This window comes from Microchirus variegatus (assembly GCF_963457635.1).
Source record: "Microchirus variegatus genome assembly, chromosome: 4".
NCBI classification, from domain to species: Eukaryota; Metazoa; Chordata; class Actinopteri; order Pleuronectiformes; family Soleidae; genus Microchirus; species Microchirus variegatus.
In genome coordinates, this window is record NC_139805.1 from 7,149,044 (window position 1) to 7,221,132 (window position 72,089).

At 39.6% G+C, this 72,089-nt stretch overlaps 3 protein-coding genes across 4 annotated transcripts; 2 read left to right on the forward strand and 1 right to left on the reverse strand.

Moving 5' to 3' along the window:
- Positions 1 to 4,432: 4,432 nt before the first annotated feature.
- Positions 4,433 to 45,926, reverse strand: dock7 (dedicator of cytokinesis 7). Of its 2 annotated transcripts, XM_083887612.1 has the most exons (50): positions 45,823 to 45,926; positions 42,078 to 42,177; positions 41,074 to 41,249; positions 40,671 to 40,739; positions 40,432 to 40,561; positions 40,064 to 40,276; positions 39,767 to 39,852; positions 39,604 to 39,670; positions 38,846 to 38,995; positions 38,389 to 38,469; positions 37,994 to 38,156; positions 37,030 to 37,172; positions 36,807 to 36,900; positions 35,719 to 35,881; positions 26,792 to 26,909; positions 26,560 to 26,630; positions 25,167 to 25,305; positions 24,832 to 24,933; positions 24,395 to 24,481; positions 23,391 to 23,622; positions 22,749 to 22,913; positions 21,817 to 21,986; positions 18,459 to 18,548; positions 17,332 to 17,427; positions 17,085 to 17,225; positions 16,771 to 16,884; positions 16,229 to 16,396; positions 15,960 to 16,099; positions 15,418 to 15,587; positions 15,121 to 15,302; positions 14,830 to 15,012; positions 14,319 to 14,454; positions 13,941 to 14,037; positions 13,557 to 13,574; positions 12,618 to 12,714; positions 12,396 to 12,530; positions 12,149 to 12,301; positions 11,430 to 11,588; positions 11,044 to 11,144; positions 10,757 to 10,949; positions 10,480 to 10,623; positions 10,103 to 10,234; positions 9,547 to 9,561; positions 7,381 to 7,506; positions 6,724 to 6,813; positions 6,375 to 6,611; positions 6,149 to 6,292; positions 5,907 to 6,013; positions 5,366 to 5,533; positions 4,433 to 5,035 (listed from the first exon to the last, which is right to left on the reverse strand). In XM_083887612.1, the coding sequence occupies exons 1-50, from the start codon at positions 45,858 to 45,860 to the stop codon at positions 4,993 to 4,995; spliced, it is 6,336 nt and encodes a 2,111-aa protein (XP_083743738.1). In that variant the 5' UTR covers positions 45,861 to 45,926; the 3' UTR covers positions 4,433 to 4,992. The 2 variants fall into 2 exon arrangements, with proteins under 2 accessions (XP_083743738.1, XP_083743737.1); XM_083887611.1 differs by lacking the exon at positions 13,557 to 13,574.
- On the forward strand, positions 30,679 to 33,449 carry angptl3 (angiopoietin-like 3; the record flags this gene model as incomplete). Its single annotated transcript, XM_083887717.1, has 7 exons — positions 30,679 to 31,209; positions 31,422 to 31,532; positions 31,689 to 31,800; positions 31,897 to 32,010; positions 32,278 to 32,373; positions 32,852 to 33,124; positions 33,265 to 33,449. 7 exons carry the CDS (start codon positions 30,679 to 30,681, stop codon positions 33,447 to 33,449), a joined length of 1,422 nt encoding a protein of 473 aa, XP_083743843.1.
- Positions 45,927 to 47,187: 1,261 nt separating the features above from the next.
- Positions 47,188 to 57,136, forward strand: atg4c (autophagy related 4C, cysteine peptidase). The gene is made up of 11 exons (XM_083888733.1): positions 47,188 to 47,319; positions 47,468 to 47,589; positions 48,427 to 48,510; positions 49,241 to 49,471; positions 50,654 to 50,993; positions 51,328 to 51,398; positions 52,771 to 52,994; positions 53,188 to 53,266; positions 54,047 to 54,123; positions 54,629 to 54,748; positions 55,383 to 57,136. The coding sequence occupies exons 2-11, from the start codon at positions 47,514 to 47,516 to the stop codon at positions 55,548 to 55,550; spliced, it is 1,470 nt and encodes a 489-aa protein (XP_083744859.1). The 5' UTR covers positions 47,188 to 47,319; positions 47,468 to 47,513; the 3' UTR covers positions 55,551 to 57,136.
- The last annotated feature ends 14,953 nt before the right edge of the window (positions 57,137 to 72,089 follow it).

A 72,089-nucleotide genomic window follows, 5' to 3' on the forward strand; every position in this document is an offset into this window, starting at 1 on the left:
TTTTTGTCATATTTTGGAAGACATACTATACTATGACTTTTTTGTCATATTTTGAACGACATACTATACTATGACTTTTTTGTCAAATTTTGGACGACATACTAATGTATGACATTTTTGTCAAATTTTGGACGACATACTAATGTATGACATTTTTGTCAAATTTTGGACGACATACTATACTATGACTTTTTTTGTCATATTTTGAACGACATACTATACTATGACTTTTTTGTCACATTTTGGACGACATACTATACTATGACTTTTTTGTCATATTTTGAACGACATACTATACTATGACTTTTTTGTCACATTTTGGACGACATACTAATGTATGACTTTTTTGTCAAATTTTGGACGACATACTATACTATGACTTTTTTGTCACATTTTGGACGACATACTATACTATGACATTTTTGTCACATTTTGGACGACATAATATACTATGACTTTTTTGTCACATTTTGGACGACTGACTATACTATGACATTTTTGTAAAATTTTGGACAACATACTATACTATGACTTTTTTGTCACATTTTGGACGACATACTATACTATGACATTTTTGTCACATTTTGGACGACATACTATACTATCTTTTTTGTCAAATTTTGGACGACATACTAATGTATGACACTTTTGTCAAATTTTGGACGACATACTATACTATGACTTTTTGTCACATTTTGGACGACATACTATACTATGACTTTTTTGTCACATTTTGGACGACATACTATACTATGACATTTTTGTCACATTTTGGACGACATACTATACTATGACTTTTTTGTCACATTTTGGACGACATGCTATACTATGACTTTTTGGCCAAATTTTGGACGACATACTATACTATGACATTTTTGTCACATTTTGGACGACATACTATAGTATGACTTTTTTGTCACATTTTGGACTACATACTAAAGTATGACATTTTTGTCAAATTTTGGACGACATACTATACTATGACATTTTTGTCACATTTTGAACGACATACTATACTATGACTTTTTTTGTCATATTTTGAACGACATACTATACTATGACTTTTTTGTCACATTTTGGACGACATACTATACTATGACTTTTTTGTCATATTTTGAACGACATACTATACTATGACTTTTTTGTCACATTTTGGACGACATACTAATGTATGACTTTTTTGTCAAATTTTGGACGACATACTATACTATGACATTTTTGTCACATTTTGGACGACATACTATAGTATGACTTTTTTGTCACATTTTGGACTACATACTAAAGTATGACATTTTTGTCAAATTTTGGACGACATACTATACTATGACATTTTTGTCACATTTTGAACGACATACTATACTATGACATTTTTATCACATTTTGGACGACATACTATACTATGACTTTTTTGTCAAATTTTGGACGACATACTATAGTATGACATTTTTGTCACATTTTGGACGACATACTATACTATGACATTTTTGTCATATTTTGAACGACATACTATACTATGACATTTTTGTCATATTTTGGAAGACATACTATACTATGACTTTTTTGTCATATTTTGAACGACATACTATACTATGACTTTTTTGTCAAATTTTGGACGACATACTAATGTATGACATTTTTGTCAAATTTTCGACGACATACTATACTATGACTTTTTTGTCACATTTTGGACGACATACTAATATATGACATTTTTGTCAAATTTTGGACGACATACTATACTATGACTTTTTTGTCATATTTTGGACGACATACTATACTATGACTTTTTTGTCACATTTTGGACGACATACTATACTATGACTTTTTTGTCACATTTTGGACGACATACTATACTATGACATTTTTGTCACATTTTGGACGACATACTATACTATGATTTTTTTGTCACATTTTGGACGACATACTAATATATGACATTTTTGTCAAATTTTGGACGACATACTATACTATGACTTTTTTGTCACATTTTGGACGACATACTATACTATGACATTTTTGTCACATTTTGGACGACATACTATACTATGACTTTTTTGTCACATTTTGGACGACATACTAATATATGACATTTTTGTCAAATTTTGGACGACATACTATACTATGACTTTTTTGTCATATTTTGAACGACATATATGGCGTCATTATAGTGCCATATTCCGCGAGCATAAAAACATAATCAGCGAGCAGAAAGACCACTCTCCGCGCGCTCGCGAACACTCTCCGCGCGCTCGCGAACTCTCTCCGCGCGCTCGCGATCTCTCTCCGCGCGCTCGCGATCTCTCTCCGCACGCTCGCGGTCACTCTCTACGCTCTCGCTGTTTCTCTCTGTAACTTCTGCTCGCTCGACTTTGCTGACTTTTGGCACTGGGGGGCGGGTATTGAATAGACGCCCCGTAACACCCCCCCTTTCTGATTGGTCACTTAAACGCCTGGGTCAGAGCCAATCCGAGGCAGAGTAGGGCGGGTCATCATTGCAGTTGGTGGCAGAAGAATGTGATTTAGAACGGAGAAAAAATAAGTAAGTAGAGGAACAGACAGATATTTAAATTAAGAACTTGCTTCAAGGGAGGATGGAGGCTCCTTGAAATCAAAGCACATGGGTTATCAAAACAGACTAGACTTTCATAGTTCCCATAGTTTCTGTAGTGGCCGTTTGTCAAACAAATAATGATTTCAAATCAAACTTCAAATTATGTGAATCAAAAGGCCACTGTTGCACAGAATAACCAAAACTAACTACTCACTAAACAAAAATACTAAACTAAACAGCACTAAATAATAACAATAAATAAATAGCTCCAACAGTTTCTATGGAAGCAAAACGTGTCTAACATTTAAACTGAAATGCATTTGCATTTCATGTTAAGAATAATAAATCAATCAATCAACCTATTTTATTAAAATCTCCTTGTCTTTTTCATTTTTATTAAAATGTCCTTTTCTTTTTCATTTTAATTAAGTGAAAGAATGAGTAGTTTTGAAAAAGTCAATTTTATTTATACTACTCATTCTTTCACTTTTTTCTCTGACATCTCCGTCCGCCGTTCTAAATCACATTCTTCTGCCACCAACTGCAATGATGACCCGCCCTACTCTGCCTCGGATTGGCTCTGACCCAGGCGTTTAAGTGACCAATCAGAAAGGAGGGGTGTTACGGGGCGTCTATTCAATACCCGCCCCCCAGTGCCAAAAGTCAGCAAAGTCGAGCGAGCAGAAGTTATAGAGAGAAACAGCGAGAGCGTAGAGAGTGACCGCGAGCGTGCGGAGAGAGATCGCGAGCGCGCGGAGAGAGTTCGCGAGCGCGCGGAGAGTGTTCGCGAGCGCGCGGAGAGTGGTCTTTCTGCTCGCTGATTATGTTTTTATGCTCGCGGAATATGGCACTATAATGACGCCATAGACATACTATACTATGACTTTTTTGTCACATTTTGGACGACATACTATACTATGACATTTTTGTCACATTTTGAACGACATACTATACTATGACTTTTTTGTCAAATTTTGGACGACATACTAATGTATGACATTTTTGTCAAATTTTGGACGACATACTAATGTATGACATTTTTGTCAAATTTTGGACGACATACTATACTATGACTTTTTTGTCACATTTTGGACGACATACTATACTATGACATTTTTGTCACATTTTGGACGACATGCTATACTATGACTTTTTTGTCAAATTTTGGACGACATACTATACTATGACATTTTTGTCACATTTTGGACGACATGCTATACTATGACTTTTTGGCCAAATTTTGGACGACATACTATACTATGACTTTTTTGTCAAATTTTGGACGACATACTATACTATGACATTTTTGTCACATTTTGGATGACATAATATTTTAATCCATTAAAATAAAACTGTCTAATCAACAAGATTCAAGGACAACAACACATCTGTCAGCCATGCAAATATTTCACAATAAAAGCCTAGTTAAAAAAAAAATAATATATATATATATATACTTGTCCAGGGAATTGAAATGGAGTGCTTTTACCTCGAAACAAGAGCAGTATATGTTGTGTTTGTGGCACAGATTGCAACATTGGGATGTGTGACTGGTGGAAGATAATTTTCTGTTTTTGTCACTGTGGTTTGTTGCCAAAAATAGAACAAGAGCTTTAATACCAACAAAACCAGTGTGGCTGCTGTAAACATGTGATTTAAACAGACAAGAGAATTACCAGCATACACAAACTGAACATTAAAATATTTATTTAGTAAAATATTTAAAATAAACAAAACAAAATAAAATTATACAAGCATGTTTAAAGTACGCTTCAACTAAAAGTGATAAAGCATCGAGATAAATAATAGTAGAAGTTTTTTTTGCACGTTTTCTCCCCCCTCCCCTCTCGCCCCTGTTTTGTTTTCCATAAACTTTCAAGTTGTAAAATGCGTTTGCTACACCGTAATAAAAAAGTGCACACGATATTGAATACAGATTTTTTTTTGACACATTGTACATTATCAAAAGACACCTTGACTTTTAAAATTGTACCTTTTTACAGTCACTTGTCAACATTTGGCGTGAATAAAACTTTTGGCACGTTATCGTTCTAGGAATCTGGAGATTCTCTATATTCTGTAGTTTGATGGCTTTCAGCTAGAGAAGAGTGAAGGCTCACATTATGGTTTTTTCTTAAGGTAGCACAGGGACAAATACTCGAAAAACATTTGTTCCCCGCTCTAACAAATGGCCAGCAAATAAAAAAATCTAAAAGCCAAGGTGTCCCATTAATCTTGAACTTGTTCGTCCCTCTTTGACTGTGAAACAGTTTGTCTGTAAACAAATTAAGACACTGGAATGACGTACCAATACTATTAGCCTTTTTTAAGCTCGTTCTCACAAACACTATCCAACTTTAGAGACAAACTCCTATTTACACTTGAGAATAAATTAATATTGCAATTTTTCGGTTGAGCGTGTGTCCGTGTTCTCTTCGTCTTCAAAGGTCAAACTTGCGAAGGCTCATCCTGCTGAAGGAATCCCTGGAGACAGAAAAACAAAACAGATTTGATTTGCACAGGTTGGTTTGTTTATATACAGGTTGCCAAGTTAGGATCTATATCTGACAAAACCTGCGAGACTAATAAACAACTATCTTTTGTGGTGAAAAGTGGAAAAACTTGACAAATGACAAAAACGAAACATTTGCAACTGAAAAACACAAAATGCCTGAAGAAATCCAAACTACCTTGTCAAGCTGTCCGTTTGCTGCATGAGTTTACGAAAGCAAAATAAAAAAAGGAAAGAACTCTTTGTTTAATTTACCATCCAAAAACATTTCCTGGACATCCACACTTGCTCCTCTACATTACCTGTGTGAGTTGACCTGCAGAACAGGCTTATAAAGCTGAGGGATCTTTCTGTTGATGAGGGGCTGCAGCGCCTCCTTCAGTCGGTGGTAATTCCTCTCCAGCTCCCTCTGGTACTCTTTCTGGTCCGGACCGATCAGACTCTTGTTTTTACGCAGAGCATCTTCACACCTGCAACAGAGAAATCCATCAAACGCTGCCATGTACATTCTGTGCTTCACTGACAGGGACAGATAGATGTTTGCTTGAATGCTTTAGCCATTCTTTTGTTGTATATCTTAAACGTAGCATGAAGGTGAAACTCAAAGCACTATATGGCAGGTTTTGAAATGAACAGTGATCAAAGTAGCATTACATTCAAGGTCTCATCTTCTGAGACACTGATCACATCACTGTGACATTATTTTCTCATTTAGTGCATTCAGGCATGTAGACATAGTCAAGACAACCGACGAGAATTGAAACTGAGCATCAGAAAGGTGTTATAAGTGAGTCTGAACGTGTCAGCGTAGTGTACAGATACAATAATCATTAGAGTCCGTACCTCTTAGTGAAGTCTTTGAAGCAGAGCCGTAGCTTATTGTGGTGTCTGTACAGTTTTGGGTCACTGGGGATTTCTGACAGGAACACCTGAGCCACCTCTAAAGGACCCTGAGAACATCCACACAACAACATTGATTATCCATCTGCAGGTCAACTTCACTTGGGCCTTTGTAATACTTTACTTTTGTGGAACTCTGTACTGTTTTATCAGAGTCAGATACACCTAGCATCATGAAACTTCACCTGGTTAACAGTTGTACCAACTGATCCCTGTAGGACCATCTGCAGCATCTTGGCGTCAGCAGGGTCCTGGTGGGTGGCAAAGGCCAGCTCCTGAGTCTTCTTTTGCATGTCTTCGATTGCCACCTCGATGGGTGTGGAAATAACCTGGAACATTACAGTGGTTTTTTAGTGATCAGCGCCGATTTTTGATATCATTTCATGAACGAGTTGAAGACGATTCACCGACCTCCTCTTTGTGGATGATATTGATCCGTGTCTTGATGTAAGGGAAGGCATGGGAGGTGGTGAGGATGGTCTTTCGTTTGAACTGTTCGTGCAGATCCCCATGTGCCCGGCCATCCAGGGTGAAAGGGGTACAATATACGAAGCGACGCAAATTGTAATTCTTGTCAAAGTAAGTGATGCGGTCCTTCATCTCGTACGTGTCAAAATATGGCTCCACGTACGTGATCTGAATAAATGCCTGCAGGAAGAAACTTTTTTTTAGTTTTATCGATAATTAGACACAGTGTGAATAAAATCTGTCAAAAATCATGCATTTATCCAACAACATGGACACACTGCCTGACACTGACCTTATTCGGATCCAGCTTGCATTTGTCCACTGGGTTAGAGTCCTTTATAACTTCTACCTGCTCCTCTCCAAATCGCTCCCCATAGAAACCCTGAGAGGAAACACAACCGAGGGTCTCATAAAATGCTGGTTAAGGCTCATAATACATAATAAATCTAAGAGAGTAAGCTGATTTAAAATCATGATAGTATGGTAGTAAAGACTAAAAACATTTATTTGATTCTTGGGAAATAATTAAATTATGACAGCCGTGAGCAGCCATGGTCACTACTATATATTTTCATTCTGTTATCTTGAGATCACAGATCACAGGATCATGGCCTATTACCTCACGGTAACGTGATAACTTGATGCATTATCCCAAGATAACGAGGCAAGTTTTCTTGCGATAACAAGAAATCGATGCGTTATGTTAGGATAATGAAATTTACAAAATGTTTCTGGTTATCTCGCAATCACCTCTGTCTGTGTTAGAAGTACAGCAAATATATTAGCTAAAAGGGAGCAACCCTTATTATCCACTATATAAGAAAACAAGCCTTCTTATCCCGTGATAATGAAATGATTATGCTGTGATCTCGAGACAAAAGAATGAAAAAATAAAGTAGTGGCCATGACCGTTTTTGCTGCTTCTGTATAACATTTTTTTTCATTTTACCTCCAGCCTGTGAGAGATCTCTGCCAGCTTCGTGATCGCAGGCTCTTTGTACACAAACTCCTGCTCATCCAAGTCGCCAAATTTCGAACCGTAAAATCCAACTCTGAAGTACGTACCAAACATCCTCTTCCCAGCCTGCAAGCAAAAGAAATGCAATATTAGCACTTAAGGAGGGGCTGCAGTTGTGTAACAACAGCAAGATTTCTACACTGCCAACGTAACTACTGTAGTTATGTGACGATAAGTGCTGTATATGGCAGTCGGTATCAGACAGATGCAGCCAAAAGGAGCTCGACAACCAAACCGGGAATAACAAAGTGTGCTTAACCTAACGGACGCCCAACAATATCATCAAAGAAAAACAAAGGTCAACAACGAACAGCCTTTTTGACCTGAGAGCAGAATATCTGATTGTCACAAGTAGCAGAAACAAATGATGAACATGGGCACAGCATTCAATCAACTGACACCAACATGACATTCAAAGATGGGGAAACCCACCAATAAAATACAACATCTGTAGGGTAGCTTGAGCGACATATTTAGCGTCTTGCCAAGAATAATGATGACAAAGAAGTTCAGCCATAGTAGCTTTTAGACATTGGAAATACGTATTCTGGGCACGGCTATGTCCTCATCATGTTGGAATGGAGGCGAACTAAATACTACACTGACTCATAACTGCAAAGCAGGATTATGAGACAGGATAGACTAGACCAGAGCTTGTATCATAGCATAGATTGATAAGATTGGAGAAAAAGCAGAAGCAAAGATTGACACTGGTGTAGCTTCCTAACGCTAAAGAAAATATGTGTTTGGGGGAAGCTCAGGTGACAACAGTGGCCTCTAGATTGTAATTAAATATTTAGGTAAATGCTCTTGCTAAGAGCTTAAGGATTAAGGCAAATCTAAAAAGGAAAAAAAAAAGAAATTACATAAACTGCTGACTCCAAAAAGAAACTTAAGCAGAAATTTAAGAAGCTCCGAAAACTAAAGAACTTACCACAAGACACAATTAAGTAAAGTGGGAAGGGTCGGCAACCAGGGAAATCAAAAAGGAGAAAACAGAACACATTTTAATCAGGATTGGTTTCTTTCAGAGAATTAAAAAAAACAAAACATACCAGCACACAACAGCAGAATTATCTACCGATTTAAGAAAAAAACAAACTCATTGAGCAGGATCTGGACCATGCAGAGGCAGATGGTTACGAAGAAAACAGAAAGACAAAATGGGAAAATAAAGATCCACAACCTTCAGAAACACACCATGCACATCACAGTGCATTTCCATACAAACAAAAAGTGTTGAGTCCAATTCATGCAAAAAAATGACACAAAACTCGGGTGTTACTTTTAACAAAAGAACAGAATGGATGAAAAATATATCAGGGGTCGATTAAGTTTCAGCTAGTGAAAGACGGGGCAAGTAATTGAAGTAATCAAAAATCAAAAGGCATAAATCAAGTAATCCTGAGATTACTGTGAGATGAACCCTCTTTGGGAAAAACATGACTGCCTCAGAAATGTCTTTGTCGCTTTTTCAACCCAATGCAGCTTTACAACAACATTTTGTGTTTGAGAGGACTCATTTAAATACGTATGTAAGAGAGTGACCCATTACAAGAGCAGCGAGGCTAACAGATATCCTTCAAGTAGAAACAGTGCACTGAAATCGAGCCCTGTGTTTGAGGATGAGATGAAACTGAGTGTGACAGCAGACAAGTGCCAGTCAATGAGCGTGTTCTGACCGACACACTAGCAGACAGACAGAAGGTGAGGATGAGGGAAAACAGTGCGGATTGTGCGAGTGATGCATTCACGGAGACGTTTGGCATTAGTGTGACACACACTGTGGCTCCCATGCACAGCCTGCCAACACCGTCACGGAAAAACAAAACAAAAAAAAAAGAAAAACAAAACAAGCTCCTCTTGCTAAGTAGGAGGAGGGAGGAGAGAGGAAGACGGGTGTTGCTGCTCAGAGAGCAAATGTCCCCTGGTGGGGGCAGACAGATGACTTTGTCTGCAGGTGTTAATGAATTTGATGTGTGTAACAAAGCGGAGACGGTAACAGAATGCCCACGGCTGGCAAATAAAAAAATGAGAATAAATGAAAAAAAAAAAGAAATGTGAGCAGGGCCAAGCAGGAACTGTTGAGTCACCTACCTCCCAGCCAGTGCTCTGTGTGACAAAGAGAATACAAGACATGTAAACAAAAACACACCAACACACATCCACACACGCTCCACGCTTTCTTCTCTGTTTTTGGTGTATTTCTGTGGCAGTGTTACAGCGCCACCTACAGGCCTGGCACATATACTACAGCGTTGAGAGTGATTTTGAGGCGTTACGTGTGCATGAAGACATTTATTGAAATAATGCAGTGATTACGGATCAAATAGGGAAAGTTCAGATGCAGTGTGGATACGGCTTTATTCTACTCCATGGAAGGAATTGAACTTCTCTCCACTGCCTCATTCAGGTAACAGAAGATATGTGTCTAAAAGAAAGTGTAACTTCAAATGTATGTGAATGTGCTGGTGAAGCTTTTCATATTGTACCCAAATGTGAGACTGACAGAGTAAATATAAAACATCAAATCTGAGTCTCTTTCTCGCTCTCAAACACACACGCACACAAATTACTTTTCTCATTTGACTTGTTCTGCACCTCAAGCTAAGGGGGAAAGAAACATCTACACAACACATGTGAGTGTGTTTACCTGGTGAACTATTTTCCCAAAGGCTTCCTGTAGTTTACCATGAATGGTGGCCAGCTTTTTTGCATCCCTGTTGGCTTCGTGGATAGGGATCAGTACCTTGTACACTTCGTTTACTGCCTCGTACATGCCAGCCTGGAATAAATATCAAAGCAAATGTTGCAGTTCATCACCTAAAATACTGAAAAACACCACAGCGAAAAAGTATTTGGACAAGCTAATCAACTACAGCCAAAATCTGACTTTAGTTTTTCATTTTTATTAAAATGAATTGAGAGAAGATCTAAAATTAATCAATAGAGTCATGTGCGTAATGTTCTAAAACCATTTGAAAGCTTACTCTTTTCCATCCATCTAAAGAACCATCCACTACTTCTTACCATAGAGAAAGAGGCAGCAGCTTGCTCCAGGAGTCCCACCAGACCAATCTCAGTGAAGTATTTGCCCGAGCAAATGCCCTCTTCATCTGGAGACACCACATCATCGGAGACTGCTGATTCCTCCAGTACATTCGAGGAGATGTTCTGAAAAACACACACAGAAAACAAGGCAAGCATATTTAAGCAGACGTTACTTGGCCCAAGAACGTATGTAGATTTCTTCAGAGGACAGACACATGTACACACGTTACTAATATACAGTAGGAGCTGTCCTTACCTGGAAGGTGACGCAGCCAACAGGTAGATACTTGCGGTCCTCCAGCATGCTCAAGTATTCAGCAACCAGAGCAGCGCTGTGCACAAGACACTGAGCAGCCTCCGCGTGGTTATTCCTCTCAGTGTGTTTTCCAGACATGTTCTGGAGCCATGTCAGTCGCAGGTCTGGAGAGGTCTGGTAACCCTTTGCAATCCTGGACGCAAAGACAGAGATAACAAAATGATTTTGCTCACAGAGAAGAAGCATGACAGAAACATGTTTCGTTAGAATGCAAATGTATTCTGTACCTGTACATGAGATCTATCAGCATCTCAGGATCTTCCTGGTGCTCCTTCATTTTCACTGTGTCAGAGAGGATCATGTGCAGGTTAAACACAAGGTCCTGGACCTAAAGGGAGGCAAATAAAAAAAATGGAGCTCATAAATAAAAACCACTAACTTCAATAAATAAAATCAACTACGTTGTAAGGATGTGAGTTTATCTACAGTCTTCTCACCGTACCACCAACGTACATAGACGAACAACCATTCACTCCCAATTAACTAAATCCCCAATTTGCATGTTTTTGGACAGTGGGAGGAAACCCATCGAGAACCCATACACACAAGTAGAACATGTAAACTGAGATCACAAAAACTAATTCACAAAATAACTCATTGATAAAAAGTGCACCTGGTCTGGGAACGTGGTCTCCCTCAGCTCCAGGTCCTCCTCTGCGTACGTAAGAATGGTCTTTAGAGAACGTCGCAGGAACTCCTCATTGAAATTCTGAGAGGTTCCCACCAGCGAGGAAAGAGACATGGTCACCTGCATCTTCACTCTGGCAAAGTTCTGTAAAAGCGACCACACAGCGACATGAGGATTGAACAAATGATGCTCTGTTAAGAGAACTGGACCATTACACTGTGCAGAGCTCATCTCCTCTCTTCTAAACTATTTGACCTATTGAGAAGGTCTGGCTGCACTAGAACAAAACAAATGAAGCATACATGAATTACATACAGTAATTGGGCCTAATTTGGATGCCTGACAGCAGCATTTGGATTTGCACTTAATATGGAGATGTTAAGTGAAAGAAAACTAGTAACAAACCAATAAAAGATGATTGCTCTAAACTGGCCAAACACCATCTCCTTATTAACTGCCTTTACTTAAATAGCAGCATTTTTAAGTAATCAAATAAATTTGAGTAATTTGTTTCTGAAATATGTGCTTGCAAAGCATCAGGGTTCACAAGGCCTTTCTTGTAATTGGAAGACTTAATTTGAGGTATTTCCTTGAAGCTTGTAAAGTAGAGATGTGGTGCTTTTAACTTTCACAACTGATGAAGCTTAGAGCACTACAAAAATGACTCAGCATTATTTGTGAATGGTAAGTGTTGGTGTACTCACGTTGCCAATCTCAAAGTTTTGCCTCATGAGGAGGTAGAGGGAAGCACTAGCATGGGCCCTGATGGTACTTATGCTGCTGCTGCAACTCCTCAGTAGTCGCAAACACAGGTCAGCGCACTGCTCGGTCTCCTCCTCAAACAGCAGTTCAGGAAACTACACAGGCACAGAGAATGATATGCAAGCTCAAAATCCAGTAAAAACTGTAATGATGAAAGGAAATGATGAGCTAACAGCCCAGTACTCAAACCTTTGACACCAGTGCTCTCTGCGTGGCAAAACAGTGCTGCAGGTAGAGGGCGCTCTGGTTGCAGGCCATGCTGTGGAGCAACACCTTTAGTACTCCACCCAGGATACTCTCTTTGGACTCAGTTAGAGATACAGTCTGAAGGAAGAGGGACACACACAACATCAACATTTGTGCTTCCCTCAAGCATGTAAAGTAAATATAGTTAAGTCTTCTCTTGCATACCTGCACAATGATCTCCAAGGTGTCAAGAATAATTATGTTGGCCTCTGTTGCGAGGTTACCATCAATAAGTGCTTCGTGTTCCAACTCTGCTCTGGTCCTGTAATAAATGCAGCAGAGGATCATGTCACAAAATGATAATGACTCCGAAATTGCTAAAATATCAAGAGCTTCCAGTGACCAAACTCAAAACTATAGCGCATAATCACGAATGATGACTCCATAGCATAAACGTCAAATTTTTCTGATGTACCATAGCAAAAACTTGTGTCATACACAGTTGCCCAAATCCTTTGAGTTATGGTCAGTACCTGGAACTCTGGGGTTAAATGTTGTACACTTGCATGTTGTTAAATACCTATACTATGCATATAAAACTATGTGGTTATTAGGGGACACTTATGTTATTCAATAAATACATAAATAAATAATCCCTGACAAACAATAGCTATGACTAGAACTGCCTTGTTTTTTTGCTCAGTAGCAATGAGGGAGACACACGAGCCAGGATCCCAAAAACAAGAAGCGCACTGGTTAAAAAGCAAAAACAGACCCACTGCAACCACTACCAACCCTGAGACAGACATTGTTACCAAGGGAGACAAAATGATGGGATGGAATGGGGAGGGTTGATCAAAGGAAAAGAACCACGATCAGGGAAGATTCTGTCAGTATATTCAATTGCATGTGTGAATTCAGAGAGTCAAAATGGAGAAGCAATTCATTTTCAATAGGGATGGAATAGTTTTGTACTTTTTTTTTTTTTTAACTGCAAATTCATGATAATCAAGAGGAAATAGTTACACAAAACAAATCAAAAAAATCTTATTTTTGTCAATTTCAACTGTCTTTCCACATGCATGTGAATACATCATAAATGAGGAACTTGATTGGTATAGGGTTTCAAAAAAAAGCACACAGCAAATGTGGACCATACAATACCTGACTGATCTGTGACTCCTACATAAACACACAGCAACATAAAAGAACAAAGGGAAATTAACAAAAAACAAAGTCTAGAGCTGAATTTACAAAAGAAAGGATTTCTGTCATCATTTGACAAAAATCTGTGAAAAAGGTTTGGAAAAACAGGGTTATGGGTTAAATTTGGTAAGCCCGTAAATCCAGCTAACTATATAGAAAACAATGATTTGGGTTTGTGATGGCATGATATGAGATACATAAAAAATATTTAAGGATGTTATTTCACATTTGAACACAGAATAGTGACTTTCTTTGTAGATGACTGATTGAATTTTCAGTGGGAAATTGTCATTGTCTTTTTGCTGGTAACCTAATTGTATTTAAAAGCTGAAAAGAGCGTACTTGTCCAACTTTTCACTGTTTTGTCTCCAGTGGGTCATGTCCTTCCTCCATCGCAGGTTCTCCTGACTGCCAAACGCACTGCCAGATGGACTCCGTTCTAAATAAGAAGAAACAATAATGCACTTTCAACTGTGTGGAAAAGCTATACTGTATATTTACGTACAAGAGAAGTGAAAAACTACAGCTGAAAAATGTCTGGCTGTCTACATGGATGGCAATAACTTCATTAATGATAGTGAAAGTGAACATGAAACAAACAGCACTTCAAATAGCACTGCCTGCACAAATGCAAGGAATGTCTGTATATCTGTTAACTACATAACTGTCCATGGCTTCAATGCATGTCAATCCAAAGCATATCTGAGTGTGTGCTCTCACCGAGCTGTCCACGGCTGCGTCGCACCATCTCCTGTCGGGCCCCGATGCTGCCCAGTATGGCTTCCTCCAGCTTGGCTTTCATGTCTTTCGACTTCTTAAAGGTCAGGCTGTTCATTCGTTCAAATGCTTTCTTCCCCTGCATGGTGAACACAACATGGGCCTTGTATCCATGAGGCAGAGGGGGTGAGTGGACAGACAAGAGAATGCACAGCAGGAAAGTTACTTGCAGCACAGCACCACAGCACCTCACATGCAAAAGCAGGTTAGAAAAATAAAAGCAAAAATGTGTAAGCATTAAAAGGCAAATAGCAGAACAGGAAGAGGTAGATATACAAATAAAGTAACATTGATAATGAAAAAGAAAGCAGTGTGTACTATTTAATGCCCACATTTAGTAGCAAAGGGACAACAGTATCAGTACACGTCGGATCATCCACAGGTGACTCACAAAATGTTAATCAGCTCAGGGCATTACCTTTCTGTTAGTTCAAAAATAATGTGTTGTTATTACCTTGTATTCGAAGCAGGAGACACAGAGGTAGAGAAGATCCAGCAGGCGGTTGAGCTGCGACACAGACAGGTCTGTAAACCATTTCTGTAACACCAGCTCATCAGCGTTCTTCAGCACCCACAGCAGACAGATGAGAAGACTACGACTGGATTCAGCCGAAAAGCTTCCGTGCTGACGACTCGCCTAGAGATATGGACAAGGATGTGTCAAGAGGGCAATACTGGATTTTTAAAAATCATAAATATTTATATAGTATAGCACTCACTGTAGATGTCATAAACAATAACTTACCTGCGAGTTGAGCAAGAAGCTGCTTGGTCGGGACATTGGAGAGGAAGTAGATGTGCCTGCTATCGCCATGGCGACTGTCTGACTTATCATGCTGTTACCATCTCCTTCCATTTCTTCTCCACTGTTGCCCACTGCTGCTCCCTGGGGACAACCTGGCCGACCCCACTGGTTATGGGACTCTACTGAAGAGGAGTGAATAGAAAATTAAATCAATTAAAATCAGGATCTTGCTCCAAATGAATATGACATACATTACTTTTGTACAGAATATGATCTGATGTCCATATGTTCATTTACCAGTAAAGTCATGGAGCTGAGGCAGCGTCTCCATGATTATGCCAATAAGAGGCAGGTAAAGCATGGCAACACGGGCCTTGACCTCAGGATCTGCATAGCGTGGGTCAGAGTCATGGCTGGACAGGAGGTTATGAACAACATTCACCACTTTCTTATGTAGACCAAACATTCTGCAATAAAAAAACACAAAAGAAACATGAAAAAAGGGGAGATCACATATATGATCACATACTTCATGTCAAATATGAAAAGGAAATGGAACAAAAACCTATTCACATTAAGCTACTACAGCATGACCATAATTTACTGCCATGCTTGTTCAACATGCGTTTATTTACAAGTCACTATGCATACAGGCTTATCTCTCACCAACAGATATGGGGGCTATAAACTGAAGAATCTTTCACTACAACACTTGGTAGATTACTAGGTAAACATACAGACGCAATAAAACCCATTCATTATGGTGGAATGTTTTTAGTGAATTCCTTTATCACTAACATTCAGTAAATCTACAATTTCCAAATCTAAAACATACGAACCCCTCATTGTCTGGGTCCAGTATTACAGACAGTTCAGAGAGAACCAGTCCAGCCAGAAAGTGTTGCTCTCTGAAAGGGACGGACAGTTCAAACATGTTGGCTATCTTTTGGTCCTGGACATGTGTGGAGAACCCAGAACTCTGAAGCAAAGAAGAGAGTGAGTTACTGAAAGTGAAAACATTAACATTTTAACAGCGAGGGACTACTGATCTCTGACTGACTCACAAAACACTGTACAACAACCCTTCATTTCTGAGTCCAAGTCTGACCTGTGAAGTTGCTGAGGATACAGAGGGGGAAGGAGAGGCAGGAGGTGTGAGGAGGCTGCAGGGCAGATTGAGGGTGACGTAGTGTTCATGGCTGCAAACAATTCTCAAGAAATCCAGCCTTAAAGACTCCAGGGTTGGGTTCTGCAGAGCATAAAGCTTTGTGGACACCTGGAGAGAGGGAAACAATGCGACATACATCCTTATAATAATACCAAATAATTACAATCATCAAATATCACAATTGCATTCAAATGAATAATTTTTTCTCTCTAAATATTCAAAAGAACACCATAAGATTATCTAAAAGGACAATACCTAGTCATTCCTTTCAAGAAAAAAAAGCACCTTGTGTTTTTTTCAGGGGAGTCGCACATTTTATTTTACACACATCTTTCTGCTATCTGTTGCTGGAAGTTAATCAGATACCTAAATATACCTCATCTGCTTTCTCTTTCTTTCTACTGATACAGCTAGAACTGCATTGCCATTAATCATTACCAGCTGTAAAAGATAAATATATGGCACAAAAATAAATAATTTACCTGTTTCCAGTATGCCCTGATTAGGGTAAAGACAAAGCCTCGGTCCATCACTGACAGTAAGTCGTTGAGAAAGAAGGCCAGACTTGTGTTGAGTCTCTCCACAAGCTCCAGGTCCTAATTGCATAAGAAACACATATTAAAAAGAATATAGAATTGGTGGTTTGAACATAAATTATACAGTCTGTTAAACGGACCCTATAATGGCATCTCTTCTAACCTTAATTATTGGGTTATGCTGATTTTTGATATTCCACAAATAGTATGAGAACCCTTTTGCAGACAAAAAATACAAACTTGATTTGGTCAATAATTACCTTCTGGAAACGGGAAACAATGTCCCCAGCAATTGTGCTAACCAGAGCTGTAATATCATCCATGAAACGTTCCGGGAAACGATTCTTCCTGGGTGACTCCAGGCGTTCAGTGAAGTAAAGGTGGTGGATAATGCTCTTCACCTGTGGCCAAGGTGTTCAACACAAGATATAGTATTGTTTGGACTGTACAGTAAATGACTGATGAGATCTAAGGTTAATTTGTGCCTGTGTCGAGATTGTTTCCTACCATGAGTTCAAAGAAAAACCAGGCCTGCTGTAGAGCTCCCTCTCTGACGCTCCCACTGCTCACCACCCACTGGAGGGCCAACTCCTCATGGAAGAGCTGAGTGGGACAGGACAAGACATAGAGACAAAGCGGTTGAGAGAAAAAGAGCGATGGGGGGGGGGTGTGAAAGCAATAGAGGCAAAAAATAATTGTGAAGCAGCAGAAAAAGAAACCTTTATCTTTGCTTAAAATATATCTGGATCAACATGTTGTATATAATTTAAGAAATCAAATTGATTTAAAACTCCTAACTATAAAAATAACAAGCGGTTAACAATCTTTATCCAGTCTGGTCCAGAAAAGCTCCTGCAACCCCAACACTGATCATTTCTATGAAGACAAAGTGAGGTTAAGTGAAAAAAAATAAGCATTTTAACACAAATTTTATCAAAGAATATAGTTTTCAACTGTGTGCTTCACTTTTCACTTTTAAGAAATGAAGAAACAATAACACTAACCATGCAAATGGCACAGTTGTGTTGTTTAAATGCGTACTCTTGAGATAGAGAATCAATTCCTTTCTTTTTGCATGGAGAAAGTCTTCTTCATTTCTTCAAAGTGTTGAAATGCATGTATTTATTTATTTGTTTCTTTCCTTTTTTTAAATGCAGAACCAGCATCAAACACAGTCCGGCTAACACACCGACTTTAGTCCAGTCTGGAAAGTATTTCTTAATTAATAAATATGGGACGGAGACGAGACCTGACTGAGATCTGTGTGAATTGTGGGGACATGAGGTTAAAAGGTGGATAATGCTGGTATCCTTTCATGAAAAATAAAACTCACTGATTCAGCAAATGAACCACAATGTACGAAGACTTCCCAGACAATGTGTGCACAACACTCTGTAACACACAGTCAGTGTTAGCCAGACTATAGCCAACATCGAGGTCACGTCAAAAACTCCTCCACACATTCAGAACAAGGAGGCTGATCATTGACATTCAGCATTCAACAAGACTCCACAACCACCAAATACGACATCAACCAGTCCAGAGGCACACATCCACAGACAAGACGGGTGACGAGGCAAAAAGAGAGAAGAGGTGGGCAGGGTTGGATCCTCTCCCAGCGCCAGTGGCTCTACCTTTTTTGTGGGTAACCGTCCAGTTAAAGTTTGCAAGAAACTGGCGCTCTCAGTGTGCGAAGACATGCGATTGCCACAGCGCTCCATGGCCTATGGGTGGGATGAATGGAAGGGTGACAACAAGGTTAGTGGAGGAACAACAAGGTGGGGTTGCCCCTTTTTCCCCCTCAGCACACACAGAGAGAAATGTGTCTGCTGGGTCACACTCGCACAGAGTTGTCACACATGAAGCACAAAACAGTAAGACGCAGGACAGAACACAACACTTAAGTGTTGTACCCATAATCTACAACAGTCAGATACATATGTAGTTGAACAGATGAAGGTGAACAAATTACTCCAGATATATAAATTTGCAAAAGGAAAATATCCTACAGAATCAAATGTTTATTAGTAGTAGGAAAATGATAATTAAGTTCCATTACAGGTCAAATTCAAATAATGTTACACACATTATTCATCTTTGACAATGTAATCACATTTAATGTGGTAAGCTGTGATTTGTATGATTACAATATGCAAAATGAATTTTCTCTTGGTTCTTTACATTTGTAATAGTGTACGTGTAAATTAGTAAACAGTAAAAGGCTTATGTCACGACAACTTAAAAGTGACAAGGAAATATAACATCATGACGATGGACAATGACCTCACATTTCGACACACATTCATCCCGTGCACCAGTGGTAAAGTGAGTGCTATGTAGGGTTAGTAAGTCATGCAGGGCCACTAGGTGAGAGTGAAGGACCATGGGACAAAAGTAGTGAGTGAATAAATTAAAAAGGCAATGACAGATGAAAGAAAATGAAAGAAAAAAAGTATTCTCTGGTGATGAAGGTAATTTCTAACACTGCCCTTTTTCTCCACCGTTCCTACGCTCTCAGTGAAATACTCACAGAAAGACTATGTCTTATTTTTAAGTTTTAAATGAAATGAAATGACCAGTATAAACCCAGTGTTTGATATTAAAGCAAAGGGAAGCCAACAATAACTCTGGAACCAATTCAACTTTGGCATCACCTGGATTTACTATATCCATTTTTTGCTGTAAGTAATGAGAAAAAGGGAGGTGTTGTTAGGTGTGATTATGGAATTGGGATGACACGTACGACTCCAGCATGAAAGATACAGGATCATGGAGGTGACTGTGACTCCCATGGGAGAGCTATCATTGTACCAGAATACTGCAATATTATGAAGTTTTGGCATCTTTTGTGTTTTGTCAATGCTGCTGTACTCTGCACAGCAAAGATAATTACACACAATTAAACGTCATGTAACCACTAAAATGACCAAACAATGTGTTTAAGGGGCTAAATGTAAGCTCCTAAAAGAATTATCTATGGCAACGCCTGTAGCCACAACTGAACTACAGCCGGGAGTGAACATCCTGGACTCCAACAGGAGTCTACAGTATTTTACCCACAAACAAGATGCACACTGATCAGACGACAAAAGCAACACGTGTTTCTGTGGAGTATGTGTTGGAGTCTGTGTGGTGCTGGGAAGCGCTTGTTTGTTTATGTTAGCAGACTCCATTCCTATGCAAACTTCAACAACTATATTTAATTCACTGCTTTGTGAGCAGAAGTCAGCGCAAGTAAAAGAAAAACCGGACCATCTACTGGCCAATTGTTTGTAGAACATTTGTATTGCGTTTGTATTTTTCGCTGTCCATTTATTGGAATTAGAAAAATTATTGAAGAATGAATAAGCTTACAAACAGCCCCTTTAAGTAACAACATAAAAACAATAATTTCATCGAAAAATAAAATGAATTCCCTCCAGGCCCCAACAATTACTTAACTCATAATAAACCAAAACTCCAAATATCCCAGTATCCCTTGAAGGTGAATAGAGTGATTTTTTTTTCATAGTGAAGCAAGGTGGAGGACAGGGCATTCAAAAACCACCTGCATGGTTTCTGGTGCGGACCCGGGGCTGGATCCCCAGGCAGAATTCTTACACCCCATGGTGTTCACCCACGAGTTGGAGCGGTCTAAGCCCTAGGTGCCAAGGTCAAAAGACACAAGGCAGGCAGGAGTCGAGGGGATAAGTGAGCAGCACGGGGAAAAGGAGGAGGGAAGGAATAATGACACGTTACAGAGGTTCAGAGGTCAGGACTGCTGGAAGATGCCAAGGGCCAAACGAGGTTAGATGTCAGTAAACTAAAAGCCGAAATCATCACCACAGAGGATCAAAGCACAAATAGGTTCTCTCTCTCTTTCCCTTTCTCTCTGTGTCAGAAATAATTTAATCTTCTTCAGAGACAAGAGAAGAAAGGTTTAATTAAGTATTAGCAGCAAAGGGAACATTCATTAAACAACAGGGCTGCATCCATCACATCACCGTTAAAGGTAGAGCAAGATCATCAGAAAGGCAGACTGCACCATTCACTCACATGTTGGGTTACAGTCAAGCAAATTACAAATAAACCAGACAAAATGAACAACATCACATCAATCAAAGCAAATAAAGAAGAAAATACAGCAGGCTGAACCTGAAAAGACTACACTATTATCAGTGTCCTATTGAAACAATGTGCAGTTATATCTTCTTTCAGCATCTGATGTACTGACTGCATGTCATGTATGCATTTCACAACCTGCATAGACTGAGCATTGTGTGTGTGACAGGTTGCTGTTACAGCGGTTAGAGAGATAAGATGTCCAAGCTTGTGTTTACGCATTGGCTATACAGTTTACTAAAAAAGATAAAATATGCCCCATGGTCACTATGCACACAGAAGGCCGCTACTGTGATGCGAGTTAAGAACTATAGTGTAAGCAGCATCTAAAAAGCATCACAAATCAATAAAGCTGCCAGAACATCTCCATGTCACAGTATTTCACACTGCATCCACGTCCAGGGTGAAAAAGGCAAAAAGTGCAATGGGGACTAGTGTCTAAAAGACATAAACGTCAGTGCTTGTTCTGTCCACATTAAGAGGAACAAAAGTAAAATGTTGAATTTTGAGATACTCTGATCCTTTAACAGGAACCTTTGTTGAACGTTTTACTTTTTATTCTTTATCATTGTGTATTGTATGTATTGGGTAACATCTACTGCATGTCTGTCCGTCCAGGGAGTGGATCCCTCACCTGTGGTTCTCCCTAAGGTTTCTACCTTTTTTCCCTGTTGTAAGGGTTTTGTCCCTGGTAGTTTTTCCTTACCCTGGTCGAAGGTCTAAGGACAGAGGATGTTACCAACCCTGTGAAGTCCCTTGAGACAAACTGTGTTTTGTAAACTGTGGGCTATACAAATTAACATTGATTGATTGATTGATTGATTGATTGGTTGAACTGAGATAAAAATAAAATAAAATGGCAGGCTCAAGCACAATTACTGATGACCTTACCTTGCTTCCAATGATAGAACGGACCTCATCGTCAGGCGAGGTGGGCGTACCAGAAATGTCAGGGTTACTGTTGCTGAGGCTACGAGAGCGGTTGAGGTTGAGGCTGGCTGGTCGAACAGCTGAGCGAGCCATGGTGGCATAATGTACCGAACCTCCTAAGCCCCCCGGGCCTGGTACAACACACAGGATGAGATGGAAATTATGGCAACCGAGCTATTACGGGACATAGACTGCAGTCTTCGGAATGCAAAATCGACTCTATGACAGCAACACTTTGTCTGTTTTTGAAACTGGAAGTTAAAATTCTCAATCACACTGGAGTCCACTTGTATTTGCCGTACTTTCATTTCTATTTTCCTCTCAATGGGACATTTTTTAACATAAATTGAGTGCAAAAAATAAGATCATTTTCTCAAAGACTTCCATTCAAATGGAGTTCATTTCACAACCAGCAGAGTCGCCCCCTAGTGGCTAGCTGCTTCTTCAGTCCAACTTCTTGGGCTTCACTTTTCCAACATCAAGACTACATCCATTCATGTCCACCATAGCAGACCTCTGTGGACTTAAATCATAAATTATGTTGGCTTTGTGGAGCAACCAATATGTCTTGGCAGTGGGTGCATTATGAGCCAATATGGGGTCTGGGGGAAATTGTCTAGTCTACTACACATAAAAACATAATTTTTAAAAAGGAAAAACAACTTAAAAATGCACAGCAGTGCATATCTACCTGTTGAGGATGAGTTGGGGTCTGAGTTAGGCAGAGGACAAAACAGATATGGATAAAATAAAGATACAAAAAAAAGAGAAGTTATGGTGGGTAGGTTTGATCACAGACACCCAGTGACGAAGAGATGGAGGTTGCATTAATGTAGTAGAAAAAAAGATAAAGAACGTGGAAGAATGTGAGTAGGTAAACTGTGATGAAATACCTGGCGATGGTGAGTTGGGGTCATTGCTGGGCAAGCGGAAAACATAGTGGATATAAGAGGACAGCAGGCTGTTACGGCCATGCATGTCTTGGCTGGTGTCCAGGTACTTGTGAAGCCGGTTCACTATGGATGCCATGACCTCGAATGATGCCTGGCCCAGATTCACTAAACAAACAAACGTGTAGGCATACAGACAGGTGCAAATTGACATACATGTCCATATCTACATGTACATAAACACAAAAAAAAATCTAGGAAATATACAGATTAGTTATTTCTTAGCATACATATTTATAGCCTTTCTTCATATCAATATAAATAGTGCTATTGTAAATATGATTCAGGAGTAAAGTAAAACAATCAATACACGCTAGAACAATGGACTTTGCACTGCAGGAGGCGCTTACCTTATGCCCATGTTTGTCTGATCCTCAGTCTTGTATATTAAACTTTACTCAATATAATATTAGCTTTAATTAAAAAAAAAAAAAAAAAGATCAGATGTACTTTGTGCGACAGTTATCAACAAAATTATATCAAAAGTACGCTGCCGTACCAGACTGCACTGCAAACGGGATAAAATAATGTTATTTGCTTAACATCACCCCTAAGCAAAGGGAGCTTTGTGATGATTTAACTTACCTATCTGTCCAGCAATTACCGGCGGCCGCACCACAAGCAACACCAACTTGTCAAGTAGGAGGTGAAGGAATCGGACCACTGGTTCCAGCTGGGAAGAGTTGAGTGCCGCGATGCTGGTCTTAAGCTCTGCCTCCAGGTTGTTCTCCATGATGCGCATGTCTCCTATCCTGACTGGGAACATGTGCTCATCCAGGGCATGGACCAAGGCAAAGAATTTATCCAAGTACTGATCCTAAAGTGGGAGAGAGTGAGGCATTTGGTGAAAAGGAGAGTAGCAAAACAAACAGGGTATAGAAAGAGATGGAAAGTAACAGACCAGTAAAGAACCCAAAACCAGAAGTTACATCTACACCAGTGCAGGTGATGCAGACCTGCTAAGGCTTGGTCAGGGGTGCCACTTACCTTAGTTAATGTACAATCAAAATAATGTTGGAGATATAATTTGAATATAAGCTATGACCTAATTGGTCTATAACTCTGTATTCTGCAAAATGAACATTACGAGGAAGGAACACAGTACACAGTACACAGTACACAGTACACAGTACACAGTACACAGTAACACAGTAAGTCTAATCTTCACCAAAGCAGTGATTTATGAACACATTAGTTACAGTTAGGCTCCTGGGAACCATAGTCAAGCACCCCACACCACAGCTGACACAGAGATGCAGTAGATCTCAATAACAAACTGTGAAAGCCATCAACAAATAAACTGGTGTTAGAAAGGGATTCCTGTTTACATGTAGAAATATTACATGTTGTTTCACTTTAGTCTAGATGTAATTAAATATGATTATGTTTGTGTAATGAAAATCATTATTTGGTAACAATAAACATGCTCTTGTTTGTTCCTATAAAGAATGTTAGGTACATTTAAGTTTCCACGAAGCTCAAATATTATAGATGTTATAAGACAGATGGAGTGGGCAAATGAGAAGTGACAATAATGAATCCAAATAAATCATCAAAAACATTATTGGTGATTAAAAGAACACTGTTACCTGTGTGTGGATGGCAGAAACAGCCACCACTTCCACATTAAATACTCCTCGATGGTTGTCCACCCACTTCATCCCTGGGAGAGGAACCTGAGGAACAGTCCTGATTGTTTAAATCTGTGATGCACAGACAAAACTAACATTTTTCAGAATGTGAGACTGAGACTTGCCACTGCATTGTTGGATATATAATATTCTGGCTGCCCAAGCCTTAACATCTCACTCAAAATGAAATTAATGAGTACTGATGATGTTTTACCTTTAGAAAAGGAGCTTATACTCTATCCTATTACACTCCTATGTTTAAACACTTATCTTGAGACATTTGTAGCACACCAGTTCCTAACCATAAATAGGAAATAACTAATACAAATAAGTAATACATATATTGTAACTTTCTCTTGATATTTATGTACAAGAAAATGTGGTTGAGGTCTTACATCTGGTGAGAGAACAGAGTAGGATTGTGGAGGCTTTTCCAGAGACACAGGAAGACAGAAGTGTCCTGTCCGGAGACGCCCATTCTGTAACATGGGGATCCACTGAAGACACGGGAAGTTTAAGACCCAGAGGACAAAAAGCACAATGTTACAAAAGACTTTGAAGATAATACAATTACTAAATTCATCATGGTGTTCTTGAAGTTTCAGATGCACAATACATGTTAATCATCAGGATTGTGTGTACTTTAACTACTGCATCTATGCACATTTAAATTAGCAGCCCTTGTTAGCTCTACTGTAACTGTACCAGTGACTACAGTACAGTTACGTACAGTGTATCCCACAGGCGTCTCCAGAGGTGTATTCTGCTTCTGCTGGCAGCTGACGTGGTAAAAGGTGAAGAGAATGTGATGGTGGTCTGACAGGGATGCAGGCAACTTCATCTTGACCTCATCATGAAAGTCAGGTGATCTGAACACAGCATTTAGAAAGAAAATATAAAGATCCTGATACAACAAACAACTTTTCATTCAACAAAGTGCTTAGGAAAGACAATCACCATGAGTGATTGTCTTTGCATGAGGAAACTGCAAGTTAATGCCCAGAAAAAAACAACAACAGCTACAGCCAGCCCACCAACAAAACCACGAGCCTGAGGAAGAAAGGGTCAGAGAACAATCCTCAACTCACACTGGGAACTTTTTTTTTTAAATCACATAGCATAAAAAGAAAAACCTCAAAAAGAAATAACAGGAAAAGAAGAAGCGTTCCAGGTTTACAGAAGAATTCTTTAAGAATGACTAGATTAATTGGATTAGAAATCCACGACAAAATCAATCACCAACTACTTTGATAATCAATAAATCTGTTTCAAATAAAATCAAGATTGATTGATAGTGAAAATATTCATTTGCGACAGCCCTACAAATCTTGTAAAGGAGAGCAGTGTCATTCATTTTTTTTCTCATTTGTCTTTAAGGGACTGACAAAAGAAATATTGTGCCATTTCTGAGCGAAATGTGGACTATAATTGACCATTAACTATAAGTACCTATACAGGCTGGGTATGAGGGTCTCAGGTCTGATTGTCCTACTCACAGTGGTACATTATTCACAGGTTGATTAATTTTGGCCTTGAATGTTTGACCCCTGGGTGACAAATGACAAACCACTGGGTGTCGTAAAAAACACCTAATAGTGGTGATAAAATATTAGAGACCCCTCAACTCTTATGTACAGATGGAGGAAACTCGCGCCAAGGACACCACATGACAATATCCAGAAGGTTGACTCAACTCTTTCTTTAATGAATGCCATCAAAGGCAGGGTAGTGAAGGTGTAAGAGTAGATGTCACGATAAAAGTTGAATTAGAAGGTGAAACATGTGTGAGTGTAATTACCAATCATCCATAACAGGCTAGACATTTCAGACTTTCAGAATCTACGGTTAACATATCACTGCCAAGGGATGCCATTAAATAAATCATACTGCAATAAAATGCATAATGATAGACATTAAAAGAGTAACACGAATAAACATGTTTTTTTTTTTTAAATACAGAGCTTTTTGGGATCTTAAGTTAAATGTAATTACTTAGCAGTCACAGAAACTTTCTATTGACTAGTTTCATGAATGTTTTAGGTGATGTTTGATGAATGGTATTCACATGGCAGAGACTATTAAACCCAAATTGAGCAAAATATGACAAAAGACAAGTGACTTGCCTGTTATGATACACAACAGCAGTGTAGGCCTCTTTAGCAAAATCTGCACAGCTAGACTTCCCAAATATCACCTGAGGGACCATAAACACAATATTAACATTACATAGCATTTGAATGTATCTGTTTCAATTAATAAATTAATCAGTTGCTACATTCAGCGGAGTCAAGGCACTTGATAATATTGAAGAAACCAAGAAAGAAGTAGTGGTTATGTCAAATGATCACAGCATACCGGCATTGCATTGTTTGGATCCTCTCCGTTCATAAATTGCACTTTCACTGTGATGTTTCGGGCAGAACCTTGGCGGTTGGCGAAGTTAAGACTCTGTGGGTTCACATACAGCAGATTCCTGAAAAACACACATAAATGTAGAGAGACAACAAGCCACATCAATGATGAAGTCCAATGAGAGCAAGCATAAATACAAGAAGGCAATAATCTTTTTTTTTTTTTTTTTTTTAAATCGTGCTCTAATGACAAAATCAAACACATTTAAAAATGTTTGCCCTGGTTTGCTTGCATAGTTACCTCAGATGCACGAACTGATAAATTTAAGGGGAAAAGCCATAGTGTATAAACCACACTCTGATTGGTGAATACAGGAGGCTTGGCCTGTCTATCAGTAACCATGGAGGGTACAGCCTAAAAATCCTGAATCAGCTTTCAGAGTAGGGAGGTGGAGAGTGAAATGAATATGTGCCATTTGCCTAAAAATCTGATAATGAGAGGGGTTTTAAGGAAATTGTAACCACAACAAAGTGACAGTGTAATGTCAACAACATAAAGGGAAAACATATGAATTACAGGACAATTATAGGATAAACTTCTCCAAAACTTTAGAGAACAAACTATAAAAAAAATCCCATAAATTACACCAGTAAACACTCCTCTTGTATGAATTGTATTGCAGGCATCAGCTGTTTGTACGGCACAACTTGAGTTTGTGTATTGTCCAGTTACTGCCAGCAGATGTGTTATAAAAATCCTCCGTCTCATCCTTCCCATCAACACTACACTACAGAGAAGATGGAGGACGACTTGAAATAGGAAGTGTAAAGTAACATGGGATCAGCTGACAAACCACAATGACGTAGTAGAGTCAGTGGGGGGCGGCCCCCCAGAGACAACAGCTGGGACCACAACTGACAGTGAAGCGTGGGAATCGTCTGATGATGAGATTTTGCTTCCATGTAACTTGTCCTAACAATTTTAATGGCCGCTTCAAAGTAATTGTTGCGCTTGATCTTATAATAGACCCAAAGATGGCTTTGCTGTGGCAAAGTGGTACAGTGTGTATCTCCTTCTAACCAGATTAAACTTAACTTAACAGATCTTGCAACTGTAAGACAGCAGATACACACTATTTCCATTTGACAAAAGAGAAAAAGGAGACCTGGTGACAAAGTTATTCACTGGTCAGGAGCATGGAGAAGAGGAGTGGTAGATAAAGAGCAAGTCTATTTCCTGTTTCCTCCTGTAAGTCTGTTTCCGCATAAAATCACTTCTTATTTAAATTAGAATACACAACTCTGAAGTTAATAAACAAACATAGACGTGGACACCCGAATAGTAACTGATGGGTGGGGTTGTTTAGCAAATTTGTTTGCAGTTCGTTAAAAACTGCTAATGTGAACTTGGAGACAAACATGCCAGCTGTGCAGAGAAAGGCCCCAAAAGTGTCAGGTCAGGTTCAAACACTTAACACATTATCACTGTTAAACCTCAGTGCTAACCACTGGGCTGGAATAAAGGACACTGAAAATCATTACTGGCTTTATGCTGATAAAGCATTACTGGTTCATTCATTTAGTCTATGGCCATTTTTTTCATTTCGAAAGGGTTTTTTCTTTCTGCTCGATTCGTATGAAAAACGTAGTGGTCTTTCATTTATGAGGTAATCCATCCGTATAACTGCAAATCACTAGAAAGAGCTCATTAAGATGACCATGGTATTTAGGTGCACTGCTCGAGGTAATGGGTCAAATACACAGGAATCTTCTGCTATTTATCATAATGTAAATTTAATGATGTAACATTATTTTTGTTTTGCTATGCACGGCGACTGTTCAGCTCATTTTCAATGGAGACATTCCTATGTGAATAAAAACTAATTCAAAACAAATGGAGTGACTCCGTATGAAAGCAATTACCTTTACCACATCAAAGAACACGACACATTTTAGTTCCAATTGGAGGTCGGAAATCGTGAAGGAAGTACTGCCAAAAGGATAAATATTTATATCCTATTAAATACTACAGCAAGTCATTTCAGCGATTACTTTCTCCCCCTCTTCTGAGCACATTTTACCAACACTGCAAGTTTGCTTGAAGCAACTTACTTCCCCACTCTGCTGAGGAGGTAATATATAACGTAGAATTTCCATAAAAAATAGTTTATTTTTTACGACAAGACAGGAATGATCATTTAAAATCTGCAAGCTAATCACTAAGCATTTCATTAGGAAAACACTTTCTCATTCATGCAAACATTCAATCAGCCAATCATTGAGGCACTGGCAGCAGTGAAAAGCATGAACCCATGCAGACATTGGTCTGGAATTTTAGTTATTGGTCAAATCAAGCATTAGAATGAGGGAAATTGCAACTGGTTCCAGCATGCATGTATGACTATGTCTGAAACTGCTGATGTCCTTGTATTTTCATGCACAACTGTCACAAAATATATAAATACATTTTGAAAGTAGTGGAAGCAGAGAGAAAAAAGTATCGCGATTGAATCAACAGCATAACTGACTGATTCACAACCACTGTTAAATTTTGATGGCAAATCAAAAAATGTCATCACATAATGTGACATTTTGGTTTTGCCACACTATGCCGTGCCCCTTCTCATTATCACCCAAAGAAAAAAAAAGAAAAAGTTCAGTATACAACATTCACCAGGTGCGTCACTCCCTTCTCTACTTTGGATCACCAGCATTAGCTTGGCTGTATGACATGTATGGACAAATTAAACCAGGTTAAGCTCCAACACTGAGCTGACCAACAAACCCATATGTCAGTCCAAGTCTAATAGAACCCTTTTTGGATTTGGTAGAGCAGGAGATTATCCCACACAAATGCACAGTTGACAAATCTGCAAGAATTTTGTGATTAAATGTTTCAGCGTAGACAGAAAATGTTGTTTCTGACGTCATGACACAAAGGATTGAGGCTGTTTTGAGACACAAGTTTAATTGCATCTGTACATTTATGTACAGCTTCTGGAGATGCCATGGCCTGGATCCCTGAGAACTATCACAGATGCAGCTCTCCCAAATCTGAGTTTGGTGTTTCTCCAAGTAAAGAGCTCATCAAATGTACAGAATATTCCTCATATTATGTTGGGGGCAACTAGTTATTATTTATGTGTAACAAAACATAAAAAAAAGTTATGATAAACCTCAGCAATAAAACCAAGATGATAAGTAAACATCCACCCTCCACCCTGACATCATTCATGCTAAGGAGCTTAACCCCAACACCAATGCCAGTAACACACACTTCCCCACGCTAAGAGAGAAGGGGTGAGAAGAAAAAAAAACCGCTTGGTGCTAGGCTGATTCAGCAGCATATTAAATCAAACCTAAGGGCATTAATTACATGCAGCCTTATCAATCAGAGCAAAGTGTGCAAGGTTATAAGGTTTGAAATTGATCAGGCTGACAATCCATCAAAAACCTGTGATGGCCATTGTTGGCATTTTGCTGATCAGCTAAAGCGCTGCACCACGGGTAGAAAACAGTGTAGGGTGGGGCATGATATGGAAAGGGGATTGGGATTAAATGGACAGTAGAGGAGGCGGGGGTAAATGTAATTTGCTCACTGCTGTGATTTGTTTGTTCAGGGAAGGGAGGGCTCAAAGGGGGATTTGGGAGGAGGTGGGGTAAACAGCTAAAAAGTAGTAGGGGTTAATGATCAGCAAATCTCCCCTCCTCTGCTGAGGGGGCAGTATATATATAACACAGAGCAGCCTGCTGCTCTCACATCATTTTAACAGCAGCGAGGCTTATGATGCGAGAACAGAGTTTTGTGCACAGCACAGAGTAGAGGAACGTGTGCAACAGTGTTTACGACGGTCATAGCTATTCTACAACCAAGAATCTTACGGCAAATTTATGATGAAGCTGTTTTGTCTCGTGCTGCTACTTGCTAGTTTCACTGCTGCTGTCCATGTGGAAACTTCAAGTAAAGAAAGGCAGCCCACTCTGCCCACACAGGTCTTTACCATGGAACCAAGTCCTACTGAGACAAAGTCACGCTTTGCCATGCTGGATGATGTTCGACTACTTGCAAACGGCCTCCTTCAACTTGGCCAGAGTTTACGGGAGTTTGTGCACAAGACCAAGGCCCAAATCAACGATATCTTGCAGAAGCTTAACATCTTTGACCGCTCTTTTTACCAGCTTTCAGTCGTCACATCAGAGATCAAGGAGGAAGAGGAGGAGCTGAAGAAAACCACTAATTTCTTGAAGGCCAACAATGAGGAGATCAAGAACTTGTCGCTGGAAATCAACACTAAGATCAACGGCATCATGCAGGAGCGCACAGAGCTGCAGAGCAAGGTGGGGAGCCTCGAGGAGAGGCTGAAGGGACTGTCGCAGAGCCTTGTCCCTGCTGAACAACTCAGTGAAATCACAACACTCAAGGTAAGAACCTTGCGGATGCTTATGCAATTCATCTGACTATGTTATTAAAACTTTCAGTCACTTGCATCAATGGATCATATGGATATGCACATCAAAAGACGTGAAATAAATCAATTATTTTTAAAACATTTTTAAGAATTCAACATTCAACCTATAGCTGTAAAATGTAGAAATACAATGGATAACCAATTTTTCCATTATTGCATATTCAGCAAGTGATTGAAGCACAAGAGAAAACAATCAACAATCTACTGAAAGCAGTGCAAGAGCAGCACGATCAACTCGACCACCAGAAAAACAAGATCAAAAACCTGGAGGAAAAGGTAGACAACCATTCATCATGATTTCACCATATTTTGACTTTCAGAGTCAAACAACTGCCATCTGTGAGAGGGAAATTCTACTTTACTAATAAGTTTTTTCTTTAAAAAACAAAACATAATTTAACTAACAGCAGATTAACTTGAATTTTCTTGCAGCTAAGTGATGACATTTTTCAAGATACAGTTGACAAGCCAATGGATTCAGACCCTGCAGTTCCTGATATGTTTGAATATCTGACAGAAAATGCAACTGGCCTGGATACAAGAGGTACAAATTATCAGTTGTTAAAAATATGTATTAATATGTAATGTCCTATGGTGAAATTTAAAAACTTTGTTTGGTTTATGTTGGTTATGTGTGCAGACCTCCCCATGGACTGCAGTGAGCTGTTTCACAAAGGAGAGACAAAGAGTGGAATTCATGTGATCAAGCCAAACAGATCAGAGCCATTCAGCGTTTACTGTGAAATGGATTCAGGTGGGTGAGACCACAAGAAAAAGTTCCCAATGAAAGCATCAAACATGTTTTGTCGTTCAAATGCATTCATAAGAAGGAACACGGGTATGTTCATACATTTAGGGGCAAGGAACAAACAGAGAAGGTTATCAAACTAGTCAGCCACAGGAACAGGTTATCATGAAGGCCAGACTGAAGGGTAGATAAACAACATTATCCATGATAGGAAAGCTCCCTGATCCTTGGGTAAACATGTGTGTGACTTGAAATACATTTCTCTTTCACCAGATGGAGGTTCAACCGTCATCCAGCAGAGGATCGATGGTTCAGTGGATTTTGACCAGACATGGGTGAAATATGAGAATGGTTTTGGAGATCTGGAAAGTGAGTACTTTTTACACTTTGGTTGTGACACACATACTTTTGCGCAAGAAAATAAAGAAAATAAAACAATTAAAAATATTATTACAAAATAGTGAGTTTTTGGTTCAAGTCTTTCCCAAAAAGCCTCATAGAAAATAGAATAGTGTTGCATGTTAACTCTGACTAGATAAAATGATAACTTGTCATGTCATGTCGAATTCAGACAGCTCAGATGAAAATAGGTGCAGTCGTGCTGCGTTCCAAAGAAATACCACCTGCAGCAATGAACATTGGATCACTCTTTTACAACTACATGACTTAAAATTATAACTTGCAGCTTACCGCTCCCTGCTACCTCAGGCCAAGGAAGACTAATACATGTATATGTATTAGTAAAGGTGACTAAAAGCCTATGGGAGATTTATTTGAAATTGATAAATGTTTAAGATAACAGCCTTATTGCCTTCTAAGAAGTCTGTTTTACTGTATGTTCACACAGAGGACTTCTGGCTGGGCTTAAAGAAGATCCACAGTCTTGCAGAGCAGGGAGCTTACATCCTACGAGTTGATATGGAGGACTGGAAGGAGGATAAGCACTGGGCCGAGTACCGTTTCTCGTTGGAAGGTCCCTCCAAGGACTACGCTCTTCAAGTCAGCAACTTCTCTGGTGACCAAGCTGATGCCATGGCCAACATAACGGGCATTAGATTCTCCACCAAAGACAGAATGAATGATAAAAACCGAAATCCCAACTGCAATCGTAGTTACACAGGTAAAGAGTTATATACTAACTTGCATATACAAGAGCAGTTATATGTATGAAAGTTTAATTGGCTCAAATAACGGCTTGTTTGGTGAAAAGACAGATAAATTATGTTTTAAATTACGCCTCTTTTTCTGACCCTTTGGCAGGTGGTTGGTGGTTCAATGGCTGCGGCGAGAATAATCTTAATGGACGATATTTGTGGCTAAGGACAAAAGGTCGCTCTTCAAGGAGAAGGGGCATTCACTGGAAGCCTAGCACAGGATCTTCATACTCCCTAAAGATGACCAAGATCAGCCTACGACCAGTCCTCTCTCCTAAAATCCTCAACTGAATACACAACTTGCATCCTCTTTCACAAAACTACATGCAACTTTAACAAACAGTAATAATATCTAGTGTTCCACCAACACGTTTAACAGAGGCATAATGTGAAATAAATCAGACATCATAGATATCTATAGCAAACAATGTTTAAATGTATGTCCAAAACTGACATGATCCCTGACTGCAGATAACTGCAGCAAAAATGCCACAAGTCAGACGTGCTGAACAGCCGCAATGATGCAACTCATGCTACATGGGTCATTAACCTACTGAGTCTGATCCAGCTAGGACAATAGAACTGTCATTATGCAACATCTGCAATCACTTGCAAAATTGACATATTGATCCATAATCAGCAACTCGATTCAGAGCTGGTTGCAAAAAATGTTGTGCAGTTGGAGTGAAATCTCCCAATGCAGCACAAGTTACAGTTTAGTTCTAAAACTGATGTCAATGATTTGTCTTTTTTTAAGTTATACACATTTGACTATTTGGTGATGTTTAAAATGCATTTTAAATAGAACTCTATGATGTGAAACTGGCTTGCATGTTTCCAAATGCATGTAAAGGACATACTGTCAAGGCAGGTCATACTGTATATGTCAATGCTGGTGAATGAGAGCTTTGCTTCACCAAATACAGAAACGGCTATGCAAAGGTTTGGCAGTGCACTGGTAAGCTTTTCCCTTTGTTTTCTTCTAGTTTTTTTTTACTCTGTTAAGTATTTAAACCATGTTCATGCTATTATATGATTAATGCTGGTATTTTTACAATCATCATTCCCATGTATTTCTTATGTTATTGAGTCATATTGACTCTTATCCATTAGTTTAACTGTAATGTAAATGTACCTCATAAACATTCCTCACTGTCAAGTTGCTATGTGCTCTTAAAGATCATATTTATGTTGACGCAATTAAACACAACGTGACCAAAATGATGTCTAAAATGTCCTTATTAATAAACAATATAACAATATGTCCATATTATTACAACTGACAGATAAATCAGGGTATAGATGGAACAGGGTTAGCTAGTTGCAGTATTTAAATTCAATGAGCTCATTGTCTTTTCAAATGAAAGGCATCAGATTGAGGGTGTTTGAAGAATTAATCTCACTGAATGGAGAAAGAAAAGTTTAAGTTTTAAGGAAAACTTTTAAATAGATCATATTAAATGATAAGACCTTATATCTGGTGGTAAAAACATTTGTCAAAAATTACTTTTTAGGATTTTAAATGAAAAAAATGTAACAACACAATTTAATTTAACACAGTACCTATCACTCTCTGTAGAAGACCAGTTGGATCTGATATTAGTTAATCTGCAATAGGACGAGGACGACACCTGTTATCTACAGACAAACAAATCCCACTACTGCAAAACCATGTCAGCAGCCACGTCTGGAAATGAAAGCAAGTGACCTTGACAAAAATAGCTCTCGGTCAGATCGAACATTTGTGCAGCGTGCTGACAGACATGAAAGTGTCAATGTGCAGACCTTGAGCTGAGGTGCACTGATGTTGACAAGTTAAACATTTTGATTTCAGGATTACCAGTGCATGTTTGCATCCTGCTTAAAATGCGTGTGACATATTGGCCTCTGTTCACATTAAAGAAGTATAGGTGAACTGTCTCAGAGCCAAACAAAATCTACTCATGGCAAAATCCAGCTGTAGCTAATGCAAAGCGTGATAACTATTGAAATTTGGCAAGTTTGCATGCAAGCCTATGAAGAAGGGCTGCGATGATGTGCTTTTTTCAGAATTCTAATTGGGTACCATTTGTGTTGAGATTCTGATCTACTGAGATTCTACAAGTATTGAGAATGCGAAAATTCAAATAAAACTGAAAAATGTCTTCTGAAAACCCTGGATTGAAATGACACCGATGGACAGAATGTCCAATAGTTTTTAGCTTAAGTGGCAACCGTTACTTTGAGCTGTTTCTGTTCATCAAGCTAGTAACCCTCCTTATGAAGCTGCACCAGAGTGAACGTCAACATAAAAGCTGTGTTGAAATACATTTTAGAGTTGCATTAACATTCTTCTTTGGTGCCCCACAGCAGCCAGCACCCATAATAGTGTATTACTGCATCTCTTATCCTAATCTCCTACCTTTGGCTGGTATTGATGTTTTTCAACATTAACATTAAACACAGCTTAAGCATTTGCAATCTACTATATGGACTTTGGAGTAAACACTTAACAAAATGAAATGATCTCTAGACTAAACTGACTAACCTAAAAGTTCAGAGACAAATTCTTTTTGTGTACCTGTATGTGGTGTTTGGCACATAGACGTCCCTTGCAGGAAACTCCAGGATCTCCCTGGTGGGGCGTACTCTGCTGTCGGGGTAAGGTTTCACCTGCTGGAGGTCAGGGGTCAAGCAATAGTGGGGGTTCTCTGGAGCTGGAGAAATATCCAACTTCAACTGGGCTGTGGTGATAATTACAGAAGACAAATGGGAGTAAGTGAAAGAAAGAAAAGAGTGATGAAAATTACATTGTAAAAATAAATATAAATTGAGCACAGATATAATCATAGCACATACTTTATTTAAACAATAGTGCACTATCAGATCAAATAAAACAGCAAACATGAAACCACACAAATGAAAAATAAATAAAGTTTAGTACTATCCAATAAAAATAAACACAATTTTAACTCACAGAAACTACAACTACAAATACACCATGCTGCGTCTAATGAAAGAGACGGTGATGATGATGTAAATGAGAGGCTTGCTCTGGGTGGCGCTGTAGAGCGAGTGTCTGTCCAATATCCAACTTCAAACCAACTTCAATGCACTAAATAACAGATGCTTGCACACCGTGATTTGTTTGTTGACATTCATTTTCTCATTCTCATCGTAGTCTACGCTGAATCCTAAATGATCTCACACAGCAGACTTAAACGAAGACGGTGCGGCTTCAAACTTCCTTTTTTCAGAGTCTTGTTCACTCGCGCTGATTGACGCTGAAAGCGGCATGAGCAGAGCAGTGCTCATGTCTCTGCTCCTGAGTAGATATAATCACGCAGCGTTGTGTATTTTAATACATTTTGACGGACTGAAACGTACCGAAATACCGTTGTTTGTCGTTACGTATTGAACCGAACAGTGTGTACAGAACGGTTAGGTAAAATACTGAATACCGTTGCATCCCTAATATGTATGTAATCCATAGTTATTGGGCAAAATGGAAACAAATTGTAAGTTTCAAGTAAAACTACAGTGATGTTGTTTTTGACAATAACAAAAGAAAAAGACAATACAAAAACCACTAGGACACATGGAATTGTATTTTCCATTTCATTGGACATTTAAAGGAAATTAAAGGACACAGTTCTGTGAGCATTATACCTGTGATGGGCCTGAGCCTCCTCAGAACTGATGAAGGTCTTCTCATATCTGCTAGGAACTTATACAAGTCTTCATCACTCAGCCTGTCGCCCTCCTAAAACACGCACGGATAGTATTTCAAAAAATTTGAAAGTTCACCTTCTAACAAACTAATGGACATATCCCTCATTTCCCCCAGACTTGTTTATGATTATGAACATGCCGTATGTGCTACTGTGGATACCTGTTTGAAGAAGTTGGTGATGGTAAGTGTCGCAGGTCTGAAACCTGTCAGACTACATGCCTCATCTCCACTGGTGGTCCTCTCCAGGGAACGCCTTCCCATTATGCTTGAGTTCCTGCGCTCTGACCATGAGCCTTTTCTCTCTGCATATAAACAGGAAAAAAATCTGTGATTTTCAATGATCTGCTGAGCAAAAAAAAACATAGTCAACATCACCGATACTTTGTGAGGTCAAGGATTAGACAAACACCAAAGGGTCAAACTCAAAATAACACACAAAAGATCAATACGGCTAAATACTTTGCATTGCTCTCCGTTTGAATTTGCTTGACTTACTATTTGTTGATGTAAAGCAGTTTTTAGATAAAGGCTGTTGTGTTATTGACATGCTCATGAGCCTTGTGCGTGACCACCAGGCCATTCTGTTCCTTAATAACTATAAGTGAGTTATAGCAGTTCTTTCTGAGATAATGCCTTGTTGGTCCAAAAAGGTCAGAGGATAATGGACAGAACAGTTCAAGGCAACATAAACTAACAACAGTAAGTAATAAGTGGATGATGAATGTAAACACTGTGAACAAAAACATCTATTCTGAGAAATCATATCTGCAAGAGCAGAAGTTTGTCTGTTAACACCTGGCATTAAATGACATGCTGAAATGATTCCCTGTGACCACTTGGGATAGGAATTAACTTCCCAATTCAAACTGACATAATTCATATTTCCAAACATCAATGGAATGTGTTCCAAACCACCTCTGAATGTGGTATGAGTCAAGGGATTATAACATCATCATTGAGGTCGCATTTCTTATGATGGATGTTAGTACCAGGTGGGTAAAAGCATAAAAACATTGCTCAACATTGTGCAATGTTGTGACTGCTCATGTCCTCAGACAGCCTGTGTGTTTCTATGTGTTTACAGTTAAAAACACATGGGTTGTGTTTAAAGGGAAAGTCAAACCTGAGAGGCTCATTTCCAGCTCCGTATCTCTCTCGAGACTTCCAGCACTGTTCACAATATTCATAAGATGAATAGCAGTCCAAGCAAATGGCATTCGATAGCGACCAAGACGTTGGCAAAACTGTTCCGATTGACCGCGGAGCTTCTCCAGCTTCTCTTTATTCTAAAAAAATAAATAAAATAAGACGGCAAAAGGCAAGTTAATAATATATTTTTTAAAAAGTGTAGCCATTTTCTAATAAACGAAAACTCAAAAAGGATGGGATTGTGTAGTATTGAAACACAACAGGGGGGTAATATAATAAAAAATAATATATTATTATTGTTATAATACACCTGAGGAAAGCCTTTGTATTTTTTTGTGAACACCAAAATCTAATTGACACCGATCGTACCTTTGCTGCATCAGACTCCTTGAAGACCATGTAAGGCTCCGCACACTCTCCAATATCACCCTGCTGCAGAACTTTTTCCAACTGAGGACAAAAGGACACACGGTTTATAGGTGTCACACTCTTCCATAGCAGTGAAGTGATCATAAATGACATAGACTGTCAAATCGTTTTTTCAAACATATTTAAATGGACAGCATATATGACTTTCCTCTGGAAACAACATTTGAAAATGTCAAAGTCATATCATATTTAAGGTCCATTTACAACATCAGATATTCTTTTTGAGTGAGAGAAAGCATTGGGGGTAGAGGAATTTTACTTCTAAAATGATACTGGAGAAAAGGACAAAAGGATAAGAACTTTCTTTTCCTCACTAGTAAATTGTCATGGGGATAGTTTCCAAACAAGACTTGAAAGATAATACAAGATAGAAACATTCATGTGATCACTGTCTGACCTTGATGACCAGGAAGACATCCTGAGAGGGATAGGTAATAGAAAATATAGCAGAGCGTGCCAGTGTAGAGATGGCCGCCGTCTGAATGTGTGGACGCAGCATTCCCTTCGTCTGCTCAGAGTTCAGGTCAAAGAAAAAGTTCTCCGATATCTGAGGGACACAAACAAAAACAAAACTTTTAATACCCAAAATATAATTACAGAGGGGACTATTCATAGTTAACTATTAAACCAAGAGAGGCAGAGGTAAAGTGCTGCACACAGACTACTACAAAGAAGCAAAAATACAAAACACTTTGCAGTCAGTTAATGGTTAATAATCAGTAAGGGAGTGTCAGTTTCTGGTGAGGAAAAAACTCATAATGTTCATCCCTAAATTACAGGGTGTATTATAGCAACCTGACTGCTCATTCACGGTGGCTGACAATCATGACAAACATTTAAGTGACAAATGACCCACTTGTGAAGTAACAGAGCACCATAAAGAGCAGAAATAGATGAGAAAACCGCTTCCAAAAGCAAGTGCTACCCTCTAGTGTCTGTCAGGTAGAGGGTAGTGGAACAAACAACTACTTCTGATAGATACATAGTTCCAGTGTATGATTTAATTGCATTCCCAAAAGCATAACAGGGCCACAACATAAATTTTTATAGCCCACTCATCAAAACCGTTTTGGGCTTCCAACATTTTTAATGGTTTGCAGAAGTGACCCAACAACTCAGGGCTGTGGAGGCACAGAGGAAAGCATAACAGCTTACCTTTTTCTTTTCCTTGACATCATATAAGGCCAAACTAGCAAATATGGGTTCAATTTCGATTTCAAACCTTCAGAGAAAAAAAAGAGTATGTCAGCAGAAAGAAGCAGTTAAACAAAAGAGCTAAAAGGCTTTTTTTTTCTGAGAATGACTGTCCACCACTTACTTCAAGGACAAGCACTTGACGAGTAGCCTCTGGCCAAAGTGTTCTTTAGGTACCTCGGGCACACAGTGGCGTTCAATGGGCTCCTCCTACACATTCACATAAATAAAAGAAACAGTAAAAACTGTCAATATGATTGTGTACTTCTGTGCAGTCACAGTGTGAGGGAAAAAGTTACAACAAATTATACTGGTACCATGGGACTGGTTTTTAAGGTAAAGATTAATGTCAGCTCACAAGAATTCTATTTCACAATTCTACACAACAAGGTTTCTATATTGGTAGAGGGATATCATTAACCTCATCAAGGGCAGGGTGCAAAGCAAAGAGTTCACGATGGCGGCTGGCCTTGCGATGCTCTTCATTGTGCCTGTCAATCTCCTCATTGGGAGCACGGTCGAGCAGGTGAGGGAGGAGAGCATCAGGGAGCGAGTTCTTCAAGTCAAAGATGCTGCAGGCCCAGCTACCACGAGGTGTGTCGTCTATAGACATCGACCGCCGCTTCAGGTCATCCTAGACAAAACATGTCATTAAAAAACGATGACAACAAAAGTGACAACAGTGAGTACATTTCAGACTCAATCAGAATTGTGAAAGGACAAGAGCAGCTTGTGGCCTTCATGTGCACGCCAGCAGTTGGGTCTTTTTACTACTGAATGATTTAGTACCTGGTCATCCTGGTAGCTGCTGTTGTCAGGCATCTCATCAGCCTCAAACACTTGTTTGGGCAGGCCTTTCTGACGCTCCTTCTGCTTGTCCAGTGTGTTGGGGTTAAAGCCAGTACCGAGTTTGTGATATCTGAATGTTATCAAACACATTAAATGAGCAACACTGTAAATGGTCTATAGGATTTTTATATTTTACAGATAAAATCAAATGGTTATGTCCAAGCACAGTGAATCCTTACTTTCTGTTGACAATGGCCCAGTCTTCTGTGTATGATCTGACACAGTCTCTGACATGAGCATCAGTGTCCCTGCAACCAGACAAACTCAGTCATTGTTCATGCTTATTTGCAAGATGCAGATATCATGGAGCTATCAAGTACAATGCCAGTGATTTTGCATCTTTGTTGAAATACTATAGGCTTGGACTACAGTAAGAAACGTCATCAGGCCTACATGTTTTGCATCTGTAAGAATTTGGTGCAGCTTTTACAATAATATAAAACCAAAAGATGGAACAAGCAAAAGTTGGCTTCCTTTAAAGTCACCTGTTTCTACCCAACACCCATTAAAATGTATTTGTGAGTGTACTCAATCTCCACACCTGCTACACTAAATCATCTCTCAACCATCCAGGACCCTTACCCTTCCTCAGGGACTGCTTGTACCACTGTGCGACACTCTCTAGGTGTGTAAATGACCTCAATGTCATCATGGGGAAACTCAATCAGATCCCTCAGGGGACCAGACTCAACGATGGGAGGGTGAGTGATGAGGTACTCCTCAAAATCCACCGGCTCCACCGCCTCTGTGAGGGGAACCTGCGGGAGAGAAAGGGATAAGAGGAATGGGACAGGTCAAAATGTTGTGAAGAATTTGTCAGCTTTTCAAATCAACCGTCTGCCCCACTTTTTTATCTTTCGTAAATGTAAATAAATGTTTTGATATTAATCATATTAGATGACCCATTCACCATATAACCTCAGAATGAAGCAGCAGAGCCATGCGTTATATTAGCCGGTCTGTGAATCTGTGCTAAGTAAAGGACAAAGCAGTTGTAGCCTCCGGGTAATCTTTATATTTAAACAATCAATTCTACTAAAGAAAACACATCTCTAATATGGGTGTTTAATAAAAGTGCCAATTGAAGAATCGACTAATAGTTTCATGCATCATAGTCTGCTTCTGAAATAAAGAATCTCGAGAATCACTGTTTCAGAAGGTTCACATTTAAGTCTGTGTGTGTGTGTTTGTCCTCCCTCTTACTCTGTCTGTCCCCTACTTACTCTCTCCCTCTTGGGGAATTTGAACACAAATACTTTTCACAATCTAATTAAAAGCAAATTGTAGCCTAATTAAGGATGAGAAGGGGGGTATTTGCTAGCTGCTGCTGGTCAATTGGCACTACCCTTTTAGTAAACATAGTGTCTGAGGTCTGTTTGTAACTCTCAAGACACAGCAGGAGAGACTGTATGTGGTGGCCAAGCTAATCAATAATTATCCCTCATGGTCTTTAGCAAAACGTAAACAACATTTAAATGGCTACAAAGTCAACAGTAAATGACATACTCATCTAAATGATATATTATTGTGGTACACTTATGTCGGGTATTACGAAACAGCATAGATGTCAGTGATAGGCTACTCACTGTGTTGGTTGTTGTGGTCCCAACATTGAGGTTTTTAAATAGCTGTGGTGAGCCGCCATACTGGCCAGCTATCTGTTTCCTGACCTCTGCTGCCACAGTCCTGCAATCAGAGAGAACATATGTAGAAAGAGGGAGACAATTAATATTAAAAACATCACAGAGAAAAATAGATGACAGAAGAATCTCAGATACACACATTAATATCACAATATTTTGCAGACAAATTTGAATACCATACTGAAAGGCATTCTTTGTCATGAATACAGAACAGTTAAGATCTAAAATATCAGCAGTGTAAGTGCTAAAAATGCAACTGCGTCAGCATCAGAGAATAGTCATTTGAGACATTACTGCCAGTTTATGAACACTGTATAGCAGCACATGTTTCTGCATTACCTCCTTTAGGCAAAGAAGAGATGGGAACTTCTAAAATCATTTCACCTCATTAATGAATTAAAGACAGCATAAGTGAGATTTAACCATTTAGTTGTGACAGTAAAATATAAATGAGAAATAAAATGTAATGCATTTTTCAGGATTAAACTGTAATGCTGAGAAAACCAAATGGTAAGTGTTATTGTAGCTAATTTCCCATTACATTGTGATATATTTTATAATTCCAGTCCAAAGTTACACAGAGACAGCAGTCTAATTAAAATAAATGTATAATACTGTTTTGCAGATTTCTACTTAAATGCTGTTAAAGATGAGGTAAACCAATTTTAAGAATTACATGTCTCGTCCTTTCAGAATTTTCTTTGTGTGTGTCTCAGCTAATAGCCTCCAAGTGTTGTCCTAAACAAGATCATATTTCACACCCACACAGAAAGAAACTAATAAAAACCTCTGGACCCTGGTGGTCAGCACAAGGCTCTTGGTGTTCAACTGCTGCTGTAGTCACACATGTACACAGGTGCTTTAAATCACAACAACCACCACAACCACTCAGAGACTTTCACCTTGAACAAAACAACAACGCTGCAAGTTGCCTAAAGCGATAAAAACAAACAACAAATTAGAAACAAGGATTAAGGCTCAAGGTTGAGTCATACGAGTGACAGTTTACAGGAGGATTCCACAGTTAAAATGAATTAGCGAGCAGCACAGCAGAGTACTGGCTAGCACTGTTGCCTCACAGCAAGAAGGTTGCCAGTTTCCAGATAGTTCAAATCACGGTTTGAACCTTCCTGTGTGGAGTTTGCACGTCCTACCTGTGTGCGCATGGGTTCACTACAGGTACTTTTGTTTTCTCCCACAGTCTAAAAAAATGCAGAGATTAAGTGGATACTCTAAATTGACAGTTGTGACTATTAAAGTGAATGGTTGTTCTTCTCTATTTGTTGGTCCTGCAACAGACTGGCAACCTGTCCAGGGTATACCCCGCCTTTTGCCCTATGTCAGGTAGGATAAGCTCCAACCCCCTGTACAAAGCAGTAAACAATGAAAGTGAGTAATGTGTTGCTCTTTATCAATAACTGTCTATGTGCAATATCTCTCTGACCTCCTCCTGTATGATCCACTCTATGAGATCCTGGCAAAATATATCATCCTGGGTCTGGTTTCTCCACTACACTGTCATGCTTATTTAATCTGTACTCCATCATTAATATACTATACACTGTACACACACAAGTGATCCTGAAGTGAAACCAGAGACAGGGCTGCAAAACAACGAAGGTTAAGCAGATCATTTTAAGCAGAAAGGTCATGTAAAAGCTGCATAGTTTAAGTTGCCAGGTTTAGCTCAACATGACAGTGGTCTGTGGTGGAGATCCAGTAGCCTCTGCAGTGCAGTGCTGTCACCAGTGGAAAAAGGCAGAAGCGCTGAACTGACAAACACATTACACAGTCCTCCCCAATGCCCCTTAATGGACCTCTACCTAGCATTGGTCACTGCACAGAGGAATCATTTTATGAAATAAAGAGCTCTTATGGCTATTGCTTCAAGATCATCAACCCTCTGGAACAATAATAACCTGGTGGTAAATGTGCCATAAACAAACTGCAATGTGATTTAAATCTCTGGACGGAAGTGTTTGCAATGTTGGTCACTAAATTTGCCAGAGCATGCGACAGTAACATACTCACTTTCATTGTTAAATGCATGCCAAAGCAGTTACAGAGGTGTACATTTGCTACTTCAGGAATTATGTCAGCAAAGGAAACTCTGACCGAATGCATTATGAATGGTGAACAACATTAAATGCAATCTGATATAAAAGTCAACAACTAATATGTACATTGCTTCTTTCTTTACAATCAAATTACAACTTTTGAGATACTTAATTAAAGTATGATATTACAAGACACAAGATCACTGAAGTTGATCTGCAAGTCACTTTATAAGTCAATTTATAAGTTTCCATTCACCCATTCACACTTCCATACATATTTTCTATCACTCATCTTTCATACCCACTCACACGTGCCAGCACACGTCTTGCCCAAGGACACATCGGCTTGCAGACTAGCAGAGCCAAGAATCGAACCCACAACCTTCGAGTTGAAAGACGACTCGCTCTCACAATGAGCCACTGTCGACCTGACTGCAGACATCTCCCCTTTCCCAACACATCAAGATAATCTCCCCAAAACAGTGTTAAAAATTTTATTTTCTGAATAAAATATTGATAACTATTATGCAGTGTTGGTTCGGAGAAGCAATAAGCTGACAGGCATAATTGTTTTTTCGCTTAGTAACTATTTGAATGACTGAGTCAAGTAATTAGCAAGTACAGTGGCTAACATATATTTACTCATTCATATTCTGTTTTATTCATTCATACTGTGTGTAATGTGTAACCATCTGCTTCTGTTCTGTTACTATCCCTGCTATGTTCAACATGTTTCCACTGTTTGTAAATGTGATGTTTTGTTTGTAATCTGCTGAACTTTTCATTGTACAGGGATTTCTCCTCACTGGATGAGAGGTCTAATGATAGAGGGTGTCACCTGCTGTACAGACTTTGAGGGAAATTGTGTTTGTGATGTTGGGCTGGATGAATAACATTGACTTGATATTTAAATACTGGTTGTTGGTTTATTGTTGTGGCACTTTTGTGCTAAAAAATATTCCATGTGTGGTCAATAACGTATATTTTATTTTGGTTTGCATTTGAATTGTGATGACAGCAGTTCATCTCTAACAAAGGATTTATATACATTCATCTATTGAGATTGTGTCATTTGACAGCCAGCACAAAGCCCTTTGTTAAAGAGATTATTTCAATATTTGTGAGGAGACGGAAAGATGCTGTTTGATCATGGAGGCTTTTTTCATCAGATGTGTGATCTCTCCTTTCAATTATTTCTTGATTATTATGTCGATAAACAAAGTTCAGTCACATCCCCAGCTATGGCAACAGTACTTAGCTGCCCATCGTTAGCTACTGTACGCAAGATAGCCAACTAGCCGTCCAAAAATAACGGTTTACTATTCAGAGTTATTGCCAGTGGGTGCGGATATTTAGTGAAAACCTAACGCCTCACTAACCGGGCTTTATCTATTACAGCGGTATAACACCCTATCCCTTTGTTGACTCTCGGAGTCTCTGTGAGTCTGAGCATCTTCGCCGACACGGCTAACAGGCGGCTAGCTGGTGAGAAAAGCAGGCTGCGCTGGCGGCCGGGCCTCCCTCACAGGACTCCCTTTGCGGTGGTCAGCGGGCGACCTACATTAAAGCGAGTCGGGGCTCGGTGTGTGTGTGCTTCACAAGCTCGTTTTCGAGGTCTCGAGTGTTTTTACCTGCTGATTTTTTGGGCGAAGGCGCGGCGTTCAGCCATGGCAGTGGCCGCTGATGTGTAACAGCGAGATTCCCAGGCAGGCACGCAGGAAGCTGACAGTCTCTGTTTTCCACTCACTCACTACAACCTCAGGGAAAACAGGGGGGACGCGAGAATGGGAGCGTTACCGTAACGACCGTGACGATGCGCAGTGTAACACACCCAGTGAAAAGCTGCTGCGCACTGTAGTATCGTAAAGTCATACTCTCCTTCAATAGTTAGTTGACTAGTGTTGAACCTTATTTACATATCTAAAAGATATATTTGTGTTTATTACTCTTTGGCTTTAGACCCAATATGAGACGTTGGTTTTATCTTTTTCATAGTTTTATTGCATGTTTTATTGTTTGTTCTTAGGTCTATTAGGGCTTGTGTTTTTATTTGTTTTATTTATCTCTGATGTACAGCAATTTGTTTCAGCTGTTGTTTTTTAAAGTGCTTTATAAATATAAAGTGGAATTGGATTGTTCACTACTGTTATCTATCACAAATTGGTGTGTGTGTGTGTGTGCAAAATTAACTAATTGTCGGGCAGATTTATTATGATGTTGTTTTCTTATAATCATTGTACTGTACAGTATACTGCCCCCCAAATTATGATTTATGTTTTTATTTCCCAAGAAGACAGGTATAATGTTAAACCCTACAATACAGAGATCCTTTTCATAGTAGGAATAGAAAATCTTAAAGGTTGGATTTAAAACTGTAGGGTCGAGAGTAATTAATTTCAGTAGGAATGTTTACTTAAAAAACAACAACACAAATATAGAGTATTTTCATACATTCATTTGACAAATAATTTGATATTAAGCAATGATTTATCTTATTCAGCCCATGCTTGTTTCCTCCAATTCCTTGTTTCTAAAAAAATATTTCCTGAATGATGAGCAGTTTATCTAACTAAACAAGCACCACAATTCAACAATAACTATAATCATAACGATGTTGTTTTGGTGTTGACTCTATGAATAGTCAAACGCATTTTTAGGTGACCGCCAAACACCTAATAACAGACATGTGGGTGTTGAAATTACAGTCATTAGAAATGATGTGATGATGATGATGACAGTTTGTGTCCTTCCCCTGACACAACAAAGGGCGCTTGTTTTGACACAAGACATATCCCAAGTAAGCGGACATTTAATTGAAGACCGAGCTGAACGATTTAAGCCCCGCCCGCTCGGGCTACTCTGAGTTTAAAAATCGAGCTATCAGAGACGGGCGCCCCCTCCTTCCGCCTCGCTTTGGTTCGGCCGGCGGAAACACAGCGGGACGATCAGCTGACTGTACTCGTCTACTTCCTCAAAGTGTAAACACAGGACAGTGTTTTCCCAGAGCAAGTCAGTCAAGGCGGACACACAGCGACTGTTTGAATATATATGTGGATACACAATGTAGCGCGAGGACCTTTGTACGAAGCGACCGTGACGGGAAAGCAGCCGAGTCAAGGAGTTTAAAGGTGAAACGAACGTCGCCTCACAACAACTCGCTGTAATTTAGTGTCGTTTTTAAGTTTTGATCCCGCTCACGCTCAATACTGGTCTGTGCGCGTGCACGTTTGCGCGCGCGCGCGCGCGTGTGTGTGTGTGTGTCCTGTGTTTGACCAGGGTTTATGTGCTGTGTGGGAATGGGTCCCGTCCCTTCCTGGTGCAAATGGAGAATAAAGGGAACGACGAAGTGGAAAAATTGAAGACAAAGTTCCTATCGGCGTGGCACAATGTGAAGTACAGTAAGTTGTTTACACATAAACACAAACAACATCAACATCTATAGTAAGGACACTCATGGACTCAATGCTTTCCTTTGTCCCTTATCCTAACCTTATCCATTACAACTAAATGCCTAATCCTAACTCAAACCATAAACAGGCATTTTACGCATGAGGACCAGCCAAAATGTCCTAATTTGTCAAATAAGTCCTTGCTTTCTATGGTTTCATGGATGTTTGGTACCTGCAAAAACATACATGTAGTACAAGTAACACGCAAGTTTGCAAAGCTATTCTTCCCTGGACACTGCATTGCCTACCATTTATTTGGACAGCCTAACAAAGTGTTTTCCCTAACCTGACATGACATGGCCAGTGTTTAAGTGTAGTTTAGTGTCTTCTCTGTCCACTTGGTTTCTAATACTTTCACACATAACGTGTCACTGTTTTTCTGTCTTGTTTTCTTAATCACAAAAATACTACAATAATATTTACTTGAAAATGCAGACTTATTGGAAACACAATGTCCCACAGACACAGAAGACAAATCGAAAGGAGGACCAGATTTCAGTGAGACAAGACCTTACTGCTGCTGAGTCAGACCTAAAAATAGACGTTTGTCACAATGCCGTCTTGAGTTTGTGTGTATTATTTCAGCTCATTTTGACTAAGCCTCGACTGTTTCTGTTTTCATAGAAAACACTGTAGTTAATGACCTCATGTAATGTAACAGGAAGTGGAGACGAACAACATTGTAGAGAAGGTGTGCCAGTCTACTAAGTTAATACTGTATCAGGGTTGTTGTTGTTTACAGTATCATAATGTCATATCATAAAGTTTGTTTGCTGTGTGTCTTAGGTTGGGCCCTGAAACCAAAGACTTTATTCAGTAGGAATTCTCCAGTGTTCCTTCTGGGAAAGTGTTACCATTTTAAGGCTGAAGGTACACCTCACACACACACACACACACACACACACACACAAATGGCTGTGATTGCAATTAAAACATTCACATATGTGCATATGTTGCATGTCTGGTGCTTGAAATCCTTGAAAATGCTCTAAACTTTTGTTTTTTTAGGTTTGAAAAGTGCTTCAACTATGTATGACAAGCTTGAAAATGCTTAGCATTGTATCTGCATTTATCTAGCCACAAAAATCAATCTGACTGACATGAACAAAGATGGAGAAATTTGGAAATTTGATAAAATATCTGCTTTGTATGTAAAACATAAAATGTATGCGTTTTCCTTTTAATTACCTATTCATCTGCTGTTACAACTCACAACTTTGGCTGCTCATAGCAGAAAATGTTGCATATTTAAAGGAGATGGTCTCTTTTAAATATGCAACATTTTCACCAGACAGACATTTATCATGTCCATTTTCTTCATGAGTTCATCAAATGTTTCTTTGCATGTTCGCCCTTTCTTAACCTCTGAATAAGAACAACCATGTCAGGCCTGGTTCGTCAAAAAGTTAAATATTTACCAGCATTTTATTGTGTTAACCATCAGTTTTAGTCTCAGTATTGACTTTTGTCAGAACATTAACTTGGACCTTACTGTCTCAGTAATTGTTATCAGAAAATAACTTTGCACACTGTTGGTTTTTGTATCTTCCACCAAAATGTTGATGAATTGCTCATGAAACTACTCGTTTGTTTGCCTCAGGTGACGATGGTCTCACAGACGCTTGCTATGAAGACTCTGATGATGACTTCGTCACGGGGAACGTGGAGGCTTTCCGGAGGGACTTTGCGTCTCGAATGTGGCTGACCTACAGGGAGGACTTCCCTCCCTTGCCTGGCTCGACCCTGACCTCTGACTGTGGCTGGGGATGCATGCTGAGAGCTGGACAGATGATGCTGGCTCAGGCACTTGTTCTACACTTTTTGGGCAGAGGTGAGTGAGGTGACACTATCACAGCCGAGTTACAGAAAAGTAATATACACTGATACAATAAAATGTTTGAAAAGTGTGGTTAAAAAAAAAAAAAAAAAGAAAAAAACCTCAAATGAGTTGAGGTTTTTTCCTCTTAATGCTAATCAACATATACTGACCTAAAGGAGGTGGATTAATTGAAATACTGTAGGTCAGTTTCAAAGTGCATTCTATTATTAACATAGTCCGGTTGAGATAATTTGCATTTGTTCTGAGATGGAGGGGAGATGTCTAACAAGTTTTGAGTCCTTTCATTCTCACCATTAATAGAAAGTTTAATTTTGTTGATGCAAGTCATTGAAAATGAGTGAATTACTTACTATCTTTGTGAGATCTATTCAGTCAGTGACGTGTCCTAGACTTTATGGCACCACATAATGACATGACAGTGACACTTTAATGCAGTCATTTAGAAAACAATATTTAAAACTTGTTCTTCTGTCAAATCTAAAATATGTCACTGATGAAATATTTCTCTATAAAGTGACTAATGGCCACTTAAGGATATTTATTGATCAATTTCACTTTCCCTCTGGATCAAGGTCATTTTGCTCAGGACTTGGACTCTATTCCGGCCCATTTTATAGCCTGGGCCACTCCTATCCTCTCCGCCTCTGGATCCCACCCTGTTTGTAATGCTAAAGTGGCGTTAAAGTGAAATAATGGGACACTCAAACTTATAATTGAACAGAATTGCACATGTCCCCTTACAGAAGTGGACGAGCTGCAGTCTGTGGAAGGAAAAACTTTTAACATCACAAGTTCTGAAAGACATTTTCTTCTTTACAGTGATGATTTAAATGAAACGTATGTTGAATGAGCAGGTGCAGCAGCTTCCTAGATTCCTGGTCAAATGAATGCCTTTTGTTATTTTTCCTTGCTTCTGTCGGGTTTTAGATCTGTATTCTGTTTTCAAGCCATTTTTTTAGTTAGGTCAGGTAACAGTAGTTTTGACTCCGTCTTTAATTTTCTTAAATGTAAGTGTTTCTTATGTTTTCTTTTCATGTAACATCAAAAGTTTAAGAAATGTTGTCTTGAATGTAATAATATTGCTGTCTACGGGCGTTTTAACATTACCTTTGGGGATTATTTTGGCCTCTAAAATTAGCTGATGTTTATGACTCTTACTTTTTTCTCTCTCAGATTGGACCTGGCCAGAAGCATTGAATCTCCAGCCTTTAGACACCGAGACGTGGACTACCACTGCAGCCAAACGCCTGGTTGCCTCTTTAGAAGCCTCTCTTCAGGTTTCCCACAGGCCTTCAGATCAGGTTTTACCACCTATGCCTCAGGCCCAGGCTCTGGGATCTGCAGAGGAAGCGGACCCTCATCTGAAAGAGATGTACCACCGCTTACTGGTGTCCTGGTTTGTCGACAGTCCCTTGGCTCATTTTGGACTGCACAGGCTGCTGCGCTTAGGTCTGACCATGGGAAAACAGGCAGGGGACTGGTATGGACCAGCTGTGGTGGCACACATCCTTAAGTAGGTCTAAAAGGATTCTGCTAAGATTAATTACACTTTGCATGTTAATCACATCTATTCAACTCCTGTGTTTAATCACATACACGTTTAGTTTAGAGTTCACTAACAATAAATTATGTGTTAGTGATTAATCCACAGATTATTTTATTTTTTTATCTCGTAAACAAATAAAAAATGTCATATTTTCACATAATTTAATTGTTAGTAAGTGTTTGCACTTTTGTGATTAATAATCGGTATTAATGTTAATAATAACTTTCAGATATATACTTCCCTTCCTCACCACTCTCTCTTTTCTCCGTCCTTCTCTCCATTCTCTTACACTCACTCTTAGGAAAGCTGTCGAGGAGGCGATGGACCCTGGCTTGGCGGGTATAACTGCCTATGTCTCCCAGGACTGCACAGGTATGAAAGATGAGTCTGTTGATGATAAAACAGGATACTGGACACAGTCCAACTGACCCTTCTCTCTCCACCATCCCTCTAACTGCTACCGCTGCTACTGCTACTGAGAAACTGCAGAGCGGCTAAGAGAAGTGACATGAGTTTAACTGTGTCTATTCCCAACACACACATCCAATCCAAATCTATGACCACCCACTCCAGCCTCTTCTTAACCTCAGTGGACTATGTTCTGATTCATGTTCACATTCTTAGTGTGTTACAATTGTGACAGAGAGAAATAATATTATTTAAATATTATTATAACATTAATTAATTCATAGTGGAGAAATTATTACCTGGTTAATTAAGTTCATCAGCAAATTGATTCTGATTGAGTCACTTATTATGGTTTAAGTCAATTATTATTTAGCAGAAATTCAAAGTAATTATTGTTTCCTTTATGTCCTATTGTCTCTGTTTATGTTTACACCGCCATGGTGGCTTGAAAAGCCTCTGCAAAAATGAGCGTCCGTGTCAGTTTCAAGCATCAAGAGTTCACTGCACACTTCAAATCCACGTAGACCGAGCAATATATGGCAGAAACTGACAGACTGAATATACCTGACCTGGATAATGCTCCAGGGTGATGACATTATTCCAGACTGCAGTCGACATCTTCAACTTTCTGATAAACTTTCCCTCATCCTACTTCCAAGAACACCTGCTCACTGCAATATAAGCATGAAAAACAAAATATTAAAGTTAGTTAGCCTTGGATTGGATGATCCAACAGTGGTAGCTTTGTTGATCTAGTAAAATGCTGTCCAGTCTGTTTGTCCCTGTAATTGCGGAGCACAACAGCCCTCACATTATTATCTGGTATATGTGCTGCTGGTTACATGTGTCTGTGGATTAGAACAGTGTGGCTTCCTGCCAAAATGGTGTTGTTTTGGTTTCAGAGTGTTGCATGATAGGATTATGTGCCATCAGCTGCCAGAGCTCAAAAAACGTGAAAGTACAATTATTGGTATTGTGCAATCTTTGTCAGACAAAACAACCAATATAGAATATTTTTTTGGGATTAATTTGATTGATGAGTTAATTTTTTGCAACCATAGTTTTTACAGATGAAATCATTTAAAAGAGGGGTATAGGAGACATATACAAACACTTGGGTCCAATATATTTAGACAAATTTCCAGACAAATTTGTGAATGATGAACTTTGTATCTCACACACACACACAGACAAAAGAAATGCTGATCATGTTAAAAATAAATAAATAAGTGCAGCCTGAACGACCAGACAGTGACTGATAAGTTGATGGGGCACAGACGAAAGTGTAGACAAAATACTCTCTAACTCTGACCTTTGTGTCATTGATCCTCCATAGTGTACAGTGCAGATGTCATCGATAGCCACAGGACACAAACAACGAGGCAGGACGCTGCTGAGAGATCAGATGCTCCTCCTCCTCCTCCTCCTCCTCCTCCTCCGCCACAGAACAACCAACCGACGTCTGCCTCCACTCAGCCGGACAGCCGAGCCGTTATCATCCTCATCCCTGTGAGGCTGGGAGGGGAGAAGACGAACCCTGAGTATTTTGACTTTGTAAAGGTGAGGTGTGCTTAGAGGTTAAAGTGATTTTTAAGTTCTCTGATTTGAGAGAAATAATGTTTCAGGCACTTCAATGAGCTGGTTAGTGGTTTCACAGGGGGTGAGGCTTAGTTATATAGATAATTAGAATGTCACTGGGGTTAATAATGAGTTAAAATTTCTATGTTTGTCCTGTCCTTCTGTTTTTATTTAGAGCATACTGAGCCTGGAGTACTGCATAGGCATCATCGGAGGGAAGCCCAAACAGGCCTGCTACTTTGTAGGATTTCAAGGTTAGTGTTAGTTTAATGGAAAATGGAGAAAAGACACACACAGCGAGAGGATGGTGTGAGTAGCAGATTATTTTTGCATAATATACCCTTCTTACTGGAAGAGACAAAGAAAGTTAATGTATTCCTGTTTGCATGAGGAAAACGGAGAGGAGTGGAGATAGAAGCAAGTGAAGCAGGACTTACTTTATTCTCTCTGACCCATCAAAGCCTCGCCCATTTATCACAAGTAAACCTCCCAAGTTGTAAGCTGTAATTGATTTCCATAGGAGGCATGCATTAAATTTCATCCGGCCCCAAAGTGAGCCACTCTTCATCACCTTCAGGAGCCAGGAGGAACCTTCAGTTGTACATCTTGGCAGTCAATATTTACGCATTTACATTTTACCAATTTGAAATACAGTGGTGGATGATGTCTAAATGACAAGCAATACATTCTCCCTGCCAAGGCTCAGCCCAACGCTTCATTTATCATATGCAAATGATCGAATATAATTGCATGTTTATAAAAGTAATTCCCCCACACAAAAATTAAATGACAACCTCCTTTTTCATGGGTGTAAAGGATGTGCTTGTACAAAAGAATTTGATTATGCAGAATTTAATCCGCCCCGGTGGATATTAAAAAGCAACAACCTTCTGGGAGGCATATCTGATGCACACGAGTGTAACAGTAGGCAAAGCAAATGACTTTGAGCTGCTCTGCAGAGAAATTGGAGAGAAGCGCGTTTTCGTAATAATCCAGTGTTTTTGAATAACTTGTCTTTTGTTTTGTCCTTGCAGATGACAGCTTGATTTACATGGACCCTCATTACTGTCAGTCTTTTGTGGATGTCAGCACCAGCGATTTCCCTCTCCAGGTAATGTGAAATTACACAGACGAGCTGACTGGAGCCTCAGTAATGTGAATTTAATAGTTTCTGTTAGTACTTAAGGGTATGAATCTGAAAGCAGCCCTCAGCCCAATTACCGAGCCCCTTTCTTCTGATTTATTCGCTGCTCAGATGTGTGAGGCTGCCACTTAAGAGAAATACGGCAAATACATGATCGAGTTCTGTGAGCCTGAATATTTCAGCACCAATACATAAAAATCAGCACATGGCTCCGTATATGGCAACTTTGTTTTATGCTTTTGCATGCTGTGCTATACAGTATGACATACATCAGAGCAGTAAATTTAGAGAGGCCGTGACAGCAGATAAATAGGATTTCATTCATCAGCTGATGCAGAACACAGCTTATTCTTTGTCGACGCTGCCATAGAGTATATGTACTACATGTGCCACAGTTACTAGGCCTTTAAGTTTGATGAATATGTATATGTATATATAAGATAATGTATATTTTTTTCCTCTTTTTGTCAAGTCATATCACTGCCCCTCACCGAAGAAGATGCCTTTCAACAAGATGGACCCAAGCTGCACCATAGGTTTCTACTCTCGAAGTGTCCAAGACTATGAGAAAATCAGCCAAGAGCTGTCGAAGGTGAGAGATGCAAATCCTAAAATTCACCCCACAAATGTCACACATTCATTAACCATTTTGTAAATTATATTATTATAAGTAGTATTATTTTTAATTACAGTTTATCAACAACAGTATGTTATGTTTAATGATGAATGTTGTGTCAGTATAATAGATGACCAGGAGGTGGCACCATTTAGCCATGAATCTGACTCACTTCTCAGCTGCTTACTTACCAGTGAGTAGATGGGGTAGACACTGTAAACCAATGTTCCCTCCTTTAAAGGTCCAATTTGTAAAGTAAAGGCTGAAATTGAAGGTAATTCATCTTAATTTCTTATCAGCATTCTATCGCCTATTTGTAAGAATCATTGCTTTTCATTATCCCAGAATGAGCCTTTTGTGTTTATATCGGGGACACTGTGTTTTTACAATTTCTTCTGAGTTTTGATGCTCACGGAAGGCTACATAGATTCTCCAATTCACTCAGAAGGGAAGTTCGAGGTGTCGGATACTCGGCAGCAACAGATGCAACTGGATCAATACATGTTGCTACTTTATTTCTGTGTATGAAAAATGAACCCAACACTGTCGCAGCATGTACATTATGGTGTAGCAAACACTCCTCTGAAACACGGGTGGACTGTTGTTCCAGGTGCTGCAGCCGTCAGCGAAGGAGAAATACCCAGCCTTCACTTTCGTGCAAGGTCATGGCAGAGATTATGACCTGTCGGCCAGCCTGACCCCAGCGAAGAGAGAATGGCCCTTCATCCGTGACCCGAGGAGAACGGTCACCACTGCTGGGGACTTTGTGCTGCTTTGACAGCCGTGTTTAAGTGACTCGAAACTGCTCAGGATCCAGAGCCCTCCTGTTCAAGACTGAACTGACCTTATAAGTTATCTGGGAAACTTTGTTGCTGAACTATTTTTCAGACTGCTGTTAACTGGTTGCCTGGTAATGTGAGCATAATGCATATTTTTTTCTGGAAGACATCGTTGGTGCTGTGCTGAATTTAATGACCTTACATTTTTATACACTCACTGAGGAAAGAAAAGCATTTAGTTTAGGAGAACATTTCATTCTGCACCAGTATTATATATTTCTGTGGACTTAAGACATATGTTAACACCCGATTTTGGGATATTTGGTAAAAAAAATAAATAAAAATAATAATAATAATAATAATGATAATAAAAATGTATTTGCTTATAATGATTACTTGGTTTAATTTAGCACCGTCCTGTTGCCATACTATGTAAATTCAAGGATGATGTTATCAGAGCAGCTGTAACAAACTATTACTCACATCTGTGTTGGCTCACTTTTACGTTTTAAATAATACACCTGTAGTATTTCAAGAGGAGTTTCTATTTCTCAAGTACTGTTAACAGATCTCAGATGATAGACAGAGCCAGTCATCACATTTCATTAAAACAGATAAATTCCTCTCCCATTGGAGACACCTCAAAAGAACACGCCTGTTCTTTAAAGTACACCCTTCATTTCTTAATTTTTTATTCACACTAAACTGAGCAATAATATATGATGGTGTTGTGGGATAATATTACAATTGTGGGCTTTTCTTTGTGTGTTTTTTTTTTTTTGAGTAGTATATGTAATGATGTTTTCTGCTGCACCTCACTAAACACAATCTGTATATAGAATGCTTCATTCATTCATTCATTGCACTTTACATGCAAAAATCATAGGCTACTATTAGATGTGTTGTTTTAGCCATGCTATAATGACCATACAGTATTAAAAAGGTCTATTACCCCAGTTGTGTAAATAACTTAAACTCATTGACAGCTCTTCCATGTATAAGACAACTTTCAGTCACATTATTCCAGTCCAAATGCCAATGATCACAGAATTTGACAGACACAAAAACAACAAAGCTGGTGGTGCCCTGAGACTTTAGTTCACAGTGCTGTAAATGCAGTTTAGAAAACAGCATTTGAAGTCATGGAATTAAAGAACAGATTAGATAGAATGAACTGCAGTAGCACAGGGAAATATTAATGCTATTATTATTAGTAGTAGTAGTATTACTTGTTGATATGTTGTGTAAAACTAAAAAAAACAATTGCCATTCAATTTAAAGCATTTCTGAAATCTACTTTTTCTAACTGGGAATTCCCAATGTTTAATTTTTCTTTTTTTTCAATATTTCAAATATTTCATCAAATGTATTCCCTCATTCATATTCCCTAGCACACTTTACAATAACTTTACTTTAATAAAGCAGAAGTGAAGAGGCACTCTTGAATACACGTAAAAAAGCAACAAAACCATGCACTTTAATCCATCACTTCAAGAAACACTGAGGTTTTCAGACTGATTTATTTTTCTCCTGCGATCCCCTGCATCACAACGACCTGCATGTTTTGGTTTTTTAAGTTGACTTTCAAAAAATTAATCTCAACAAATACAAAAATGTTTCTCATGCTGCTGGTCGGAGAAGCCGAATAAAGTAAAAACATTTGACTTTGTTAATCAACTTTCGTCTTTTGGGTTCATTTCACTCACAAAAGAATCTCAAGTGACTCTGAAGCAGAATGCAAAAAAAAAATTGTTTGCTTCATTTTCTGTGGTAAATACAAACCTCACTGCTGTGCTGCAATGTATTCAATCCCTTTCTCTTCCAGTCAAATGTAGCGGATTAAAACTAATCGTACGTGCTAACCATCTCTACAGCCCATTAACCAGGGACCGGAAAAAATGTGACCCGGTGACACTGGCAGCAATTGTGTTCCTCTGTGAGGAAAAGAAAATATCCTTGTGTGCAAAGCTCTGTTACCATGGATAATCTATCTGTTGCCCCCCTTAGTATGAGCTATGCTGGACTGTTTTCCTGTACAATACAAATTCTTGTATTATGATGAGCCGTGCTTTTTAAAGGAGGGGACTGTCCTCTGTGTCGGAGCCGGGCCAAGGGTGAGGATGGATGGACGGACAGAAAGTTAGAAAGAATGCAGCGTCTGTTCTCTGCCACGGAAAAGCAATGGCTAAGCACATAATGGCGTCATTTAGATCCCTCGTCTGATCCGTGTGTCCATCATGTTTTTTCGTTTTAATGGACGGCCGACTGGCTGTGTGGACAAAGCGGGAACATCATATATGCAGGAGACCAAGGAGCAGTGACATTCTTCAGCTTTGGAAGATGGAAAGGGAGAGGAAGGATTGAATGGACAGGAGGGGACGAGAGGAGAGGAGGGGAGGCGAGAGGATGAGACATTTGGGGATTTTTTTGTCCGAAAAACATGAAAGAGCATTTGTGCTTTGGGGCAAAGAGCGGCCCCAGGGCTGAATGTGTTCTTCATGTATTTACAAGGGATGTATGAATATTTGATTAATGAGTCACAGGCTCAGGGGAAATGCAGTGAGTGTGGTATAGCTTTACAAAGCAAGCTGATTTCTCTCTCTTCTCTCTCTCTCTCTCTCTCACACACACACACACACAGATATGTATACCATGTCCTGTCATTTAACACAGTGTCACTGATATTGCAGATTACTGAAAATCTAATCTGCAGCCTGGCAAATTCCTCACAAAGAGATCCACTCTTGGGTGGATATAGGTTGTGTGAGCGGGTCAATGTTAAGGCACAGGAGTTGCCCGATAAAGATTTGCTTTTAGATGAAGTCTTTAGACTAGTAATTCCCAGGAATTGGGTCGGGACACACACTTTTTACTCTTTTCTTCTATAATAACATGAAAAAGACAATTGGAAATATCTGGTTTACCTATTGAAAATAATAATAGGTGTTACAGAAATGGCAGTATGCACACATTTGCTGCAATATTTGGTTGCCATAGTTGATCATCCCCACATAAAAGTTGGGTGTCTTATAGGGATCAGTTGCCAAAAGGAATAACAGTAATATCATACACTAGCTTCACCTGATTACCCCTCACTGTGGCAGCATCACTTCTTCAGTGTTATGCACAAACAAGTCTGGCCATAAAAGTTATTTAGTTGTTCTTAATTGAAAAGCAACAGAAATGGAAAAAGTGGGTATACAATAAAATAAAAAGTAAAAAGTAAAAAATAAAAAATATGTAAACTTGTGAAAACACCAGCACAATGATAAGTTAATGAGGATGTATTATGTAAGTTACAGCAGTAATAATATGATGTTTGTAACAGCCTCAGCTTCCCTCCAGGCCTGTGAAAGAGACACAAATTCTCAGCACTGTGTGTGTGTGTGTGTGTGCGCGGTGTCATAATCTCTCCGAGTGTCGTGCACACAGTGTCAACATATGAAACCGTTTCCCTTTTCCATGACAATATTATCAAATTTGTGTCATTTAACAGTGCAGAGGAAGACGACTGTGATAGTTCCACCGACTGTCATTTCTATTCCCTTTCACCCCCGTGGTTCTCAGGATTTCCTCCAGCCAATATCAGACCATGATGGATGACACCGGGAACATTGAGGGAATTAGATTTAACAAAAAGGATACGACGCAGGGAGGAAATGCAATATGCACTGCCTGTGTATGTGCGTGTGTTTGTGTGTGTGAAGCCTTTAATGGCTAAAAAGTGATGTCTGCTCTTCTCCATTCATAAGCAGTGTGTAAATTTATATGGATGAGCGTGTAGTTTACACATGTACAGCTTGTGTGCAAGTCATTCTAAATCTTAGGTGTCACACACCCTCCCTTTCTTCACACCAGGTGCAGGGGGTGCTAGATTTATTCCCAGTAGCCCTTGCCCACCCTTGTGGAATGCCATGCATCTTCAAACAGGTACTTCACTTTGAAATCTCATCTCGACGTGATATCTCTAGGCGGCTAAATATATCCGGCTCCCGGATCCCGCAGCCGTTGGAGCGTAAATAGTGCCGGTGCTGCATCAGACTGCATTCAGAGTCTCAAGTCTGTCCACGCAACTGTCCACTTGTCTCCCCCCCCGTCTCAACCACCCCCCCCTGTACAGGAACTCCTGCAGAAGTGCTGAGGCATTGCATGCCTCACACATCTCTCCTGGGCTGAAGCCAGACCGATGTCATGATGCTGTGATTAATCAGCAGTACACAGGACAGGAGCTGGTTCTCTGTCTCGACCATGTAAATATGGCCTACTGTACATACTAGGTCAGATGGTCGTCAAGTATTGTTTTTTCAGGAATCACCCAAGCAAGAATGTTGCACTCATTAAGGCCTGGTGTTCATACCCTATTTCAAGAGACACTGAGCTTGTCAAAACATTTTTACTGATTTGATTTGTATGAGAAATTGGTTCTTACTCTATACTGACAAGATGTTTCTTTGGGACAAAGTCCTTGGTGACATTTTTAAAATTTGAATTCCGCTGTGTTGTGCTACATTCCTCAAATCAGTTTCTATAGAAAATTCAGATTTTATGTGGTCTGTTAAAGCTTTTCAATCAATCAATCAATCAATCAAGCTTTATTTGTATAGCCCACAGTTTACAAAACATGCTTTGTCTCACGGGACTTCACAGGGTTGGTAACATCCTCTGTCCTTAGACCTTCGACCAGGGTAAGGAAAAACTACCAGGGAAAAAACCCGTATAACAAAAAAAAAATTGTTTTGCTGACTATTGTTGTTTCATTTTGAAATGATGAAACCTTATTTATTTATTAAACATTTTTTTTAATTTATATGCTGGGTCCTCATCTAAATATTGGCTCTGGCAAGCGATAGCAAGACCATTCTACCATTCAACTGCTGAATGACCTGTTTTGAGCACTACAATTTAATTCTGAAACTTTTCATAGGCATTTTCAGTCATACTCCAACCTGTTTGCTGCTGTCTTGCTTTACTAGAACAATGTTGTTGTGAATTGAGTGAATTGAGAATGTCTTTGGGCAACACAAGATCTAAACACCGCCTGTACGAGAGAGACGAGGTGAGAGGCTTTAATCAGCATTGAACTCATTTGCTATTGCAGATATTTAACAGAAATGGAAAGAGTACTGAAATATTCTATTCAAGTAAAAGTACCACTATTTTTAAAAATTAATTCACCTGTCCTCATCATACACTTCATCATTCATGTACAGTTTCCGGTCTGTACATTTTTTTTTTTTTTAGCTTTGGCCAAATCTTTTTTACTCAGTAACAGATGGTCATAAAATCCTCCTAATATGTCACAGAGACTCAGGAATAATGTTCATATAACAAACTGAACTCACCAACAACAACAGCACAGACAAAATATTTGCATTAAAACATTTTTTTTGCAGACTGCAAATCATGTTTATGTTTTGAAATCATGTTTTGGCATGTGGCGCCACCTACCGCCGTCTACCAATCATTGCAGTCGGTAAAGTCTCAGCTGCTGAGCAACCACGGGTTGCCAGTTACGTCAGAAAACGAAACCTAAAAGACCTCAGTATTTTGAATTTGAATGTAGTAACCATTTTTGGCCACATTCTTACATATGGCACCTTTAATAATGCTTAAAAGTTACTCACTAAAATGTATCGCATCAAAATATAATGAACAAATTAGTTAAGAATTAGAAAACCACAGCATTGAAATGTGACACGATAGTTTATTTTACTATGAATTATACCAAAACATATAACCGCCGACTATATTCCTGATGTTGTTTGAATAAGTTCCTCTCTTTCTACTCAGAGGCATGGACCACAGCACAGGCCCGAAGTGAAGCTCCTCACCTAGTGTTGGCTTACCTTGCCCGGCTGTGACAACAAGAAGGGCACAGGAGTTAACATTTAGATAACGGATGTGTGTGCCTCTTTCGATTTTCATTCCTGGTGACAGGGAATCTTAGGGTGTGTGCGCGCGCTTGCATGTGTGTGTGTGTGTGTGTGTGATGGAGGCGGGGGCACGCCTGTGTGTGTTTCCTGCATCTCGGGGGTGATGTGCAAGAATGCCGAAATTCCTCATTCTGCTGTCCTCTGAGGCATGGCCGGCCCTCTGTCAGCTTTTACTAACCAGATGCATCCGAAACAGGCACCAAGGCTGAAGGCAGGGGATATTGCCTGCTGTGTAGCTGTCGACTTGCTTCTTATTGCGTGCCTGTGTTGAGCAGGGTGGCAAGTGTGTGGGTGTGTGTGTGTGAATCGGAGGTGGAGGTTAGGAGGGTGTCAGCCTGTCTCTAAACGTGTGTGGCAGGACACGCTATGGGTTTAGGAGTGTATATATTCCACCACACACTTAGCTCTCCCCGACTCTTGGATTGTGACTTCCATCAGTCTCTGCCATGCTGTGGCCTGTAAATTGTGTCACGTTAGTATTCTTCAATGCTTCTGCTTAATGACGCCGGGTGTATATGTGTGTGTGGCTGCGAATGACAGAGATAAATCAAGAGTGACAAAAACCTGTCTTTTTTTCCTTTTCTTTTCTTTTCTTTTCTTTTATTCTATGAATGCATATTGCGCTTTGTGCACACTGTTATTTCTTATCTCTTCAGGTTGTTTTTTGGCCTTCACAGTGACCTTGTCATGACGAGTAGTCCTCATGGAGACAGAAACCTGGTTCTAATGGGGAAAATCTGAATGTCTGAAGACCTGGTTCAGTTTAGGGCTGAGCTCTGAATTGGGTTAGGCATTAACTGGTTATGGTTATGGTTAGGGATAACGCTTTGTTTCTGCTGTTCAAATAAATGAAAGTCAGTGCAGTGTCCTGAGAAGAATAGCTGTTCAAACCTCTGTGTGTGTGTGTGAGAGAGAGAGAGAGAGAGAGAAATAAAGGGAGAGAGAGTGAGAGAGATCCATCCTGCAGATTTGTGTCTGTGTGTGATACTTTGCAATCTCATCTCCATCTCAAACTCCTGCAGGCCCTGTGCACCATTATCACGCAGTTGCAATAAAACCCACAGTAATTAAAGGGGATCTGGCTGTAATTGCCTCAGTGAATCAACTTAATCAGCACCTGTGCTCACAGTCATTCTAATGGCGCAATCTAACCTTTTATATCCCAGAAATTAGAATTGTAAAAAATTATACACCTTGTAATCATTCTGTATTTTGAAACTATTGAGTGGACAATGAGTGGACCATTGTCCAAGGCAAATATTCAAGCTGGAGTCTGCTGAGTGTGCCGATGAGTGTGTGTGCGAAAGAAGAGAGAGACAGAAAGATAGTTAGAAGACAGTTCCTCTCTCAACACCTGACTAACGAACATTGATTAACGTCTGAGTGAAGTTGCACATATTAATTTGCAGCACTGAGCAGCTGCAAAACGCGACAGTATGACTGAGCATGTGATAACAACTGGACGATCTAAGGACAAATTCAGAGTTTCCATGTCCACAACTTAGCTGCGATCTGCTATCGTACTTGTGATATAAATGGCCACCAATGTCCACTACAATATCCGCAGAGCAGATAACACACATTGTGTGACCACATGACAATGCGTTGACTGGGCATGCACAATGTGCTTCAACATTTTGGAATGGAATGGAATGAGATGTTGGATCAGGTACACATAGCGTGCAATGTCAGACCAATGTGGACCCTCATTTTGGTATGAATGGAACTGTGGGACATCCAGGTGCAGCTCTCAGAGGACACAGAACAGCTTAAGTGGAGAAAATTTAACTAGCTTTTTCCAAATCCTGTCACTTTAAGTAGCCCGTCTCTGTATCCAACTACTTATACAAATATACAGGCGTGAATTTTGCCATTTTTCTGGCATGATCAGACACTTGAAATTGTCACACCATGAAAAGAACCAATGTGCACTGGACATTTTGACTTTTCTCATAACAAGAATTGCACAGGTGAATCTCATAACACCACTGACCGTGGTCATCTTCCATAAAAGTGATCTGCACATAACAGTGAGGCTCAGGAACTGGAACAGCTACACTAACTGTAATGCAGCGGCCATTAATAATAATGCCATTAATTAAACCTGTGCTTTGTCTGCAACCTCCTGTTAAAATGTCTGCTATGAAAATGGTCTAATGAGCTCCGTTCTTTTCAGACAGCTTTCTGCCAAACACTGAAGTGGCAATACATCGACCGTAGCTTTATAGTGAAACCAGCTTAACAGCTTTATTTCCATGCAGGACCTTTACAGAGTTGCTCAGCAGATAAAAGCAAGGTTTAAAAAAGAAGTCTGTGGACTACAGGATGTACGAAATGCAGATCATGACCTAAATATAGGTTGTCGCAGCCGAGAGCAGAGGAGGTGTGTGTAATATAAGGTATCATAAAGGAGCTCGCGTGCAGATTACTTCGTCCTTGTTGATGTTCAAATTTAGTGAGAGATAGAAGTGTATGAGAGAGGTGTTCCACAACAACATTGATTTCAAAGCACATAGTATACACTATTAAACAATACGATAACAACCACAGGGGGAGAGGAGAAAAAAAAAGCACGTAACGACACAGCTAAAATCATGAATAAATTAACACGCCCATTACTCTTGCACTGCTGGGCCCACAGCCTCATTGAAATATAGGTCTTTTCAACACATATACCTAATATACTAAAAAAGAACATTTAAAATGATTCAGTGGCTTCTGTGAACACATTAATTTCCAGTACTAAAAATATATTTTTAAGCAGGTCTTGGTCGCTACTCTTTTCTTGTGTGGAATGCATAATGGATCCCTATGTAATCCATTAAGGCTGCGGAGGGAGTTGGAGATAAAGAGTCTTCAGCACCCGGGGTTGTTCTTCTTTAAATGAAGTTTTAATAAAGAACGACTGAAAGGCTGCACAAGGTCAATTATCAGACTCTGCCCATCCTCTGCTCCTATGATCCACGTGCTTAGTTAAGCGTAATAGCTGTCAGTCATATCCTGCTGATCTACACGTAAAAAACTTACGATGCCCAGATGAAGGCTGAACTAATCTATCCAGCACCAGTGTCAGTGTGCGTTTACTGTTGACTATTTTTCGTCCCGACTGGCACAGAAGGTCACTACTGTCACAGACAGGCAAATCAGGAGAGCTGACTGTGGCTGACGTTCATTTGTCAGTGCCCTCGTTGAGGAGGATATCTCTTTATGCATCAAGAATACGTTAAAAGTCACACATGGGGGGTGGGGGTGGGGGGGATGGAGATATTAATTCATCTGTCCGGGTGCTTGCTCAGGTTTGAAAGTTGAAAGGCCCCCCTAACCCCTCTCAAAGAGTGAGGTGGATTTAATGTACAGGGTGCTTATGAATACACTTATGTATTCATTTGAGCAATAAACGCCGGGCTGGCTCCCACACAGAAAAACAAACTGCCTAGCTTCCGGCAGCCATTTTAATTAAATGCCATGGATTGTCAAATTTATCGATTCCACCCTCCCTTGACACGAGTGTGAAGGATGTCCTCTGCCATTTCCATATCTTTAGTGGGTTCTCCTGCTAATGCGAGGTGAGCGATGGAAGGAGATGGAGGTCTGCTTGGCTAAAATAGGCCTGGCATGCACAGCTTGGACTAGCGGGAGAAAGTGTAAATGGATGTAGATAGGCTAAAGGGAATGGGGGGGTTGCACATGACCTGAAGCGATAGCCTCAGAGCCTGATTCTCACTCGTCCTCTCTCTGAGCAGATCTGTGTACAGATGGGTGCCTGACAGGCCTACAGCTGTTCTCCTAATTGTTCATTAAGTGTTCTATTGATTCCCTTATTTCGAGTACATGTGTCTTTCAGCCGCTGCTCTCTATGTGGTGGCAGACACGCATGCCACACACACACTCACACCTACACAAATCCTGGCTGGGCAGAGATGACAGGACCGCTTGATGCTGAAAATGCGAGCTGCCACTTCTAATCCAGGGCTTCTCTCTCTGCAGGGTCTGACCGGGCCTGGAAAGCAGCGCTGCGCTTGACGGCTTTTATTTTCCAAACTTTTAGCATCAATCAATTAAAGTGCTGGCAGCAGCATGGACAAATGTTTAATTCCTTGTTAAGCAGCAGCAGCAGCCTCAGATTGCACCTGGCTGATAAGGGAGCTTGTGTGAGTCTATTAGATCCTGATACTCTTGCCTGATTACTTGTGGAGAATACACGCTTTACTTAGGCATATGATGATCGTGAAAGATAGGAGGAAAGGCGAAGAGGAGAGGAGAGGAGAGGAGATGCATCTTGAGGATGCTGTTGTGATCAGTTGAGATCCTTTGTTGTGGATTATTCAGTAGAACAGACAGAAAAATGTTGCAAGACCTGTGCTACTGCACTAAATCCTGGCTAAATCTACATAAATAATATAGATTTATCATTTCACACTTATAAAAGTGTGTCAAATGTCTTAAAAGTCATTGAGAGCTATTTTACATGACATTGTCGAAAAAAAATAGTGTTAACCACTTTCAGTGGAAATAAGGTTGATGATAACCATTTCCTGATGATGATTATAGTTATAATTAGGAACAAAAACCACTGGGAAAAGATCCCTGTTCTTTCCTTATTGCATCACAACAATCTGCAATCAATCTGATCTCAAACTGTGGTCTCACTACTGGGCCAATCGATGTCATCAGCAACCCCTCCTCATCATAGTAAATTTTGCCTCATATACTTGCCACTATTGGAGACACATGACAAAAACAAAACATAATGTGGAAGTAAATACGTTCCTTATGAGACGTTACTGAGAATGCAGTTAAGTTGTGTGGGAGACTGTAGGAGATTTTCCAGCAGCCACTTGTTCCAATATGAGAACAAATAAGAAATGAGGGGGGAAAAAAAACCTGTTGTTACACTGACAGAGATTACTTCTGTGTGGGCTGTGAAGCACGATCATGCAGAGCACGTACAGAAGAAGGCAATTTGTTAGGTCTTTTATGTATTTATAGAAAATTCAGCAAATAGAAATGGTAGTATAATATGGACTGGTCAACGCTAAAGGGAGAAAAATCACCAGACAAACTGTAACCATTCCTCTTTTTTTCCCGCCTTTGTTCTAAGCCTCACAATTTGGCTTTCAAATTGGACTTAGCGCTTCAGTGAGTCAAGTCATATACTCCCAGCCCGGGTGGTCGTCTCCATTTCTTGGGCGAGGAAATTCTGTCGGCCCTCCTGCGTTGAGTGGAGTGATAATGTTCTCTGTAAAACACAATCAGTCACCTCCCTCCATGCCTTTGTATAAGCCTCCAGGACCCCCAATCAATACTGGCTGGCTGGGTGACTTATCATCGCAGGCCGGCCGGCCGCAGAGCTGAACTGAACTGAGCTGAGCCAAGCGGGGCGGGAGACACTGGGCTGCATCCTGATGCACATGTGACATGAGGCCTGTTGGTGACTTGGCCAATTTGTTGTGAGGCAACATGGGAGGGAGGGTGAAAAACAGCTATAAGAGAACACAGAATGTACACAGTCCCTGTTTGTGCAACAAGCATCAACCGAATCAGTCGTTGTGTTGATAAACAAAGGTTACATTATAAAGTGACCTGTCCAGGGGTTAACCAGCTGTTTGCCCTGTTTCAGCTGGGATTGGCACCAGCAGCCCCATGACACTCATGTGGAGGATAAAGTGCTAGACGATGAATGAATGACATAATGAAGAGAGACATCAACAATTAAATGTTTATATCATACGACGGAGTATTAGGGCCAAACTGGAGAGAGAAAAAAAAAATGAGAATAAAGTTGTAATATTATGAGATTAATGTCATAAAATTATAAGAATAAAATCGTAATATAGAAGATAAAGTTGTAATATTGTGAGATTCTTCTTATAAATCTTTATCTGATGCGTTATTATTAAATAGCAACAGAACCCAGATGTAACCAGTGATAGTCTACAGTCGACCAGTATCAGCCATTTCCTCCTCCAGTCCACATCTTTTTGATTCTCTCTTCCAAACAGACTCGGTTTCTTGCACAATCTTTTCAAAGTCCTGATGCTAAAGCTAATGCGGTGCCGATGTGACACAAATATGAAGTATTTATTTATTCGTGAAGCCCCAATTCTCATCTTGATGCAGGTAGTTACAGCTGAGTAACAATAATTACAACTTTATTCTCATAACATTACAACTTTATTCTCATAAAATGATGATGATGTGTTGTCTTGCCTTAGAATAAGCCTTTTATATCAGTGGGAGTAGGTCCTTACCATGTTGTACCACTACGTCACCATGTGTTGTGATACCTCAAGGCCTTTGTGAGTTTTTCATACATGAATGGAAGGAATAATAGGAGGGTGAGGGACGATCGGCTGGTTACAATCTGCACATTTATCACTAGATGTCACTAAATCCTCCACACTTTTAATATCATTTTGAGTTTTCTCAAAGTCAATCATAGTTAGAGATTATGAAAGCAGTCCACATTACAGAGCGGTTACTGTGTTATCGTAGTCACAAACCAAAAGCTTTTCCGAATGTAAGCAATCACATTTGTGCCTGACAAACACATAAAACGGCTCGAGCTATATTTTCACGCACCGCTCTAGACTTGTGAACACCAAATTACACTTTTTACAAAGAAGATAAGTTGTGCAATTAAAACGTATATGACACTAATAAAGTATCCAGTGTGTACATGTGCTTTATTTACTGAATGTGGCTCAAAAAGATACACTATGCGAGATACAGAAGACTTTACGGTATGACCAGCATAGACACACAATGCATAATGTGAGGCATGTTTAATAGTCCTGGGGGCACCGTGTGGTCTCGAATAGCCTTTTGTATAACACCGTTAAACTTGCGCAACTTCTGCTGACGTCGAGAGAATGTTTTTGCAGGAGAACTTCAATCTGGTCAGTACACAGCTACCATAACTGTTCCCGAAGGCCACACAAGATGATATGTGGTCCAGAGTGGGAGTCTCTTCGGTCTTGCTTGCCTCTGCAGTTTTGACACAACACTTTCAAGGCCTTTACTTAACACTTACACTATTGTCTTTCAGTTTTTATACACAGCGACCGCGGGCGAAATCTGCAAACAAGACACAATGAATGAACGTGTGAGCGCACACAGCTCGGATTAATGCGCAAACTGAGAAAGACTTCGGTGAAAGCTTTATTTGCGTATTATCGCCAAATCACAGCAAACATCATCTCAAGGCACTTTACACCTTTGGCAGTTCTCACAATGAAAAAGCACCTGACAACAGTGGAGAGAAGAAAAAGCTTGAAGACTCCAACACAACAGAGTCCGTGTGTACAACAATCTGCGTCAATCAGTGGGGTCACAAGGAAATAAATGGGGGAGACAAAAGGGAGGATGAGGAAGAGAATGAGCCCAATTGTTGACACTGTCAGACTTTTGTTATAATATTGATAGTTGCAGGAATGATATGTTGATATGAATGTATTATTAGTTCATCTAAATACTGTTGAAGTTCCCACAAATATGTTGCACTACATTTCTTTGATTATTCTGTCCACTTCAGTGCAAACTAGCTTTATAGTGTTTAAGTCTGGGGACTGTGCAAATCCTCTCTTCCAGTCTCTTCTGTTCTTGCAATGTTTTGGTTCATTATTGTGCTCTACATTAGTTCCCTCGCTCATCAGTTTACCACTTACCGTTGCACACTTTCACTGCACTTGACATGCTTCAATTTGAATAAAAACCGAAATAAATGCTTGTAAACTTCCCCGTGTTTATCTTAAAACAGGATTCATTATCTCATCACTAATTTGCCACCATATGCAGGATCAGCAGCTGTTCAAAGATACTGTGCACTCAAGGAAATCCTATGAACCAGTTAATTGAAAAGAAAAAAAAAAAAAAGTTAATAGGCCACCACTGAATATGCACTGGAAGTCAAGTCAATGATCTGCAAATGCCTGCCTACCCTTTTTTTGTCTCTGCATTGTGATTTTAATGAGCAAAAATATTATTCAGTCTATAATCTCTGGAGTGATGCTTTGTTCTAATATCAGTTCATTTAATGAATGGGTTTAATTTAACGAGTAGTTCACTCATCAAACAATGCTGATAATCATACTACATAGGTAGATAATCTAAAGATGAACAGACACGAGTCTAGGTCGACTGTTTACTAACATTTCACTTTCTATGGCTCATCTAAGGTTGGAGGGATCCCGGTTGGAATTGTCTTTAAATTTGATGATGTTTGCAGCCAAGAAGGCCTGTTAATGGCCTCTAATTAGCTTAGTGAAGAGAACATGTTGACATTTGCTATGTGTTCACAGTCCAGGGCCTTTGCTTTAGTCATTATGCTAATTCAACCATTATATATCTGGGGGTATTAATGGGACTGACACAAGTGATGTTACAGGTAAAGGGCTGTGAAATGGTCTGTAAACAGAAGGAATTGATTCCAAGGCTGAGGCGATTGTCACCAGCCGGCACTGAACTGCAATGATAGGCTGCCCCTCCTCCTCCTCCTCCTCCTCCTCCTCCTCCTCCTCCCACCCTTGTCCAGCCAGTCAAATAGTCTCTGACAGCATTCAGCAGAGGCTGTCAGGGGCCATCAAAAAGGTACCCAAACACAACGTGAAATGCCGTCTGCTTACAAAAAGGAGACTGGATCAGGATCAATACAGTTTACCCCACTTGCCCAACACCCCGAGCGCCATCCATCCACTCACGACGCCGCAGACGAGCCTCAGAATGGGCTGCACCACAGGTGCTGATTCTCAGGCTATAGGCCAGCTCGCTGTCATACTGAGACTGAACTTATTTTACAGCAGCATTGCTTTTGAAAGACTGAGATGGGATTTAAAGCTGATTCACACGTTTATTTTTCTTTTGTGAGTTTGCAGACACAAGTGGTTTCTGTGATGTAAAAGAAATTCTTATTTGGTTAGAATTGACATTAGGCAGCCTCCGTCTACAGACAGGGACAGTCAGGGAGCTGAATTACATTATTATAAGATGAGAGACTTATATGCAGTTAGACAGAATCAAATGTTTTAATAATATACATAAACATAATAGAGCTGTGACTACCTTTGCTATGGCATTTCTCTACTGATGTGTTATTAATGTATATTACAATCATTTATCAAATGTGAAAAAATAACATTAGTCCTTTAAAGACCAGATTAGACAAAAACAGGTCTGCACAACTGAAAAATTAGAAAAACAACGAGTTGATAATTACATTTTTATTATATTATTATAAAATTATTATTGATATATATACATGTATATATACATGTATATATATAATATTGATTTATATATATATATATATATGGAAAAAGAAATCCAGCTGTTTTGTTACAACAGTGAGAGATAAACCACTGGCTGGTCATATTCATTTAGTTTTGGATGAGATGAGTGATTTAATTACCACACTTGCCACCTTTCTATCCATATGCTGTTTTGAAATCTGCCAGTAATAGCAGACGTGGATATTTTTACATTTTTAAATCCCATCTGTCCAGTCTTGAGAGAGTGAGCACACTGAAAAGAGAATGAGAAAACCGGGAAAAAAAGTGCATATCTCTTTTAAAATAATCGTTTGCAAAGCTGTAAGGCCGCTTGTGGTTTCATCTGTCAATCTAGGTGTCTCGGTTAACATGGATATCAAATAACAGCTCGCTAACCAGATCTGTCAAAAACATGAGGCTAATAATTACCTGCCTCTGTATTGGGGGTCGGGAAGGAGGCACTGCATAATAAATCTGCTGTATTCACCCAGAGAAAATTCCCTCCTTTTTTTTTTTCTTGATAGGGTTTGAATATAAAGCCCAGGCTAATAAAAGATTGGCCTGTCATAATGAATCAAGAAGGCCAGTGTCAGGTAGGTAGTGTGAGTCTATCCTCTCACATATCCATCTCTGGAACAAGCCTCAGTGTGTCTACATGGCTGCAGAAGAGAGACCACTCGACACCCTATTTGGCTCTCGCCGCTGAAATTAACTTTAGGCCCAGGAGAGAAAGAGAGAGACAGCGTTTGGAGCAGCATGGCTTCATTTTCTCCCCACAGTGAGCATCAGAGCCCCAGAGGGACACCGAGACGGATTTGCATGCCACTCGCTATTCTCTGCTACCTGCCTCAAATTTATTATTGTGGCAAGTCAGCTTCCCCAACAGCAACTTGGAGGACTTTTCAAACCTAAATGGTATCTGCAGGCGGTCAGGTGACACGTAGAAATCACACACACACACACACACACACACACTGACTGTCACACACACTGAGGAGAGGAAAAGCTGCATCAAAAAGTAATCATGGAGATCAGAATACAGCTGTCAACGGTGCCAAACAAAAAGTGATGCCTCTGATGAAGTGTTAGACTGTTTCAGACAGAAAAAAACACACACACAAAAAAACTGAGCAACTTTTTACGTTATATAAAGTTTGTTGGCTCTGATAAACTGCAATATACTCTTTAACAAGTATCTCAGCCTGTGTCATATCTCATCTTCTGATTGATTCAGGATAATTAATTAGTTTAAGAAAATATTGTTTTGCTATTGATTAAAACCATCACAAAATATGCTATGATTTAAAATCCAGTTTAACTTTCATAAAAATACAAATGT

Coding starts and splice junctions, on each gene's coding strand:
- dock7 (XM_083887612.1), bottom strand. CDS start 45,860: ATGGCTGAACGCCGCGCCTTCGCCCAAAAAATCAGCAG. Junction 36,901..37,029: donor TCACCAACTTCTTCAAACAG/GTATCCACAGTA, acceptor TGCGTGTTTTAG/GAGGGCGACAGGCTGAGTGA. Junction 15,588..15,959: donor CTGGACCCAGACAATGAGGG/GTTCGTATGTTT, acceptor TTTTTATTGCAG/AATGTTTGGTCTACATAAGA.
- atg4c (XM_083888733.1), top strand. CDS start 47,514: ATGGAGAATAAAGGGAACGACGAAGTGGAAAAATTGAAGACAAAGTTC. Junction 48,511..49,240: donor TTACCATTTTAAGGCTGAAG/GTACACCTCACA, acceptor TGTTTGCCTCAG/GTGACGATGGTCTCACAGAC. Junction 49,472..50,653: donor TCTACACTTTTTGGGCAGAG/GTGAGTGAGGTG, acceptor TTTCTCTCTCAG/ATTGGACCTGGCCAGAAGCA.